General features: G+C 34.1%; 2 protein-coding genes across 5 annotated transcripts; one reads left to right on the top strand and one right to left on the bottom strand.

The window, feature by feature from the left end:
* Positions 1 to 36,319: 36,319 nt before the first annotated feature.
* Positions 36,320 to 39,613, top strand: LOC141672468 (uncharacterized). 3 transcript variants are annotated; one of them, XM_074479091.1, is made up of 6 exons: positions 36,320 to 36,457; positions 36,547 to 36,720; positions 37,539 to 37,700; positions 38,054 to 38,251; positions 38,664 to 38,767; positions 38,845 to 39,613. In XM_074479091.1, exons 1-6 carry the CDS (start codon positions 36,394 to 36,396, stop codon positions 39,373 to 39,375), a joined length of 1,233 nt encoding a protein of 410 aa, XP_074335192.1. In that variant the 5' UTR covers positions 36,320 to 36,393; the 3' UTR covers positions 39,376 to 39,613. The 3 variants fall into 3 exon arrangements, with proteins under 3 accessions (XP_074335192.1, XP_074335185.1, XP_074335196.1); XM_074479084.1 differs by having other exon boundaries at positions 37,536 to 37,700; XM_074479095.1 differs by having other exon boundaries at positions 37,536 to 37,700; positions 38,841 to 39,100.
* A 378-nt stretch (positions 39,614 to 39,991) lies between these two features.
* Positions 39,992 to 45,697, bottom strand: LOC141672455 (putative alpha,alpha-trehalose-phosphate synthase [UDP-forming] 10). Of its 2 annotated transcripts, XM_074479064.1 has the most exons (8): positions 45,482 to 45,697; positions 45,266 to 45,288; positions 45,102 to 45,124; positions 44,921 to 44,950; positions 44,754 to 44,809; positions 40,974 to 42,997; positions 40,615 to 40,885; positions 39,992 to 40,535 (listed from the first exon to the last, which is right to left on the bottom strand). In XM_074479064.1, the coding sequence occupies exons 6-8, from the start codon at positions 42,953 to 42,955 to the stop codon at positions 40,254 to 40,256; spliced, it is 2,535 nt and encodes an 844-aa protein (XP_074335165.1). In that variant the 5' UTR covers positions 42,956 to 42,997; positions 44,754 to 44,809; positions 44,921 to 44,950; positions 45,102 to 45,124; positions 45,266 to 45,288; positions 45,482 to 45,697; the 3' UTR covers positions 39,992 to 40,253. The 2 variants fall into 2 exon arrangements, with proteins under 2 accessions (XP_074335165.1, XP_074335174.1); XM_074479073.1 differs by lacking the exon at positions 45,266 to 45,288.
* Positions 45,698 to 72,089: the final 26,392 nt, after the last annotated feature.

The following is a 72,089-nucleotide window of genomic DNA, read 5'->3' as shown; positions in this document are numbered from 1 at the left end:
AGTACTTTATATATTGTCAATAAATGCTCGGTACAGTGGTCAAGGTCTTAATTTACTAAATATAGGTTAAAAGTTTGACTCACTCATGTGTGTGCGTTTGTTTAACTGAAAAATAGTACTCTACATATTTTGGTATAATAAAATATTAGCGTCAAATATAATAAATTTAATTATCGATAATTATCCAATGATCCGGTTATAAACATTAGATTTAAATATTTGATGTATATAAATCATGTATTATTGTTATAAAATTATGTAAGGTAAGAATATGATATCGATTTTTTTTTGGGTTTCGGGTTTGGAACGGATTTCGGGTTTCGGGTCGGGTATTAGTTCAGTATACTTAAGATCCAAATCCATATCCAAATTTTTCGGGTCTAAAAATAAGATCCAAATCCAATTCCAAAAACTCGGGTTCGGGTAAATCCAAACGGATTGGAACGAGTCAGAAATTCACCAGGTCGGGTAAAATTGTTATCACTAAGTCCTGCACCCATATTAATAAGTGAGGAGTAATCTCTTCACATTTCGTAGAGGCTTTAAGAGACCAGTTGGAGTACAAACTCACATACAAGCTAGATAGAAGATATAATTTTAATAACTTATTACTACATGATCCCATGGAGGCACATCATAGAGTCCTTGTAACACTATATCAAACTTGGATTGACCTCTTTTGAGGTCAGCATTACTAACATATTTTCGGGATCACATCACATGAAAATGATCTATATTACAATACAAGGATTGAAGACATGCAAGACTAGCCCGAAAAGGAAATACTTCGCTATCAACTTATATATATATATATATATATATATATATATTTTACATTTGACTCGAAGACCCATGACTAGGCCTCAAGGGGTCACATGGGATGAATCATCGCAATGTGTGGCCATGTCTCATGTGATCGCACGTACTCTCTAGACGACCATATTGCATGACCAGACTCTAATGGGTCGCATGCGAGATCATGCTCTTCATAAGGCCACATCGCATGACTAGACTCTAAGGGGTTGCGTGCGAGGCCTACGGGTGTTCTCGTCACCAACGAGATATATTTTTCTAATTTCATGACAGCCTATTACAGCCTAATTATGCTTGGGTCATGAACAAATATGGGCTTTTTACGGACGGACCCACGGTCAACTAATCCGGGCCCTGATGGACTGGACCAAACCCAAACTCATAAGGGTAACTTTTCCTCTTAAGACATGCATGTAGCTTGAACCACTATAAATGGGTATGTAGGCCTCTTGTTTACGGATGATCCACGGTTTGAAATAAAATAGAATAAACATTATTCCTTTGGTATTGTACGAATCATCAAACAAAATCAATGTTATGCAAGACATGCATGTACTACAACAAGAATAAGTCAAATTGATAGCCCTAAGTAAGTTGTGTGATAATCTAAGTCTGCATTTTGTATTGTATCACTTAAGTCTGTAAAAGTATAAATAGATTATACTGGAGTACTTTTCTGTAAACAGTCTCAAGCCTAAGAATTAACTCTGGAAGAAGATCATGAAGATCATGCCTCGGAGACAATGTGAAGAAGCTTGGAGTTGAATAAATCTGTTCTGGGAAAAACATTCTAAGCCAAGAAATCTACAAGTCCCGGATTAAGTCTTATATAGAAGTCATTCGAGAACTCCAAAATGACTTATCGAGAAGTCAAGGAAAGCTTATAGAGAAGTCTGGGAGATATCGACAAGCCAAAATGAAGACATGAAGATTGGAGATATCGATAAGTCTAATTATCACTAGAGATCTCTGAGATATCAATAAGTCAAAATATGTTAGGTCACACAACACTATAGAAGGGGGTTGAATATAGTGTTTATACAGTCAAATCGATTTCAACACAAGTATGTAACAAAGATCAAGTATATTCAAATAAACTTTGTTACAATAGGACTGTTGTTCTCTCTCGGTGATGAACAATATCACTAAGAGCTTCTAGGTTACAATGAATAATGTTTCTCGATAATGATAACACTTATAGTGTAAACCCTAAGTATGTGTTTATATAGTACACAATTACAAGATATCTTCTAATTTATATGGAATATAATTCTGTCTCCTAAAATATATCAATCAGATATCTTCTACAAGTGTTCTAGTCCTCTAACTCTTCATGCATATCTTCTTTTAATTTAGTCCAGATCTTCTCCTGTAAATCAGCCGCATTCCTTATCTGAAGTCTTCCCGCAGTTAAGTCCTGATATATATCTTTTGATGCCTTAAGTTCTGATATTAAGTTCTGACTTCAGTAAGTTCTGATTTCCAGTAAGTCCTGATATGTCCTCTTGTTAAGTTCTGAAAACCAAACACAAATCAGATTCGACATGACATCTCAAATATATCTAAAATAGTTTTTACCAATCTCACTGAGTCAACCTGAATCCAAAGTGATTCTTGAAAAAGTTTGATATCATCTTTTCTTCTTTATTCCTCAGGACTTGAGCTATTGTAGCTTTGACTTGCTTCAATTCTTCATCCTGACTTCCAATCTGGTAGATTGCAGTCCTTAATGCTGAGATATGGTTTCTTTCCAAACCATCATCAAGTCTGATCACCCTTGGATGAGGAGAATCTTCATTGTAGCACAGACATTTCTCTTTCAGAATGACTTAAAATTTAGTAGAATCCTTCTTCATTGGAATTTTACTTCCATCATCTTCAACTATGTTTGGAATGAATTCTGTAACCCTTGAACCAGAAATTCTTGCTTTATCTCTTATGGTCTTCATTATGAAATTTGACCATCTCTTGGTAATCTCAGACTTTATCTCTAAAAGATAATGAAAGAATTGAAGTTCTTTCAGAGATTTGTTCAGCACATTTGATTCTGACATTTGATATGTTCTTCCATCTTCAAGAAATAGAATCAGAGTTATGCTTATCATGAGCATTCAGTACCACTTGAACAGAGATAACCTTATCAAGGTGTTCCTGTGTAACTTCTTCAAGAGGCTTGTCAGTCAGTAAGAATGGATCTCTTGTAAGCACTTCAACTCCTATCTTGATCTTAGCTTCATCAGAACCGAGTCCAGCTATGTCTCTTGCTTCTCTGGCTTTCAATCCAACAGTCATGAAATCAGATAATAATTGGCTTTTCTTTGGATCTGATGGTTTAACATTTTTCCATAGGAGTTTCTTCTTATTAGTAAATGTCAATTTACTCAAATCAACTTGAGCATTGTTAGAGGTTGATGACTTGATGACTTGATCAGAATTTGCTGTTTCTTTTGTAGCTTGCTGTCCTTCATTCTGAACAACTTGAGCTGTGTCGGAGGTTGTTTTAGATTCTTCAGTTATCTTCCTTCTCTTCAGAATTTGAACAGTTTCATCTACGGCAGCAGCATCATCAAATACTTGAACCAATTTGCATACAAGTTTCATCAGGATTTGAGGAATTTTCATCTCCTGTGGCTTTGCTGGTTCATCAATTTTTCCTTTCCCTTTATCTTTGGGATCAATCTCAACTTGTGATCTTGTCTTGGGCTTTGAAGCCTCATAATTTGACTTTTCTTTGATCACAATGCCTTTTACCTTAGGCCTTGAAGTTTTCTTTGCATCAGAAGCTTTAACTTTAGATTTGTCTTCTCAGCTGCAAATCTAGCTTCCTCCTCCTTGAGTTTCTCTAAATCTATTCCAGGATTATGTTTGAGAAATAATCTTCTAGCAATCTCTTCATCAAGTGTCTGAATTTTAGGATCTTTGTAGTAGACATTGGTCTGCTTTCCCTTGAGCTTCGGAGTTTGCAAGAACTTCTGAGAGTCTTGACTTACAGCTTGAATCAGAACATCAGAACTTGATATCAGATTTTGATTATCAGAACTTGCTATCAGATTTTGAATTTGAGCAGCTTCAGAATTTGTCTTCTTTTGAGTAGAAGATTTGCTAGCATCAGAAATTAGTTTCCTTGAAGAAACTTTGCTGCTTTCCACTTGACCTTGACCCTTGCCCTTGCTAGGGTTTCCCTGATCATCCTCATTGTCATCCTTTTTCTTCGGTACTTGAGTATTAGAGCATTTGGACTTAACAACCTTCTCCCCCTTTTTGGCATCATCTGATAGTAGGAGAGAGATAAGAAGTTCTACTGAAGATTGAATTTCATTAAGTTGAGCTTGTTGAGAGGCTTGATTCTGCAGGACCTCAGTAATTTGGGCATGTTGCTTTTCTTGAACCTTCTCAATTGCTTCAACTTTCTCATGTATAGGTCTGATAAGTCTTGACTTGTCTAACTTGAGAGTCATATCTAGCTTTTCAGCTGACTCCATAAGTTTATCAACCTTGGCATGAGTTGAGGAGTGCAGACCTTGAAGATGTTTGGTACTTAGAGCAGTGACTTTGAGTTGATGCTTGAAATCAGAATTTGTCATCAGCTCATCAGCTTTGGCAATGTGCTCTGTCAGAACTTTGGAGCTTGGAATGAAATCAGATTCATTCCACTTCTTGGTCCACTCCACTCCTCTGTGAGTTTCTTCCCAAGGAATAGGAGCAGCTTGTTCAACAAATTTTTCAATCAATGCCTCCTTTCCTAGAATGGGAGCTGGAGTATTAACTGGAGTTGACTCTCCAGAACTTGCAGAAAACTCATCATCTCCTGACAGTACTAAAGTATGTGTCACTGCAGGTGATTCTGCAGTAACTTCATCTAAATTCTGATCATCATAATTTATCTCCAGAATTGGAGTTGTCGGGATCTCAGCCTGTAAGATATGAGAAGTAGCAATAGTTGGCTGAGCTGCAGTTGGAGCTTCCAGATAGAGCACAGTTGGAATGATCAGCCCGTGGATGTCAATTTTAGGACTTAATCCTGAATCCTCAACTGTAACATTGTCATGAATAGGAGAGACAGGAGGGGTGATTACTGTATCCTGAACATTGTCTTTAGCCTGAGTTGGAGGTGGCAAAGATTCAATTACTATTGGCTTTGAGATCAGAGATTCCTGATCCCCTTCCTCAGCTTTATTAGTATCCTCAGATGGAGATTGTGCTAAGTGTCTTCCTGCTCTCTGTTTCTTTGATCTCCTTGCTGGTGTAGGAGTTGCTTGAGCATCAGAACTTGAAGTTCTTTTTCTCTTCAAAATATCAGACTTTTCAGCTTCAGTTTCATTATGAGAAGTTGCCTTTTCAACTTCCACAGTCACAGGTTCTGATGCATGAACCTGGACTTGCTCCTCTTCATCATCAGATTCATCCCTAAGAATTATCCTTCTTCTCCTTGGTGGAGATTTAGGAACTGATTTTGCTCTTTTAGGCCTGGAGGATGAAGTTCTGATGGTAGGTACTGATGATTGAGGTTGAGATGATTGAGCTGGCTGGAAATATGTTCTGATTGTTGGTTGAGTTGGTTGAGGTTGAGAAGTGGTAGGTGGTTGATTGGTTTAGGTGCTGATGGAGGTTGGGATGGTTGTATATCAGGATATTTAGCAGCATAGGTGTTTGGATCAGAGTTTACTAAGACATGTTTGACTGATTGAGGAATTTGGAGGGGTCTTAGTACAGTCTTCTTATTATCAGTAGATAATAAGTCAGTGAAGGCCCTTTTAGCAAGTTTAAAGGGTTCAATCAACTCACTAGCCAGTTGAGCCTTATCAGAACTATAGAAACTGTAAATAAGTTGGCAAAATCTAGCAAAATATACAGTATTTATGTCCTCTTGCATCCTATCCCCAATAAATCCTAACACAACACTAGCATAATCAAAATGAGTTTGATAAATGAGAGCATGCCCGATTTGCTGACTCAGGATTAGGATTGCATCAAAATTGGAGCACTTGTTGGCAAAGGCCTTGGTGATGCAGTCGAAGAAAAAACTCCACTCCCTCCTGATGTGGGGTCTCTTCAATTTCCCCAGCTTTGCCAAAGACCTTTCATAGCCCAGATTTGCCATCATTTGCTGAAGGGTCGGCTCCTCAACTGTTGAACTGTAGACACAGTTTTCTGGAATATGTAGTGTTTGTCGAACAGTTGACAAAGTCACCACATGCTCATCATCCCCTGTTGTAAAGATATAACTTGGGGACCCAGTTGCACCACCATCATCATACACACCACTCCTCCATAACTCCAGCACTTGAGTTCCTGAGATTGTTTCTGGTTGGGTCAAAGCATACCCAATCTCACTGTGATATAGAAAATCTTGGTTGAAATGAAGTTTTGATGGAGCTTCATCCTTAGAAAGAATAACCATGTAGTTGTTGGGAACAAACTTGGCTCCATTAAAAATGATGTCCTTTGGTGCCATTTATGTGTAAAATAAGTGAGAAAATGTGTGTTTGCAAAGTGTTTGATAAAATGCCTGTGAAAAATAGAGCTTCAGAGAATATTAGAAAGAAAGAGAAAATAATAGAGATAAGAAAATAATTAGAAAGTAGGTAAAAGATTGTAAAATCTTTTAAATGCCATATAAATACTCTCTCCACTCATCATTTATTTTTGGAAGTGAAACAGACACTTTACACCTGTCAGCCAGTAAATAGTTAAAGCACTAGTTAGTGGGCACGAGAAATAAGCAGTAATTATTGTGCACATGCAGTTGTCAAGGCAAACACGTTTCCCACTAACCAAATGATTATGACTATTTTTATCTCACTTAATTATTTTCTGATAAATATGACCGTTACAGTAAAACCACAAATAAGTCGAGTAATTAGATAATGCCACGTAAGCATCAGAATTTACATCAGAACTTGACTATTATAATAACTTAGCAGTCATCAGAATATGACTTCTGTACTCAAAAAGTGACTGTTTGTTTCTGTGATTCTTCATACAAATATTGATTGGTTTCTTCAGAGTTTAATCATCAGAACTTTCATCAGAACTTGTTCTCAGAATTTATGCAAATAATACTTAACTGTTTGTCAAAAACAACTTAATCACCACAGTAATTTTCATCATTCATATGGAGTGAGAGTGTATGCTTTTGCAAATGATCAGATAATGATTAAAGTCTGATAAACTTCAGTATATCTTAGAATTAAGGCATAACTAAGAAAAGTGCTTAAAATCTGTCTTTTATTTTGAAGTCTACTATAGAATAAATTTATGCAAGTGTCCACCTCAACTGTTTGTGCTCATTTTATGCATCTTTTATCATTCTTTTTACAATGGCTTCTCAGTGTAAGTGTGTCACAACTGCTATCAGAATTTGTGCTATTATCATAGTATTTCTCCAGTAATCAGAGAATGTGAAAAGTCACCAAGAAAAAATTATTTGCTTTTCTAATGCATATAACTTAATACCAGCAATGCACTTGGGTCTTCCCTTTCACATATTTACTCTAGATCTCAAAGGAGTATCTGATTTTGATTTCTTTTCTTTTCTTTTTTTCAGATAAGTGAGGCTTATCAAGCATGTAGTTCATCCTTAAGATTTACTGACATCAGAATTTGACATATAAGAAGCAAGAATGTAGTTTGTGACTTAGTAGTAAGATACACAAAGTAAATTGGACTAAGCTCAAAATTAGAATTTGCTTGTGTTAATGAATTTCCACATAAACAACTAATACAAACATGGGATTTCTAGTATGTTAAAGACTACTGGGTCAGCATCTAGCACAATAATCCTCATTGGATTGAATAGTCACTGAACATTCAAAACACTATCAGAGTATATAGAATCACATCAGATAATAATCAACATTTAATATATTACAGTTTAAGCACGGATTACAAAAAGATAAGATAATTTGTAAACACTGATCATAAATCTGATGCATGAGAACAAAAACTAAGCAGATTTTGAGAAAGAACCTGAAACCATTCCAAGTTCATTTACCAGTCTTGTAAAAGTAGCTTCACATAGTGGTTTTATGAAGATTTCTGCTAGTTGTTGATCTGTTGGAACAAAATGCAATTCCAATGTACCTTCCATCACATGTACCCTTATGAAATGGTACCTTATGCTGATGTGCTTTGTCATTGAGTGTTGAACTGGATTACCTGTCATAGCAATAGCACTTTGATTATCACAGTAAATGGGTATTTTAGAAAATTCTAACCCATAATCCAGTAACTGATTCTTCATCCAAATAATTTGTGCACAACAGCTTCCTGCAGCAATATATTCTGCTTCTGCAGTTAATGTGGAAATTGACTTTTGTTTCTTGCTAAACCAAGAAACCAATTTACCTCCAAGAAATTGGCAGCTTCCACTAGTGCTTTTCCTGTCTATTTTGCATCCTGTAAAATCTGCATCTGAGTAACCTATTAGCTTAAAATCTGATTCTCTAGGATACCACAATCCTAGATCAGCTGTACCCTTGAGGTACTTGAAAATTCTTTTCACAACTATTAGATGAGTTTCTCTTGGATCAGCCTGAAATCTTGCACAAAGACAGGTAACATACATGATATCAGGTCTACTAGCAGTTAAATAGAGTAATGAGCCAATCATACCTCTGTAGTTAGTTATATCTACTGATGCTCCAGTATCTTTATCTAACTTGGTTGCAGTGGCCATGAGAGTGGATGCAGTTGAACAGTCTTGCATTCCAAATTTCTTGAGTAAATTTCTAGTGTACTTGGATTGATTTATGAAAGTATCTTCTTCATTTTGCTTGACTTGAAGTCCCAGAAAATAGCTAAGTCATCCCATCATACTCATTTGATATCTTGACTGCATTAGCTTTGTAAACCTTTCACAGAGTTTGGCATTTGTAGAACCAGAGATGATATCATCAACATATATATGTACCAAAAGTAAGTCATTTCCATGGTTGAGGTAGAACAGTGTTTTATCAATTGTGCCTCTGTTAAATCTACTTTATAGAAGGAATTGAGCTAAAGTCTCATACCATGCTCTTGGAGCTTGCTTAAAGCCATAAAGTGCTTTATCAAGTCTGTAGACATGATTAGGAAATTTTGGATCTACAAATCCTGGAGGTTGTTCAACATAGACCTCTTCTTCCAATTCTCCATTGAGAAAAGCACTTTTCACATCCATTTGAAAGACTTTAAACTTCTTGTGAGCAGCATAAGCCAAAAAGATTCTTATGGCTTCCAATCTAGCAACTGGTGCAAATGTTCCATCATAATCAATACCCTCCTGTTGAGAGTAACCTTTAGCAACCATCCTTGCTTTATTTCTTATAATTATGCCACCACTGTCAGTTTTATTTCTAAACACCCATTTTGTGCCAACAATTGATCTGTTCTTTGGTCTTGACACTAGGGTCCAGACTTTATTTCTTTCAAATTCATTTAACTCTTCATGCATTGCTTGCACCCAATCAGCATCATGAAGAGCTTCATCCACTTTTTTTGGTTCAGTCTGAGATAGAAAGGAATGATAGAGACATTCATTTGATGTTGTTGTTCTAGTTCTGACACCTGCTTCAGGATCTCCAATTATTAAGTCAGGGGTATGTGCTTTATTCCACTTCCTTGTAGATGGAAGTTGTTCTCTAGAACTGGATCCTCCCCCATGATCCATGTTGTCTCTATCAGCATTTTCTGATGCTCCCCTGTAGTTATGCTCTCTGAGACTTCAGAATTTAAGTTGGATCCTTTAGGATTTAAAGAATCAGAGTTTCCAGAATTATCAGAATTTGGCTCATCAGAACTTGATGAATCAGAACTTGAAGAGCTAGTGACAGGTTCTGATGCTTCTTGAGAGTCTTGAGTTGTGGTAGGATCTTCAGCTTGCTCCCCCTGAACAGGTGCATTTTCCCTTGGAGTAGTTACCACAGTTTCAATGACATCAGAATTTAACCTGTCAGAACTTACAGGATCAAGATTTAAGCCATCAAAATTTACAGAATCGGAATTTAAATCTTCATTTTCAAATCTCAGCTGATCATGATTGTTAGTCCCTTAACAATATGACAAGAATTACAGAAGGGGGTTGAATGGAATTCTTGAAACTTTTTCTTGAAATAAAATGTTCTAACTCAAATATAAATATAAGTGTATTGATTAGCACAATGCGGAATGAAAACTTAAGTGAATCAAAACACAAGTAATTAAAAACAAGAGTCTTTAAAAACTTTCTGGTGGATTTGAATGATTCCACCAGAGATATATATTATATATCGAGAGAACCCTGTGTGCAAAAATGCTCACAGCTGCTTACAACAATTGAACTTCTAAGACTACAGAGAAATGCTAAGAATCCTGCTTACAAATGTTTCTCTGCTTTCTTGCTTAGATCAATCATATCTTAGTTGCTGCTACTTGTTTTATATATCACCAAGATTACAAAGTAATAAGACAAGATAATAAAACAAAAACTATGTAGTCTATTACAATGCTACTTCATTACTCTATTCCAGCATCTTTGAATATCTTCATAATAGCATGGAAATGATAATGCTTCTTTATTCTCGAAAACCCAGTTGAATAGGCTACCACATTCCATTTGCATCCACTCGACGCATGTGACTGTGTTGTCACTGTCAACAGATATTTGAATTCTTTATCCGTCGGGTTCATGATCATCCGTCGAGTTATTGATCATCCGTCGGGTTGTCTATTTGATCATCCCTCGACTTCATTGTAGGTTATCCGTCGGGTAGCAAACTGGCACTTGACTTCATTTCATTTATGCAGAATTACAAGACATCATTTATGTACAATTAATGAACCTATTCTGCATATCTAGTTAAAATCAATATGACTTGATTACTACTTACAGAATCTATACAATGGTGAATGCAGAAATGTGCTACAGACTTATTGTTACATAATCTACTCACTCGATGGATAATAACTCATCATCCATCGGGACTATAATGAGTCATCCGTCGGGATTATAAATCTTATCCGTCGAGTGCTACATTATTTCACTAAGTAAAATCTACTAAGGTATTTTGTTCATGAAATCATCAAGTACACAACAATCTCCCCCAATTTATGTCTACTGGAATTGTAGCCATAAATTAAGAGATACTTGATGATAACAAAACACCCTAAAAATATGACTTTAAGAGAAAGTAGATATTACTGAAAAGTGCTTCAATTAACAAAAATGTAAAAAGTTTTGCTCACAGTCATTTTTCAAGATGCTCCTCTAGCCTGAGCAGATTTGTCTAGTTTCTTGAAGGTCTGGATCTCTTTCCAAGCTTTCTGTTGTTTTCCTCAATCTGATTTTGGAGCTGCCTGTGGAATTCCAGTTCATCAGATTCTGAGAGATTTAGCTTTCCTTGCATTTCCAAAAGAGTCTCATTGCAAGAGATGTTCAATTGGTCTTCTAATCTGAAGAATCTTCTCACACCTTTGTCATCTATGAACTCCATCAGCCAGTAGGGCCTTAGATGCACTATTCTCCCTGTGTAAGGGATGATTAGAGTCTTTGGGAGTGCATCTTTAGCTCTAACACTCCTTAGTTCTTCAATCTTCTTCAATACCAATCTTCTTGCAGTAATGTTGAACCCAAAGTTCTTCTTGAAGGATGAATAAACTTTAATCAGTACAACATGGCTTTCTTGAAGGATCATGTGAAGAGGCCACTGAATCTCCTTTCCTCCTTTGTAATTGAACACTAACCTTTCAGGTAGGTTTTTGTATGCATCAATTCCTCTCACTTCATCTAGTTCATCCAGATAGAGGTTTAGATCAGAAAATTCTTTGATGTCACACAAGTACAGATAGTCTCCCTTACTGACTTTAGATTGAACTTTGACTTGAGATTTGGATTTGAGAGGTGACAACTTCACTTTCTTGACTGCTCTTGACTTTGTTCTTTTTAGCTTGCTAAGGATTGGTAGATTGAAGTCAGGAATTAGTATGTTCTCCCATTCTATTAGCTCATCCTTGGGCACAATAGGTTCACCATGAATATTCCTGTAGGGATCCACCACCCTGATATCTTCAAATACCACAGAGGGCTTTGATGCTTGAGTTGTAGATGGTGTGGATTCCTTAGGAAATTGATCTTTCAATTCCTTGTCAACAATATCCAGTTTCCTTTTAGTTCTTTTAGCCAATTCCTTCTTTCTTGGAGATTTCTTCTGTTGTTCAACTTGCTTCTTTGATTCAATAGCTTCAGATGGTTGAGAAGGAATTTGTTGTGATGAATTTACAGCATGTAGCTTGGCCAAGATAGCAATCTGCTCTTTCTTTTGTTTAGTCTTTTTAGCATCCAGAGCAACTTTCTTCTTTTCCTGCTTCAATCTAGCCTTTTCTTCTCTCTTTGCTTGAGCAAATTGAGGATGTCCCGCCACCACACAAATTTCTTTCCCATTTTTGAAAATCTTGGCAATTCTCCTTTTGGAAGCTGAATCAGCCGGATCTTTGTATAAAGCAATTGACCTTGACAGAAGCTTCTTCTCATCAGGCTTAGGTGTCTCATACACAGTGTCCAAAGGGTTCTTCGATGATAATTTTGAGTAGTTTACCCTTGGTTTCAGAATTGTTTCAGCCTTTGGAGATTTGATGCAGGAAGGCTGTCCTCTTTCCAGATAATTCATGCTCATCTCATTCACACAAATTTGCTTGACTTGAGAGTGATGGATGGATGACTTAACTGGCTCCTTGACAGGTTCAAACTTCTTCTGTATTTCCTCATCAATCTTCTCCCAGTTGACTAAACTCAACTTTTCCTTATCAGTTGCTCTTAAGTTGGCTGCTGCTGCATTGATCAGATCTATACTAACTGTAACTGATGGCTTTGAGATAGTAATTGAAGGTACAATTACTTTACTGATTTGAATTTGAAGCCTCTCCCCTCACTTGATCATTTCTCCCCCTTTTTGTTATCATCAAGTTGAGTAGAGGAGGGGTTCTGAGCAGCCACCGGTTTTTGAAGTAGATCAGTCTGTTGGGCTTGATAGAGATGAATGGCAGTTAAAGATGCTTCCATGGCTGACATTCTTGTGTCCAAGGCATCTATCTTGGTTGACAGATCATAATTTTTCCTCAGTTGCCTCTTGATGTCAAGCATTATAGCTTCTGGAAGTTTAAAATCTATCCTGTCTGAAATAGCCTTTTTCATCTCCTCAATATCATTCTTCATAGTGTTCACATCCCTAACATGCTGGAAGCCTTGGATTTGTTGAAGTTGCAGGGAGGCTAGATGTGCCTGAAGGAGCTTCTTGGTGCTAGCATTGGTAGTGGTTTGAAGAGCAGTATTTGTCTGATTGATTAACTGGATCAGGGTTGTCTTGAAGTAATGCTCATCACAGTGCTTTGAGAATGCCCATGATGGCATACCTGACCTTGAACTTGAGCCTACTTCTCCCCCCATGTCCATTGTTTCATCTTCACTATCCCCACCCCCATCTCCAAAGAAATCAGCTGAACCACCAGTCTCATAGTCCACATCACTAGCTTTAGAAGGCAAAGCTGTGATGACATCCTTAGCTCTCATCATAGACTGTGTGGTATGCACCAAAGTTAGCATCCTTTCTGTATTGTCATTGCCCTGTTCAGCTAGAAGTTGATAAGCTGGAACAGGGTGAGTAAATGCCTCAGCATCAAGGGAAGTGGAATCTATAACATCTTTAGGATGCTGAGATAGTCCTTCCCTGTCTGCATCCTGGACATTCATTGATTCACTAGCAATGACATCCATCCTTATTGCTCCATTACCTGCATTTCTCTCATTTTCTCTCTTTTGTTGCATCAGGGTCTCACCCTGGCTCCCCACCCTCACACCCTCACCTTCACCTACTAAGGTGGGACTTCTCTCACTCTCTTTTGCCAATCCTGAAGAAATGGATTGCAGAGTTTCACTCATTTCCTCTCCTTTTTCCTGGGAGCAACCCATACTCTCACTCAAAACACTCTTCTCTCTCAATCCTAAGAGTGACTGTACAACCACTAAATCTTCTGCACTTGAAATAAATGAAGTTTGAAGCTGTGCAGAGATACTCGACGGATGAGTGATATCCATCGAGTGAGTGGTGTTACTATTCGACGGATAACTGTTGTCAAGCTTATCCGTCGGGATACAATCACTGCTCGACGGATGAGCAATATTCGTCGAGAGAGTAGAAATGAATGAGCTTGGAATTGAAACTATTGTTGACTCTGTGCTGATTGAAGATATTTTAGGCACAGATGACACAACAGTTCCTGAAAGAATTGGCAAGTGAGCCAACAAATCATCTAAAAGATGATGCTCACTTGCACTAGATTTTAGCTTCCCTAACAGAGTAAAAGAAGGGGAATCAGGAATTGATGTGTTTATCATATCCACATCCAGAGAATTTGTTGGTGAGTTTGGTGTTTGAGGTGCTTCTATAACTAGAGATTTTGGTCGTGACTCCACATTTATTGGAGCCACATCAAACTGAATTTGTGAAGGTGCAGTGACTGTGTCTTTAGCACCAGTTTGCATAGTGTGTGTACCCTGTGCATCCCCAAAGGTTTTAGATTTCTTTTTTCTGGCATAAGTTTGGGGTGAGCTTGTGTCCCTAACCCTCTTGGCATGTGCTCTTGGTTGAGAGCTTTGTTCAATAACTACATCCTTTTGGGATGATAAACTAGAAATGAGCTTTTATCCTTTTTAAGCACTGCAGTTTGTGGGAAACTGTAATGTGGCTAGGCTGGGACTCACTCAACTCTCCAACCTTATTCTTGGGGTTTCTTTTATGTTCACCCCTTCCCTCACCTAACTTACCCTCCTTCACACTCCCCTATTTGGCTTTAGTGGATTTTTCAACTGGCGTCTTTGGGAGATACCAGAGGGGGCTTTCTTAGATTTGGATTTTGAAATAATTGTAGGTTTGACAGCTTTGGTAGGCAACTGTTTGGTCATTGACACAGTTGCCATAACCACACTTGAACTCAAAGAAATTATGGAGGTTGAAATAGTTGTAAGGATAGGTGAACTTACCTCATTTACCTGAGGTGCTTGCATTACAGGAAAATAGAACATCGGCACATCCTTGTGATGATTGGCCCTGTTCAAATCTGCAATGAGCTTTCTCTCTTGAACCCAACAATCTAGTTTGTTGTTAGGGTTCTCAAGCACAATCTCTTCACAGAGGTGGTTAGCTAATAGCATAAGAAATCTAGCATAATACACATTCTTACCTATTTTATTTCCTAATTTAAAACATAATTCAAACAAGACATGGTCACTGAAATTGTAAAATTTATCTGTAACTAGCATATAGAGCATGTTAAGCATGTAAATATTCACTGAATCAAAATTACTGATCTTTCCTGAGAAAACCTTTATAACTACATCACACAAGAAACTCCACTCTTTCCTAAGACTCATTCTCCTAATATCACTCAATTTAGAAGTAGGAAGTACATAGTGCATGAAATTAAGCATATTGATTATATCAGTGTCAGTGTGTGGTGAAGTCACATTATTATCAGGAATTTTGAAACATGCTTTTCTCACATCACTATTGATACAGAATTCTTTACCTTTAATGGTTAGAGGGATGGTCTTATCTGTAGAGTTGTAGGTAGAAGTGGTCCACATCTCTTCAACAATTTTACAGAAGATTGTGGGTGATTTAAGCATGCATAATTGAGCTTGCAACTCTTCACAAAGTCCATCATCTTGTGATAGTCTCCAGATTGCTGAATACCCTTGTTCACTAGTGCGGTGAAATTGTTCTTCTCATAAATGAACCCAGTTTGAGACATAATCTTTACAACAGGTGCCATTGTTAGAGAATAGGAGCTTGAAGAGAAAGAGAGTAAGTGCTTTGAGAGAGAATGAAATTAGAGCAGTTGAATTGAGAATGATAAAAGAAAAACAATTGTAGTGAAATAAGCTTTTATACTATCTCAAAAATAACTGATAAAAATAATAAAGTAACCAATAGAAATTGCCTAAAATAGCCGTTTAAAAATAAACTGTAAAAATTTCACCCATCATCCGTCGTGTTATGCTTATAAACTGTAAGTATACTCGATGGATAATGTACAGGGAATTAACGGCTGAGATTAAGACAATTCGACGGATGAGGATAAACTGTTATCCGCCGAGACATAAAATATTCCAGAAAAATAATTGATTTTTATTAGCAAATAATATACCGGCGGATGATCAAACTCGATGGATAAGGATCATCCGTCGGGATGTAAATTTTGACTTAGCCAAAATCTCATCTATGACTGAAAAATCAATTAAATTTCTGGCTGCATTTCAACTTGCAAATTAACTCATATAGATTTAAGAGTAATTAAGCATACCTAACTCACTTACCAGCCTTGAAAAGGTGGATTCATCCAGTGGCTTGGTAAAGATATCTGCAAGCTGCTTCTCACTTGAAACAAAATATAGTTCCACAGTACCATTCATTATGTTAGATATATTTGATAATTTCATGGCTAATATGATTTATGTTTAGTTTTTAGATATTACTTAAACAGGATAAATCAGTACTTACAGGAAGTCAGGACTTAAGGATATCAGTACTTATATTATCAGAAGATAATCATCAGAAGATGGATATCAGAACTTAAGTACTGAATGACGTTCAGATAAGGACAACAGCTGATTAAAGGAAAGAAGATCGAGACAAACATAAGAAGAGATATGCATGAAGAAGGAATTCTATGAAGAATAGAATACTTGGAAGAAAAGATATCTGATTGATATATTTTAGGAAGCAGAATTATATTCCATATCAATTAGCGATTATCTTGTAACTGTGTAGTATATAAACACAGACATAGGGTTTACACTAAAAGTGTTATCATATTCGAGAAGATTATTAATTGTAACCCTAGCAGCTCTCGTAATATTTGTTCATCACTGAGAGGTAACAGTTCCATACTGTAACAGAGTTTATTGTTTTAATAAAATTTGTTTTCTGTTACTTGAGTTATTAAAGTTCGATTTGATTGTATTTTACATTATATTCACCCCCTCTACAGTGTGTGTATGACCTAACAAGTGGTATCAGAGCCTATCTGTTAACGCACAAACAATTTAAGATCCAAATACAATCATGTCTGACACAGAAACTCCAACTAAGCCTACCAAAACTGAAGAACCTCCAAAGACACAAATTTAAAGTCGGTATGAGACTATCAGAGTTCCCATACTGAGACCATCTGAATATGCCATATGGAAGGTGAGGATGACCATGTTTCTGGAAGCCGCAGATCCAGAATATCTTGATAGAATCAATGAAGGACCTCACAAACCAACCAAGCTCGCTGTTGCAGTTGCAGGTGAAGCAGCAAAGACTGTACCAAAGGAGAAGAGTGATTATACTGCTGAAGATATCACATCAATTGCTAAGGATGCTAAGGTACGACACTTACGGCATAGTGCCATTGATAATGTAATGTCAAACAGGGTAATTAACTGCAAGACTGTAAAGGAGATATGGGATGCTCTGGAAATAAGGTGTCAGGGAACTGATACAATTAAAAAGAACAGGAAGACAATACTCACTCAAGAGTATGAACACTTTGACTCAAAGGCTAATGAGTCATTGACTGATTTATATGATAGATTTGTCAAACTCTTGAATGATTTGTCACTGGTTAATAAGGAGTATGATCTTGAAGACTCAAACCTTAAATTCCTGTTGGCTCTTCCTGAATGCTGGGATTTGAAGGCAACAACAATAAGAGACAACAACAATCTTGATGAAACAACTCTTGATGAAATTTATGGAATGCTCAAGACTCATGAACTTGAGATGGAACAAAAAAGCAAGAGGAAAGGAGGAAAGTCAAGGACAGTTGCTCTTAAGGCTGAAGAAGAATCCCCCAAGGCAGCTACCTCAAGGAAAGACAAGGGTAAAGCTCTTTTCACAAAGTCTGATACTGAGTCATCAAGTTCTGAAAGTGATGATGACTCAGATTCTGAAAGCTTGCCTGAGACTGATGCTGATGAGGAGATGATGAAGCTGTGTGCTCTTATGGTGAAAGGGATCACAAAGATTGCATACAGGAAGTTCACGAAGGGAAAGAAGTTTTCCAGGAAAGGTACAAGTTCTGATAAGAAGAATTTCAGAAGATCTGAGGGCAGAGGAGGAAAGTCTGATAGAGGAGATTATACCAATGTCAAATGCTATAACTGTGGTGAGAAAGAACACGTATCTCCTGATTGCAAGAAAGTGAAGGGTGACAAAGGCAAGGCTCTTGTCACAAAGAAAAAAGCTGGATAAACACCTCAGACTCTGAAAGTGAGGAAAATTATGCTTTGATGGCAAATACTGATAAAGCAAGTGCTGAAAGCAGTTCTGAAGCTGCTGAATCAAAGGTACCTCAGACTACTTATGCTTTTCATACTGATGATATTAATGAGTTGAGAAGATATCTTAAAACCATGTTTATTAGTTATAGAGATCAAACTTTAACATGTGAAAGATTAACTTCTGAAAATCTTGCTTTTAAGAAAAGAAATGATTTATTAGAAAAAGAGTTAGTTATGTTCCATCAAACTCAGAATGATAGAGATGATGCTTTTATGTTAGGGATGAAGTGCTAAAAATGAATGAATCTCTAAAAACCGAGTTAGAAAAGGAAAGAGAGATTATCAGGACTTGGACAAACTCTGGCAGAACAACTCAAAATTTGCTAAGTAGTGAAAATTGGAAAGAGGGCTTAGGTTATGAAGAGGATAAGAATGATAAAGGAACTGTAGAAATTAAGCCTGTTGTTAAGCAAAAGCCAAAGTTAAACCTGTTAAGTTTGTAACTGTAAATCTGATAATGAGAAATCAGAAGTTAAAGAGGGATTAACTTCTGACAAACTTAAACAGGAAAAGACAGCTGAAGTAAATATAGGTTTAATTACTAAGAAGCAGCTTAAGCATAAGCTGAAAGATGTTAAGAACGCAAACAAGGTAAAATCACCTAGGAAAAATAGGAATGGAAAGGAAGGTGTGAATAAAAGCAATGATAATAAGCCTGTTCCTAAAGCTCCTAGGAAAACGTGTCATAACTGTGGAAGTTCTAACCATCTGGCCTCTTTTTGCAGGAAGAATAAGAACATAAACTCCTTACCTTCAAAGTCAGGAGTTAAGAGTCAGTCTGTTAGATATAAGCCACAAAATCCTTGTTTTCATTGTGGTAGTTTATGACATTCCATTTATACTTGTAAGGAATATCATAGTTTGTACTATGATTATTATCAAATAAAACCTTCTTTAAAGAAAGTTTCCATTGTTCCTTCTAGTGTAAATTCTGATTCAAAGTCTGATAGTGTAAATTCTGATAAGAAAACTGTTAACATAAACTCTGATGCTAAATCCGCTGCAAATGTTAACAAACTTGATAAGGCCAAAGGATCCAACCAAGTCTGGGTCCTTAAAACTAATCATTAATGGTCTTTATGATTGCAGGGCAACAGGAAAAACATCCTGGTTCTGGATAGTGGATGTTCAGGACATTGACTGGAAATAAAGCCCTGCTATCAGACTTTGTGGAGAAAGCTGGCCCAAATGTTTCTTATGGAGATGGCAACGTTGGAAAAACTTTGGGATATGGCAATATCAAACTTGGGAATGTCATCATTAAAGAAGTAGCTCTGGTCTCAGGACTTAAACACAATCTGTTGAGTATAAGTCAAATATGTGACAGAGGTTATCATGTTGATTTCTTTGAAGAACACTGTGAAGTTGTGAGTAAATCTAAAGGCAAAGTTGTTCTGAAAGGATACAGGTGTGGTAACATTTATGAAGCTAAGCTTTCAACAAGTACTGATGGTTCTGTAATCTGTCTGATGAGTAGAGCATCAATTGAAGAAAGCTGGAATTGGCACAAGAAACTCTCTCATTTAAATTTCAACAATATAAATGAATTAGTCAAGAAAGATCTTGTGAGAGGACTACCAAAGTCAATATTTGCTCCTGATGGCCTTTGTGATTCTTGTCAGAAGGCTAAACAAAGAAAATCCTCATTCAAGAGCAAGACTGAATCATCAATTCTTGAGCCTTATCACCTACTACATGTTGATCTATTTGGTCCTGTAAATGTCATGTCTATTGCAAAGAAGAAATATACTATGGTCATAGTGGATGAGTTCACCAGATACACATGGGTGTATTTCTTGCACACAAAAAGTGAAACTGCATCTATCTTGATTGATCATGTCAAACAACTGGATAAATTGGTCAAAGATTCTGTGAAGACAATAAGGAGTGATAATGGCACTGAGTTCAAGAATTTGATAATGGAAGAGTTCTGCAAAAAACATGGAATTAAGCAGGAATACTCTGCTCCTGGAACTCCACAACAAAATGGAGTTGTTGAAAGGAAGAATAGAACTCTCATTGAAGCTGCACGTACAATGCTTGAAGAAGCAAAGATTCCAACCTATTTCTGGGCTGAAGCTGTGCAGACTGCTTGTTTTACTCAGAATGCAACACTCATTAACAAGCAAGGAAAGACACCATATGAGATGGTAAAGAAAAAGAAGCCAAATCTGAAGTATTTTCATGTATTTGGATGCAAGTGTTTTGTTCTTAAGACTCATCCTGAACAACTATCTAAATTTGATCTAAAAGCTGATGAAGGAATCTTTGTTGGATATCCACTTTCCACAAAAGCCTTCAGAGTCTATAACTTGAGAACAAGAGTGGTCATGGAATCTATCAATGTCTCTTTTGATGATAAGAAATTTACTGGACTTGAAGATTTTATTGATCATGATCAGCTGAGATTTGAAAATGAAGACTCAAATTCTGATACTGAAAATCCTGACAATATAAGTCCTGATACTGCAAACTCTGATGGATTAAACTCTGATGTTATTGAAACTGTGGTGACTACGCCAAAGGAAGATGCACCTATGCAGGGGGAGCATACTCAAGATATTACCACATCTCAAGAAGCATCAGAACATACATCTGGCTCTTCAAGTTCTGATTCGTCATGTTCTGATAAGCCAAGTTCTGATAGTACTGAAAATCTAAATTCTGAAGAATCCAACTCAGAGAGCATAGTTTCAGGGGGAGCATCAGAAAATGAAATTGAAGACAGCATGGATCATGGGGGAGCATCCAGTTCTAGGGAAAACCTTCCATCTGCCAGGAAGTAGATTAAATCACATACACCTGATTTGATAATTGGAAATCCTGATGCCGGTGTCAGAACTAGAATAGGAACTTTAAATGAATGTCTTTACAATTCTTTTCTTTCTCAGACTGAGCCAAAGAAAGTGGAAGAAGCTCTTCAAGATGCAGATTGGGTGCAAGCAATGCAGAAAGAGTTAAATAAATTTGAAAGAAACAAAGTCTGGACCCTAGTACCAAGACCAAAGAACAGATCTGTTATTGGTACAAAATGGGTATTCAGAAACAAAACTGATAGTGATGGCATAATTACAAGGAATAAGGCAAGACTGGTTCCAAAAGGATATTCTCAACAGAAGGGAATTGATTATGATGAAACATTTGCACCAGTTGCTAGGTTAGAAGCCATAAGGATATTTTTGGCTTATGTTGCTCACAAAAAGTTTACTGTCTTTCAAATGGATGTGAAAAGTGCTTTTCTCAATGGAAAATTGGAGAAAGAAGTATATGTTGAACAACCTTCAGGCATTGTAGATTCCAAATATCCAGGTTATGTCTACAGGCTTGATAAAGCACTTTATGGACTTAAGCAAGCTCCTAGAGCATGGTATGAGACTTTAGCTCAGTTTCTTCTGGAAAGTGGATTTAACAGAGGAACTATAGACAAAATACTATTCTACCTCAACCATGGAAATGACTTACTTCTGGTCCAGATTTATGTTTATGATATCATTTTTGGTTCTACAAATGACAGACTTTGCAAGAAGTTTGCCAAACTGATGTAGTCAAGGTATCAGATGAGTATGATGGGGGAACTTAGCTATTTTCTGGGCCTTCAAGTCAAGCAGAATGAAGAAGGCACTTTTATTTGTCAAACTAAGTACACCAGAAACTTGCTGAAGAAATTTGGAATGCAAGATTGTTCAAGTGCATCCACTCCCATGGCCACTGCAACAAAACTGGACAAGGATACTGGTAAATCAGTATATATTACTGATTACAGAAGTATGATTGGCTCTCTACTCTATCTAACTGCTAGTAGACCTGATATCATGTATGCTACCTGTCTTTGTGCAAGATTTCAAGCAGATCCAAGAGAACCTCACTTAACAGCTGTGAAAAGAATATTCAAGTATCTTAAGGGAACAGCTGATCTGGGATTGTGGTATACAGAGAATCAGATTTTAAACTAACAGGTTACTCAGATGCAGATTTTGCAGGTTGCAAAATTGACAGGAAAAGCACAAGTGGAAGCTGCCAATTTCTTGGAGGCAGATTGGTTTCTTGGTTTAGTAAGAAACAAAATTCAATTTCCACATCGACTGCAGAAGCAGAGTACATTGCTGCAGGAAGCTGTTGTGCACAGATTCCTTGGATGAAGAATCAGTTACTGGATTATGGGTTAACATATTTCAAAATCCCTATTTACTGTGATAATCAAAGTGCTATTGCTATGACAGGTAATCCAGTTCAACACTCAATGACAAAGCACATCAGCATTAGGTACCACTTCATAAGGGAACATGTGGATGAAGGTATAGTGGAATTGCACTTTGTTCCAACAGATCAACAACTTGCAGATATCTTCACAAAACCGCTGTGTGAAGCTACTTTTACAAGATTGGTAAATGAACTTGGAATGGTTTCAGGTTTTTTCTCTGAATCTGCTTAGTTTTATTCTGATGCATCAGACTTTATGATCAGTATTTACAGAAATTACTCTCTTTGTGTATTCTGTGCTTAATTGAAAATTTGCTTAAGTACTGACTGTTGTCTGATGTAACTTTCTAAACTCTGAAAATGATATGTCTGTTTATGTAACTATTCAATCCTATGAGGATACCTGTGCTAGATGTTGACCTAGTAATCTTCAATATATTAATGATCCCATGTTAGAAGTAACTATTTATGTGGAAATCCATTGACACAAGCAATTTCTGATATTGAGCCTAGTTGAGTTTACTTTGTCTATCTTATTACTAAGTAACAAACTAGAATATTGCTTCTCATCTGTTAAATTCTGATGCTAGTAAATCTGTTGAATGTACTAAGTGCTGACAAACCTCACTTATCAAAAGAAAAAGAAAAAGAATCAAGGATTAAAATCAGGTACTCCTTTGAGATCTAGAGTAAAAATGTGGAAGGGACGACCCAAGTGCATTGCTGGTATTAAGTAAATATGCATCAGAAAAGCAAAATATTTTCTTGGTGACTTTTCACACTCTATAATTACTGGAGAAATACTCTGATAATAGCATAAATTCTGATAAGCAGTCGTGACTCACTTACACTGAGAAGCCACTGTAAAATGGAATTTATAAAGATGCACAAAATAGTTGAGGTGGACTCTAGCATGAACTCATTCAATAGTAGGTTTCAGAATAATGACAGGTTTTTAGTAAAGTTTTAGTTATGCCTTATTTCCAAGATGTACTGAAGTGAATCAGACTTTACTCTTTGTCTGATATTTAGCTTAATGCACACACTAAACACTCCATATGAATGATGAAAATTAATGCGGTGATCTATGTTATTTTAGATGAACAGTTATTGTGTCACATTGCACAAATTCTGAGGACAAGTTCTGATTGCACGTTCTGATGATTAAGTTCTGAAGAATCTATATCAGAATTTGTGTGAAGACTTACTAAGATAGGCATTCATTTTTCGAGTTAAGAATTTATGTTCTGATAACTGTTAAGTTCTGATATAAGTCTAAGTTCTGATATTAAATCTGATCCTTTACTTGACTTATTTGTGGATAAAATTTAAAAACAGTCTCAGTTTAAACCAGAATATGTTGAAGTGGAAGATTAACAGTCACTATATTTAGGGATAGTGGTACTCGTACATGCACAGTCATTTTTACTTGCTTCTTGTGCGCATTAAACCATGTTTTACTTTTCCAATGACCGTTTTTCTTTTTTCCAAGTCTAGGGAGACGAGGTAGAATTAATTCTACATGTCAGCATTAAATTTCCTTGCGTCTCCTGGCATTCTTTTGCCTATATAAACACCCACTTCACATCAGCCTATACATCAATTCTTTTATCACAAACTCACCTTCATTTTCTTTATATCAAAAACACCATGGTCAATTACAATATATTTTTGAACTATGAAACATTCAACATGGAGCTGAGCTGTGATGCCTGGCAGCAGGAATGGCACGTCACTGCCATTCCTGATGAGATATGGGACTCAGTTCCCCAGGAGGTACTCACCCACCTCCTGTTCTTCTACATGAACTACCATCGCCATCTGGAGCGATTGGAGGAGGAAAGGCAGAAAGCTCTCCGCCAGCAAGAGCGAATCATACGACTCGCTGTTCTGTTTGTCGAGAGTAGGAAGAAGAAATGATTTATTTTCTTCTTCCTATTTTTCTTCATCGTCAGCCTTGCCCTGCTTCTTGAGCTAGGACTAAGGTTGTTGATGTTAGGTTTAGAAGCTTAGGACAATCTTGTAAAGCTCTGATGTAATTTAAATTTCATGAATGTATTCTCTCGATATATTAATGGAATTTCCTTTTTCTTTGCAAGTTTTTGTCTCTGAGATGTTTGTAACTTAAATGCACTGATAAATCCTAATATATCCATGTTCTGATGACCATTTCTATTTTGATTTAAATTAAGTTCTGATCTTACAATTTTAGTACTTATTTACTTGATTTATTTTGGTCATTCTCATTCTTGAATTTTTCTCAGAATATTGGAGTTGCAGTGAAAAATAATTGAATAAGTGGGAACAGTTTAAATATTGAATTAAAACTGATTTACCTTGATTAATGGAATTACTGGGTAAGTGGAACGGTTTTTCCTTGAAAAACTGTAAGTGGGTAAGTAATAATTACTGTTTTCCCGTGCCCATTAAATATTCATTATTGTTGCATGTTTGACAGGTGTCCAACGGTTATATTTTTTTTACCAAGTATAAGTAAGAGAGAGAGAAGATTATACAATCTTTTATTTACTTTTTCAACTTTATCTCTCTCTTTGCTTTTACTCTCTTTCATCTCCTGACGTTGGTTTTTCATACAGACATTTTATCAAACACCTAACAGGCACTCTTAAATCTCGATTTTTCTCATGGCACCTAAGGATTTGATCATTGATGGAGCTAAATTTGTTCCAAACAACTATGCTGCAATTCTCGATCATGCTGAAGCTCCATCTGAGTTGTATTTTGTGCAAGATCTTCTTGAACACAGTGAAATCGGGTATGCATTGACCTAGCCTTCAGTCTTTTCCGGCCAACAAGTTCTGATGTTTTGGCGGACTGGGCACTTTGATAATGGTGGTACACATGGTACTCCCAGTATTGTTTTCGAAGTGGATGATTCTACACATGTGGTAACTCCTGGTACAATTCGAAAGGCTCTACATTTACCAGAAGGATGTACTTTTTCAACCCCGGAGAAATCAGCTTGAAACGGGCTCATATCAGAAATGAATGGAGTTTCTTCTTCGACTGCAACACTAAAGCTTTTGGAAATAAGTGTTCCAACTTTGATGCAATCCCTATAATGAGTCAACACATCGGGTATGCATTCATTAACCAAACTCATTTCAATTTTGCAAATGTTGTGATAGGTTTTATTGGGGATAGGATGACAGAAGATAGGAATGTTGTTTACTTTGCTAGATTTTGTCAGCTTATATATAATTTTTGTTGTGCTGATGAACCCCAACCTACCACTGACTTAACTGCACCTTTCAAAATTGCAAAACGAGCCTTTAATGATTTGGTAAATGCTGATCTTAAGAAAACAGTGGTTAGACCTTTACAGATTCCTCAGTCTGTAAAATAGATCTTGGTAGATGCTGATCCTGACACCTATAGATCTGTTTATCCTGATATCCAACCTACCACCACATCTCAAACACCACAGCAACCAACAAACCATACCACTCATACTACTCAACCATCCCTCAAAACATATCTCAAATCATATCTCTCCACTTCACAGACAACTCAACCCTCATCCTCAGCACCTACTGTGAAGCCTTCATCTTCCAAGCCTAAGAGGACAAAGACTGTTCCTCAAACACCTCGGAAGAGAAGGAGGATTATTTTGAGAGATGAATCTGACAGTGAGGAACAGGTTTCTACATCAGAACCTGTTATCAAAAAAGCTGAGAAAGTTCATTCTCAGAAGGATTCTGCAATTGGGGGATCTAAGCTTCTCAAAAGGCTTAGAAAAATGACTTCTACTGAAACTCCCAAGGAATACCAACCTTCAAAGAGATACAAGAAACAGAGAGCTAAAAGGCCAGTTTCAGATGATGAGGAAGCAACAACTAAGGAAGGAGATCAGGAATCTCTGATCTCACAAGAACCAGAATCTGCTAAAGCCACTACTTCTCCATCAACTCCAACTCAGGAAGTTTCTACTGAAACGGCCAACACACCATCTGTGTCTCCTGTTCAAAAGTCTGTATCTCCTGTTGTTCCAGGCACAAGTGCTGAAATTGATATTTAGACCTTGGTTGTGCCTGAAATACTTTACTTAGAAGCTCCAACAACAACTAATCCATCAACAACACCTGTTACTGATGCTGCTCAAACTCCAGAATTATCTAATACACCTTCTCTGCATCTAGATGCTGATGATCAGAATATAGGTGAGCATCAGGATATGACTGTTGATCAGAACTTGGATCCAGATCAGCACTTAGAAGATGATGCTGAAGCCTCAGTTGCTTCGCATACTGTTGTTTTGTCAGAAGATGCTGATTCTGTAAGTTCTGATGCTGCAAATACTGGAGATACTGGTGATGCTGCTCTACAAGCAGATACTGATAAAGCAGGTCCTTCAGGACATGCCCCTCAACAAACAGTTCTTAAATCTGAACTTGTTAAGAAGTTTGTTACCAGAGAAGCACCAGTGCCTTGGAGTGAAACTCCTGCTGGTTAGGAGTGGACTAAGGAATGGAACGCAATTACTTGTGTTCCATCTGCAAAGAATCTGGCTGAGCACTTGACAAAAGCTGATGAGATGTTAAATACTGATGATTTCAAAACACAGCTTAGAGTCACTGCATTGAGTACTAAACATCTACAGGGTCTCCATTCAACTACTCATGCAGAGCTACACAAGATTCATGAAGAATTCATCAAACATGAACAAATTCAGAAAATTGACAAGAAAAAATTCTTCCAACCTACCTTTGACCGAGTTGCTTATATTGAGAAGACTCAGGAGAAACAACAAGCCCAGATTGATGATATTCTGAAAAATCAAGCTTCTCAGCAATCTCAACTTAGTGAAATCCAAGCCTCAGTGGAATTGCTTGTCTCTCTTCTATTACCTGCTGATGCCAAAAAGGGGGAGAAAGTAATTAAGTCCAAATGCAAACTGATAAGACACTGAAAGGGAAGGATGATGAAAAGAATGACCAAGGAAACTCTGGAATGGGTAGAGGTCATAGTCAAGGTAGAGGTTTCTCATCAAGAAAAGCTGAAATCACAAGTCACAGGACAAGTTCTGATATTGGAAAAAGGATTAGTTCTGCTACTGGTAAAAGGATAAGTTCTGATGAACTTTTAGATCTTGATGAAGAAATGTCAAGACAGTTATTTCTTCAGGAAAATCCAGGAATGGACTTGGAGAGTTTAGTGGAAGAAGAAGCCAGACTTAAATCAGAAAAAGTCAAGTCTAAATCTGAAGCTTCTGGTAAAAAGATACTTCCAAAACTCAAAGGCATTGTGATAAAAGAAAGGACAAATACTGAAGCAACATTGGCTAAATCACAATCGCAGTTAGATCCAAGATCCAAGGGTAAAGAAAAGGTTGGTGAACCTATCAAGGTTTATGTGCCTCCTGAGAATGAAGAAATTACTGATGAAGATGCTGATCTTGCTCTGACTTCAAGAAAAGTTCTTAAGACAACCTCTGACATGGCTCAAGTTGTTCTGAGTCAAGAGACAGTAAGTTCTGATATTTCGAAGAAGCAAGTAACCTCTGACATAGCTCAAGTTAACTTGATATCAGAAGATAAATCAAAGACACTCCTACCAGGATTCACTAAAGCAAAACATACTCAACCTTTGAAGACTGTTGCAAGTGGTTTTAAAGCAAGAGTAGTTACTGGAAAGGAAGCAAGAGATAAAACTGGATTGGGAAGTGTTGATGAAAGAAAAATACATAACACTACCAATGATCCAACTTCCTTGAGTGAACCAGGTATCGGAGCAACTCCTGAGAGATTGAATCAACTAGAATCTGTACAAATGGTTTACCATACCTACTTGAAAGAACACATCTTGTTGTACTTCATGACAGATGGTAGGGTTTATCATATAAGGCAAAATGCCATTCCATTGAAGTATTTTGAAGAATTGGAGCATGTACTATTCTTACTTCAAGTGAATGACAGATTGACAGGAAGTGCTGCAAACTATTTGAAGGATCAGATTCAGAGACAGAAAAGGCTTTATTCTGTTAAGTCTGACAGCACATATGTTCCAAAGTACAGAGATCACAAGGGTGATATAGTTGAAATGAAGCCCAACACTGCTAAGATTATAACTACCTTTCTGGGTTACAGGGCTGTGGAATACAATCTTGAGTCTGATAAAGCTTATTTGATCAGACTGGATCAGGATATAAGAAAAGCTAAGATTAATGATCTCAGGGCTGTAATCTTTCAAATTGGTGAAGATACTGCAGAGCTTAAAGATGCTAAAAGGAGGATGATTGATGAACTCAGATATGCTGAGAGATGTTTGTTGAAGAACTATCTCAGAACAACTCCTGACATCAGAGATATCAGAAGATGAAGCCAAGTCAAGATCTACAACTGCTTAAATTCTGATATTTGTACAGACTGAAGTTGTTATCAGAAGTTAAAGATTGGTAAAGCTTTAAGGACTGTAAGTTGTAGTTATCTAGTCTGATTCTCATGCATTTGTACTTAATGTTTATGACATCATCAAATATCTGTTAAACTTGTATATTATGCTAATTTAGAAGTTGGGGGAGATTGTTAGATATATTTGATAATGTCATGGCTAATATGATTTATGTTTAGTTTTCAGATCTTACTTAAACAGGATAAATCAGTACTTACTGGAAGGCAGGACTTAAGGATATCAGTACTTATATTATCAGAAGATAATCATCAGAAGATGGATATCAGAATTTAAGTACTGAAGGACGTTCTGATAAGGACATCAGCTGATTAAAGGAAAGAAGATCGAGACAAACATAAGAAGAGATATGCATGAAGAAGGAATTCTATGAAGAATAGAATACCTGGAAGAAAAGATATCTGATTGATATATTTTAGGAAGCATAATTATATTCTATATCAATTAGCGATTATCTTGTAACTGTGTAGTATATAAACACAGACATAGGGTTTACACTAAAAGTGTTATCATATTCGAGAAGATTATTAATTGTAACCCTAGCAGCTCTCGTGATATTTGTTCATCACTGAGAGATAACAGTTCCATACTATAACAGAGTTTATTGTTTCAATAAAGTTTGTTTTCTGTTACTTGAGTTATTAAAGTTTGATTTTATTGTACTTTACACTGTATTCACCCCCTCTACAGTGTGTGTGTGACCTAACACATTACATGTTCCCTTATGAAATGGTACTTGATATCTATGTGCTTTGTCCTTGAATGTTGTACTGGATTTTCAGTGATGGCAATTGCACTTGTGTTATCACAGAAAATAGGAATCCTTTCAACTTGCAAACCATAGTCTAGCAATTGACTTTTCATCCATAATATCTGTGCACAGCAACTACCAGCAACAATATATTCAGCTTCAGCTGTAGAAGTAGAAACTGAATTGTGCAAACATAGTTATTGGTCTTGATTATGAGGTTTTGAACGGTAACAAGAAAGATGTAGTTGGTAAAGGAAAAACAACAGAAAATGAAGATGTCCCAGTTATGCTGAGAAAGGTTGGTTCACCAATGTTCAAAGCATGTGAAGTAGAATTTAGTGAAGAAGAGTTGATAATAAAGCAAGAAATTGCTGATGAAGATAATGAGAAAAAAATGTTGAAACAACTCCAACTTCCAAAGCTGAAAAGAAGCCCATGGTCAACCAAGATTCCAAGATACCTGTCAAGGAAATGAAAATTAAAAGTGCAAGAAAGAAGAAGAAGAATAGAAATGGAAAGATTGGGATAAACAAAAGCAACAATTTTACATATGTTGTAGATGCTCCAAGAAAATAATGTCAAAAATGTGGTTGTGTGAATCATCTAACTCACCTTTGCAAAAAGGTTGTTAGTAAGCCAGGAGTAGGAACATGCAAATACAATGAAGCAAAAACTGAAGATCCCTACTCATTATGTGACAAGTTTGATTGCATACCTTGCAACATAAAAGTAATGACAAGTTGCCACAAGCTCAGAGTTGATCTTAAGGAAATCAATATTGAATCTTCTATTCCTTCTGAATCATCAAACTTTATGTCTATCAAATCTGTTAACAAGAAGAAAGTACACAACACTGCTTGGGTTGCTAAACACAATTAAACTCATTGTGTGCAGGGCAAAAAGAAGAAAGTCATATGGATCATAGACAGTGGATGCTCAAGACATATGACAGGTGATATGACCCTGCTATCACAGTTTGAGGAGAAGGCTGACCCATTAGTGACTTTTGGAAACAACAACAAAGGTTTCACAATGGGATATGGCAAATTGATTTATGAAAATATTGTCATTGAAGATGTAGCACTGGTAGCTGGTCTTGAAGTGAATCTTCTCAATGTCAGTCAATTTGCAGACAATGGTTTCAAGGTTTTATTTAACAAAGAAGAATCCACTTTTATCAGTAAGAAAACTGGTGAAGTTGCTCTGAAAGGAGCAAGGAAAGGAAGCTTATTTGTTGCAGACTTGGGCTCAGCAAATGAGGATGAAATTTGTTGCTTCTATACCAAGACATCTGCAGAGCAAAGCAAGTTATGGCATAAGAAGCTGTCTCATTTGAATTTCAAAGCAATCAATACTCTAGTTAAAAAGGAGTTGGTGAGAGACATGCCTAATATGGAATTTGCTCAAGATAAAATGAGAATATCAAGTCACAAAAATAAAATTGTGAATTCTATAATTCAAGAATAACTTGCTTCTGTGGTTCCTTATTCTTTTGCTCATTACTTGAAACAATCGGAGTCTAGATTTGTAGTTCATCATCAGATGACCGGCTGACTGTTAGGAATATGTTGTAGGCTTGATGATAACTCTACAAAACACTCTAAGTAGATAAGCTAAATGATTTTAAAACCATCAAAGTGATGGAGTAGCTTATGTTTAAATAAGTCTGTAGCACATTCATGTACACTACAATATCTTAGAAGTTTAGAAGTTGTTAGAAATTCCAAGTCATGTTGACTACTAGCTAGATATGCAGAATAAGCTTGCAAATAATAAATAGATGATGCATTGTAATTCTGCATAAGTGAACGAGTATCAAGTGCTAAGAAAACACTATCAACGGATAATCTGCAAAGCCCTCAACGGATGACTCAAGCCATCCTCAACGGATAATTCATAACAGACTCAACGAATAATGTTAAAGTCTAAAAGAACAATCATATCTGAATAGCAGTTGAAAGCGACTTGATAGTCACATGGGTTGATTGTAAATAAATGAAATGTGGCATCCTGTAATCAGGATTATGAAGATAAATAAGCATTTCCATTTTCATGCAAAACAGGGAAGTTCAAAGATGCTATATCTATCTGGATTGCATGGGACAGAGAAATGAAACAACACGTGATTAAACCTAGATAATAGACGTATGTTTTGTCTTATCACGTATGTAACTTGGTGATATATAAACTAAGAGTAACAAGAGTTATAAAGAATCAATTGATAGAAAAAGCAAGAAAGAACAAGAGAGCATCTGTAAGATAAATCTTTTAGCACTCTCAAGTTCAAGTTTATAAAACTCTTGTAAGTAGCTGTGTGCATATTTGCATCACAGAGATCTTCTACATATATATATATATATATATATATATATATATATATATCTGGTGGAAACAACAATCCACCAGAAATTTTTTAAACATCCTTGTTTATTTACTTTGTGTTTGAATACTTGAATCTTTCTTATCCGTACTTAGCATATTCATACACAGTTATATTTATATTTGTAAGAAGTTCTTTAAATCGAAAAGAAACCAAGAATTATATTTAACTCCCCCTCCTTTTGTAATTCTAGTTGTTAGATTGTTCAGGAATAACACTGTCATTAATAACTAGTGCACTTGATCCATCAACAATGTGCCCTTCAACAACTCTTAAAGATTTTATTTGGATTATTTCCAGTCTATAGGTTTTTAGAATACCATACAAAACCTCCAGTGTCATTCTGCTCAAGTCTCTCCTTTCTCTTATAGCTGAAATCTTCTGTTCTACATGTCCAGGAAGGGTGAGCAAAAACTTCAAGTTAACCTCCCTAGCTTCATAGTATTTGTCATGAAGCTGCAAGTCATTAATCAGCTTGTTGAATCTTTTAAAGACATCAATTATACATTCCTTAGGTTTAGCCATGAAACCCTGATACCGAGACACTCGTATTCTCCTTTGGTTGGATCTAACTTCCTCTGTACCTTCACACAAAATTTCTATTTTCTCCCAGATCTGCTTAGTTGTGTCACAGTTGACAATGTTATTGTACATGACATTATCAAGTGACTCTATCGAAATTAATTACAGACCACTGTCAAGAGAAACTTTTTCCTTCTCAATGTCTGTGTATTTTGAAAGATCTTTAAGACCATAATGAGTTGGGATAACCATATCTCCACCAGTAGATTCTTCAATCCTTTACATATGAGTGAAAGGTATATTCTTCAGAATCTGGATGTAAAAGAGATTGGCCATCCTTAGAAACAACATCATCTTTTTTTTTGCATAATGTGTAGTTAGTCTTATCAAAGGCCGGTATCTTTATACTGCTAATCTTCTGTGTATTCATTATTTCAAGATCTTTAATCTGTTTGCTTTCGGATTTTGCTCTGATACCACTTGTTAGGTAATGAATACAACACAGGGGGTGAATGTGTTTTGGATATTTTTAAGGCTTTTTGAATATTTGTTTCTTGGTTAACAAAGCAGATTAGAAATACAGTAATATGATGTTAGCTGAAATAAAATAGTGCACACTATATTTCAAAACTCACTTAATTTTGTATTAAAATCAAGCTAGTGTCTTGCTACAAATCCTGGGTTCTTTGTAAGCAAAGAACTCAGCTTCTTCCTTGAGAGAGTACAAGAAAAACTAGACCTGTTTGATAAAATTTAAAAGCAAAGGACCAGTGTTTACTTTATAGATTAGTAAACACAGGTTTACACATCATGCAATAAGATGTACTAAACCCTACTTTAAATTATCTCTAAAGCTTTCCATTTATGTCTTAATGTATCTTTGCAAATTGTGTAGGTATGTAACTTTCCTTTGTCAGTTAATCTTAGCCTTTGATCTTGCACTCTTCAAGCTGCTTTTGTAGACTTGTCAATGTAATTGATTAGATGATTTGTTGATTGATAATCTTGGATCTTTAACTATTCTGCATTCTGTACCTGAGGTTCATATCGAGATCTCCAGTTTGATCTATAGAGAACTGACATCTCGATAAGTATAATGACTTATCAAGATCTCTCAGTTCTCTATAAGTGTCTTTGACTTGTCGAGGTCTCTGAGTTCTCTATAAGTGAACTTGACTTGTCGAGGTCTCCATATTTCTGCATGTAGAAATGATTCGTCGATATCTTCGAGATTTCTATAAGCATTTTGACATGTCGATATCTCTGAGATCTCTAATGAGAAAATTGACTTGTCGATATCTCCAATCTTTCATATCTTCATTTTGACTTGTCGATATCTCTGAGTTCTCTAATGCATAAATGACTTGTCGATATGTTAGATATCTCTATATAAATTTTGACTTGTAGATATCTCTGAGATATCTAATGATAATTTGACTTGTCGATATCTCCAATCTTCATGTCTTTATTTGGCTTGTCGATATCTCTAAGACTTCTCTATAAGTTATTTTAGACTTCTCGATAAGTCATTCTAGAGTTCTCGAATGACTTCTCTATATGACTTGATCTGTTACTGATAAGTGGATTTTATATCTACTTAAAACGCTTTATTACAGGCTTAACTTGGTGTTTTGGACTCAAGTAATTGGTATTTTTGATGCGTTTTTGTGTTTCAGCATTACAAACACTAGTTGGATGAATAGATGAGTTTTTCAAATAAATATTCTGAAAAGAGATTAGAATTGGAAGTCTAGGCCATGTTCTTGTTGAAGAGCATCTCGATAGTTTCGCGTGGACTATTGAATCATCAAATTCTGACGAGCGGAACTCAAGTTACAGCCAAAATAAGAAAATGCAGTCAAAGTACAGAGGCACGGCGCGCCCGCACGGAGATGTGGGGCGGCCGCGCCAGGTGGGCAGAAGTTGTGCGTGCCCGCGCGGGTTGCCTGGGCCAGAATCCTGTTTTGAGTACAATTTTGAGAGTTTGAAAGCCCAGGTCTTCCAGAAACCTATAAAAACCAATAAAAAGACGTTTTTAACAAGAAGGAGCCAATGTAGAGCATTGAGAAGACCTAGAGAGCACAAGACGACTACGAAGAAGAAGACTTTTGTATCTTCAATATAGTTGATACTTTGGGTGCTTGTTTTCGATTTGTCTTTGAACCCTAGTACTCTTTTATTGTTTATTATGATATTTTCATTGGAACCCATGGTGGCGATGAGTTCGATTATGAACTAATCGTTGTCATGGGGTTCCGATAGATTTATTTATGGATTTCAATCGTTAATTGTTTTAAATCTATAGTGTGTGGTGATTTATGATATCCTAGTTTGGTTGTGCTTATTCGTCTTTGATGCATAACTAACATCTAAGATTGTTTATTAATCTATATTGAAGCGACAATGAATACAGAGGTTTAGAACTTGACATTCTAGCATAGGTTTATGTATGAATTGACATGCATAATTCGTGGGTAACTTTAACCATCTTATTCACCCTATGTAATCACGATAGATAACTTGCTCTTAAACCATTATGTTTTCAATCTTTATTGACATATAGAGACTAAGTATAATTGGTGTCTATTCAACTTCTATCTTAACTGTGGATGTTTGATCAGTAGGGTATATGTATAACGAAAGTTAGCGTATACTAATTTCGTGTTATCTGATTAGTTATCATCACTATCGCATGATAGGGTTAAAGACATAAACTTTGAATGAAATATTTAATGAAGTTAGAATCCCATATTTATTCTCATATAAGTAATTCAATCTTTATTATATTAGTTAATGTTATTTAGTATAATCTCTTAGTTAAATCAAAACTCAATTTGTTATTTGTTTTAGCATTGAACGATCACCATACATTGTTGCATAAGTGCATAATCTGAACTTAACCTAAACCAGTCCATGTAGGAACGAACTTGACTTATATCTTATACTACTTATGATCGCGTACGCCTGCGTGTATTTTCGCGTTAGAATTAGAGTGAACAGTGACTTGTAGATATCTTGACTTAGAACATTTTTCCTAAAAACATATTTATTTAACTCCAAACTTCTTCACGATATCTCTGAGACATGATTTTCTTGATCTTCTTTCAAAATTTATTCTTAGGCTGAGACTGTTTATAGAAAAATACCCCATTCTAATTTTTGACATTTTTACAGACTCAAGTAATATAATATAAAATACAAATTTAGATTATCATACAATTAATTCTTAGAGCTGTCAATATGACTTAGTTTTGTTATATCTTGCACAACATTTCTCCTTAAATAAACTTATCATTTTAATATTCTCCTCCATTACTTTTTTTAAATCATTTATTCACTTTCTCCTAAAATAAATTTACTACGTTATGTTTTCCTAAAAATATTATCATCATTCATAATATTCTCCTAAATTTTCTATAACATCTTTCGTAAGATTTTTTAAAATCAAGTTACCATCATAATATTTTCCGAAAAATTCTACTTTCTATTTAAATAAACTTAACATCCATATACCTACTAAATTTCTTTAAATAAAATTATAACTTAATAAATTATCATCTTATTATTCCCCTAATCTTTCACATATATTAATAAACTTTCCTTTTAATTTTCTCATAATCTCTTAAATGCTCGTCTAAAGTTAAATTATTTACTAGAGTAAACATGTTTTGAGGAGAGAGCGACTTTTTGAATTTTTTTAATTTATTTATTCAAACTAATCACTCGATTAAATATATTTTAACGAGAGCGATTTTAAACTTTTATACATATTATATTATTTTAAAATTTCAGAATAATCAATATCTAAATAAAAAATGTAAAAGAAATAAAATAAATATTATTTAAACATTGATCCGAAAATTCAGAATTTTGAGAACAGTTTTCCATTTAACTATAAACATCTTTCTATAGTGTACCTATATTTTACGTCTATTCCACTTCCGTTTGAAAAGCAATTCAATGGCGACTCTATTTTCTCTACTCACACTCTCTCTCTGTTTTCTAACCCTAGCTTCTTTTTCAGGTAACACTTTAATTACTCTTACTATCCCTTACATATATTAATAGTCTTAATTTAATTTAAATATTTTAATTAATTAATTGTTTTATCAGTTAGTGGTGCGCTTGTATATGAAGACGGATACACAGTGACTACAATCCTCGACGGCAACAAAAGAGGCATAAATCCTTACTCTGTTTTGCCTTCTTATACGACGTCGTCTGATCTTATTGTTCTGGATTCTTCTGCAAGTTCTTTTTACTCTCTCTCGTTTCGCGATTCTCTAGGTACTGTAACTGATCATGTTTTTATAATTTTGTAATTTATCTATTTAATTTTAGAGTTACTTTTGTTAAAAAAATTAAAAAAATATGTCGGTTTGCCTATTATTTGAACATAATATTGTTTTGCTAATGTGTGTAGTACTGTAGACGGTAGAATGACATTGTACTGTAAAAGTAAAATGTAGATCGTAAATGAGTTGAAACTCTATGTGAAAGTTGATTTCAGTTTACGTAATTGCTTTTGTCGTTTGGATCTCCAACTAGAGATATAACATTTTTTTAAACTTGTTTAATTAATAGCTTGTTTGATACTCTAAATAAAAAGATTCTCTGGTCCCGGAGTTTTTCTGATAAGCGGTGTGATAAAATTGTATTTTTCTTATGAAGTTATGATACTTCGGGTTTATTTGAGAAGATTTGTCGTTTTAGGCTATATAGGGCCTGGTTTAGGTACATGGAAGACGGAAAAAACTTTTTTTACTTTTGAGTACAGAAGTGCGAGCAGTTCGGAGGTTATAAATGAGATGAAAGGAAACGGGAAAGGGGGATTTTATATGAAAGTTTAGAATGTGTTTGGTTGTTTTTTTTTTCTTGTTTTTTATTATAGACTTTTGGATAGTTGTTGAGTCATTCCCTTGTGTATTCCTTCTTAGTTTTAGATGAAAAACACTTGAACTTCGAAAGCCTTTTCCTTCCCCGCGCATAGGCATGTTCCATGTATAACCCTAACATTGCTTTTGCACTGTGATGAGTACTTTATAAGGGAACACACATTGGTAACTGTATATTATAAATAACTATGTTACTGTTTTTCACAGAAGGCGTGCTTAAGAAGTATTCTGGCAAAGGCTCAGATGGATTTTCGGACGGTGAACTGGGTTCAGCATTGTTTAACAAGCCTAAAAGTTTTGCGGTGGACTTAAAAGGGAATCTTTATGTTGCTGATAAGAACAATCATGCCATTAGGAAAATCAGCCAGTCAGGTATCGGATACATACACTGGATTTTTACTCGCATGCACGTGTGTTGGGGAATCGATCTTCATGTATACATGCATTATTACATAAGTTGTTATTTATCTAGAGGAAACCATGTGTAACTAAAGATACTGCAGTGTAGATAGAATAATCAGAATTTAATTGCAAAAAACATGATAGAAGTTGCTGATCGTTGTATATATAATAATCTTACCTCTCTAGTTTTGATAAAGACGTTGTTGGTCATTTGCGGGGCTTTCAAATTGGTGCTATGCATTTTCTTTTATTTTTTTTATCATCTTATTTCACTTTATGCTTTTTCCTATATCATAGAATCTGTAACAATGTCAATTTTTTAGGTGTTACTACAATTGCTGGAGGCTATTCACAAAAGCCAGGCCGTGCAGATGGGCCTGCAAGAAATGCATCATTCTCAGATGATTTTGAGTTAAATTTTATTCCTAGAAGGTGTGCTTTAATAATCTCTGATCATGGAAACAAGTTGATCCGCCAGATTAACTTGAAGGCGGAAGATTGTTTACAAGATTTGCCACCTGGTAAGTTTTTTTTTTAATAAAAAACATAGGCTCTGTTGCAATATCTATATACATCTTGTTGTACGCGTATTATGTGATTTCTTCTAAATGAAAATCTGGTTATAAGTTGCAAATTTTCTTCGAGTATATATTAACTTAACTTTTAGAGACCAATTGATGGATCTGACATATACCAAGTTTTTGAAACTAATATAATCTGTGAAATTTTAAAATAACAATTCTCTTACTAGTATTTATGATAAAGAGTAATTTTTAAATTTGTGTCAACCAAAATTAATAGGGTTTACATTTATTACAACATTTAAAATGATGTTCCTTGTCTTAACAATCGAAACTTTACACGTGGGTTAGATTGGTAGTAATAAGTTGTTTTTCTTTGCTGAGAGTGCGCTGATTACATTAGTTTTTTCAGTTCTAGGAATAACCTCAGCTTGGCTTCTCACTCTGGCTCTGGGAGTTGCTTGCTTATTCGGATTGCTTGCTGGGTTTTTCATTCGACCTTATGTTGCAGCCTATGTAAGATTTTTAATTTATATACTTTGTCCTTGATAAAGCTGATTATTTACACCATGTTAACAGAATTCTATAGACAGGGAGGTTCCAACAAATTTCTTTACAGCGAGACATGGAAGCATTTCCTAATCAATCTGGGGAGGAGAGTAGCGATACTCTGCTTCGACACCAAAAGCGCAATTGCTAGTTCAACAATGTCCGCCTTTTTGATGAGGATGGTTAGATTGAGCATGTCATATGTAACATTAATGATTAACCTTAAGAAAGTAAATTCCAAGAAGCACTCTCCAAATCATGTTTCTTTAATAGATAGTGACTCAAGTTGCACTACAATAACTAAATCCCAGATGTATGCTGATCAGTTGCAAGACTTGGTTAGTTTTGGCGGAGGCATAGAATCATCCGATACTTCTACCACGTTAGATCAAACATATGGGACTGAACAGCTAGGTGGTAGTTTATGTTACAATCTTGGAAAGATTGAAAAAATGATACAATCTAATTTAATCTGTTTTTCAGAGCCGACAGAATCAGTAGCACTGCCTCAACTAGTAGGGCACAGCACCTGTGCCGTCAGGAGAAATCAGGGTAAAGGAGAGAAGTTTCTCTAATGTGATGTTTTAGTGTTATATTTGGATCTTGTGTTAAGAACTGAGCAAGTACATGGGGACTTGTTTGGTGTCTCTCTTGCCTTCGGCTATTGTAAACGTAAATATGCTTGCTTTATTGACTGGACTTGTTGGTGTCTATTTTTTCTTTAGCTTTGTGAACGTAAACATGATTGCTTGCATGACCTTGCTTGTATTTGTATATACCTTATTTTTATACTGCTGCTCTTTTCCTTCGTCAGATATTATTTATGTACTTGCTTTTCTCATTCTAACAGAATTTATGGTTAAGCCGTGATGCAGAAATTAATGCCCATTCCTAATGTTGTTTCGAAATATCAATTTTTTTCACGGAACAAGCATCTATTTTCAGACTTCTAATCAGTGTCAATCTTATACAAACGAACTTATGAACTGTAATATACCCGCATTAGTATATAGTACACAGGAACTTATGAACGCAAAAGTACCCGCGTTATCATATACTCTGTCCCATTAAATTTTCTACATCACTTTTTTGACACGTTTTTCAATACTCTTTTAAAATATAACTCCATTATATTTTGTCTGTCAGAAAGCAAGTTTTTTTACTTTATTACTAGTAAAGAACAGACTTTAGCGAAGTAAATTAACATTAACCTTTGGAAAGTTTTACCTATACAATTTATGGCGCGTTCCAAACACAGCAGTCTATCTTGTGTACATCAATAAACATATTCGCATAAAACATTTTCCCAGAAACTGTTCAGGACCATGAGTATTTTACCCAGTATAAGCATTAATACAGGATTGGTTGCTGACTCGATGATGAAAACCTGCTATTTTACTATAGCATATCCTCTTATAGCAATGTGCACGATGTCCATGTTTATCTCATAGCATCAATGAAAACCCGGCGATAGCTCAGCAAGCCACTGGAGCAGCTCCTGAACTTCAGAAGTATCGTCAAGGAAGTATCCGGCTTTGCTAGGCTTTTGCCCGATAGTGCAGAAAAAGATTTCTGGAACAGCAGGGACTATCGCAGATGAAACAATTTTCAAAATACTTTCATACATGTCTTCATCTGACCGATCATCTCCAATGCACAGGATAAAGTCAGGGGTCTCACCGCTAGCAACCATCTTCGAGATTACTTTCTCGGTCACCAATCCCTTGCTTACACCCTACATATTGCAGGTTGGTAAGTTATATAATGCATAGAGGGGGAGCCGGGAGGGGGGGGGGGGGGAGAGCGATGCATACCTGTGGCTTAACCTCAACAATATCCTTTCCCCTTCTGACAACAGCAGGTTCTTTGACAATGACATGTTTCAGATGATCCAACAACTCATTTGCCTGCCAGGTTCCGAAATGAGGATCGGCATCTTGATGGTGCCACACCAAGGCACTTTCTTTAGTTTCTAAACTGGATCCATCTGTAGCTTCTGTATACATTTTCATTATGTGTTCCACAACTCTCTTCCACTCAAGATCTACAGCCAAACTGGATTCCCAATCGGAGGTTTTTGTCCACCTGCAAAGGACAAAAGCAATTTCTTTATAAGTGGCACTAAGAAAAGATGCATAAGGAGTTTGCATAAGGAGTTCGCGAAAAGAAATACCTTATGAAGTACCCATGTTCAGCAGCTAGTCCTAGGCCTTCACATGGAGCAAGCCACTCATTTAAGGAACTTCTCCCTCTTCCACTAACGATAAACACAGTATTCTTGGGATCATTACAAAGAGTGTTAAGAGCGCTGATAACTTCATAGCTGGGATTTTTTTCCGTAGAAGAATGAGGAACAAGTGTACCATCAAAGTCCAGAAATATTGCCCTTCTATTTGTCCTGTTATATGCAGGGATTATGCTTTGAGCAAACAATTTTCTAAAACCTTCGGAGAGGGCAACAACTTTGAAACTGAAACCCAAACCCATACCCCAGCACCATTGACCATCATGATTACAAGCTCTCTTCATACTCTGTACAAAATTGCGAGCCCAATAAGTTACATCATGAGAACGAACATATTGATAGTTCTTCTCATGCCTCATCTGTCTCCAGGAATCATTCATCAAGATTGCAGAATGCATAGCATCTTCTACCGAATCAATATTCCATGGATTGATCCTGATTGCTCCACTCAAAGATGGAGAACAACCGATAAACTCAGAAACTAACAACACGCTTGTTCGAGGAGATTCCGACTTCATTCCCATAGCTTCATCAATAATTGCAGAGCCCTGCCTGCAAACAGTATACTCATAGGGCACTAGATTCATGCCATCTCTCACTGCATTTACTATGCAGCATTCTGAGGCAGCATAGTAAGCACTCTTTTCACAAAGTCCTACTAGCCGATCAATCAGTATTACTGGCTCATGACCCGGAGAACCATAATTCTGATTGATTCTGTTAGCAGTTTCATAAGTGTCCCTCTTCACTTCCTGAATATCCCTTCCTGAGCTTCTTGCAGGATTAATAATTTGAATGAGAACCAGGACATTTCGCAGGCGTTCATATTTCTCCAGTAGTTGTTCGAAGGCTAGTAACTTTAGACTTATACCCTTGAATAAGTCCATGTCATCTACACCAAGAATCAGCTTCTTCCCACTGTATTTCTCTTTAATTTCCTTTACTTTCATTGATGTAGAAGGGAGATTCAACACATTTTGAATTTTTCCTACATGAATTCCTACTGCCAGGATCTTAATACACACCGTGCGACCACAATAATCAAGCACGATATGTCCTCGTTTAAACTCGTGGCCCAGGCCAAACATTCTACTACAACACGAGAGGAAGTGGCGAGCATAGTCAAATGTATGAAATCCGATGATATCGCAGTTCAACAAACTTCTCAGAATGTTTTCACTTACGGGCAGTGTCCGATATATATCTGATGCAGGGAATGGACTGTGGAGAAAGAATCCAAGGTTCGCCTTGTAATTAGTTTTTCTCAAGAACACAGGCACGGCCATGAGGTGATAGTCATGAATCCAAATAAAATCTTCCTCAAGATTTGCTACTTCGAGAACTTTGTCTGCAAATATTTTGTTAGCAGAGATATAAGCCTGCCACAGCAACTGATCATGGCGTACACTATGGCTTTCACACACAGGGAGCATATAATGGAATATAGGCCATAGATGATGCTTACAGAAGCCATGATAGTACTTCTCTATGAGGTCATCAGTAAGGAAAGTGGGGACACAGTTAAAATCATCTAGCAGTTTCTTAGCAATCTCCTCATGTTCTTTAGCATCTATATTGGCATTTAAGGAACCAACATAAAAGACCACAGTTTCAGGTGAAAGTCCATCCTTCAATTGCCACAAAAGTGAATCTTCGTCGTAACTAAAGCTCCAGCTCTCTGTTTCTCCATCCTTCTGGGCATGAAGGGGCAACATATTTGACACAATGATTATCTTGTCAGCCCTAGATGTGGTACTATCTGAATCCACATTGTTCATACCACAATCATCCACATTGGATATAGCTCCCGAATCAATCTTCACCTGCGTAATCGACCTAGGACTTCGAATTTGAGTGTTTAGGTCCCCAAAAGCCAAGCTTGCAGAGTTCGTACGTGAATTTATATTCATGATTGATTATATTTCCAAAGAAGAATCTGGTCCAACTATATCCTGTAAAAAAAAGAAAAAACAAAAGCCCGCCAAATTTAGACAAAACTAAAGCTGATGGCTTCAAGAAATTCTTTTATAGCATTGCAACAAAAAGAACTGAAAGGATTCTTATATTATATGGCATGCTAATTGACTTTAATATTTTGTATACTTATCTTACCAATACACATATATTTATCTATATAAATCCAGTATTTCACATTCAGTTGACATTTGATTGGAAAACATAGTTTATCATGAAAAGATGAATATGAATGCAGAAGATAGACGAGTTTAACATAGATTATTCGCATGCATGCAGCAACAAGCTTAAAACACTTACATATGTAGGGCACAAGAGGAAGTTGAAGTTAAGTGAGCCATAAAAGTGTTTAATACAGAACAAGCGGTTAAAATTCGAATAAAACAAATTCTTAGTTAGTTATGAAGTTTTCAAGATTCTTTATAAAGTTATCTGCTAAAGAATTTTTTTTGTACTGAATTTATGGATGAGGGGCAAAAAACTTGGAAAACTTATAAACTGTCGTGATAGTCTTATTGGTCCAAGAGCTGGAATCAAATTTACCATGCCACGTACGTAGAGCATTCCACTACAAGCACAAAGCATGAAAACTTCATATCCGACATAATGTATCTAAAACGTGAACTGTCATGATTGGCCGGGAGTTATAAAGTTTTTCATGAGCCAACTTCAAAAGAATCAGCGACAGATACGTGGATCACCTCATTAATCATATGCGCTAGAAAGGAACAATTCAAGGTTTGCTACTTGTGACATAACTAAAATTCCAAAACAAGCTATCTGCAAAAGATTCTTTCCTACCGTTTTGGTCGGATGACGCAAACTGCTATCCAGAACATGCAAATTGTGACCATGCACGTAAAACATTTCATTGATCTCAAGTGCCAAGAAGGAGAAGACATACAACACTACATGAGTTACCCTCGTGAGTAATGAAGCACTTCATCAACATGCACAGAGAGAAGAGGAGTGGGCGAAGTGCAAAAATTTTGTCACAGAAGATCATTGACGCACAAAACCAGATGGAAAGGGGAATTTTTATTTTACTAATACCATATGAGGGAACCACATTCTGTTCCATTTCTGTTAAGATAAAATCACCAGTAAAATGTATGCATCTAAAAAGTATAGGTATGTTGTAAGAACCATAGGTGGACCATCAATTACATCCAAGTAGATAGGCTACAAGTCCATCAAAAAATGGTCATGAAATGCCTAAAACATTAAAGTGATACTTCACCTACTGAAACTTCAATAAACACGGTGACACTAGCAACAGAAACTATCTTGAGAGAGCTAAACCAGATCCCTAGATGGCTAGACTATATAATTTATCTAACTCTTAGCGCAAAGGCATAGATTCGAGTCTCAATAGTACAAACACGTTTATATATCGGACTTCTCTCTTTCAACCAAACAACTTGTATCAGGTGATATTTTCTGGCAAATTGATTGCATCTTTTTGGTTAAAACTTGACAACTAGTACTTAAATATCCTTTGATTACTTAGACACAAGTTCCCTTGCATTTCTTCCTCTTTTATATTGGTTTCCATATACAGAAGAATTCATCAAAATGAGCAAGTATAAATGTATAATGCATAATTATGCTTCAACACCGTAAACAATTAAATTATCATGAAAACATGGAAAATAGATGGAATGCTACTCTAAAATTTCATGTCACTGAACCACAAAGTATTAATTACATTAAGTTGATATATCTTGAACTCACCTTGAGCCAAAATCAGATGATCTCTGAAGTCCTGAGAAATAAATCGCTTCAACTGTCTAAACAACGAAATTGTCATGAAAATAACGAACACAACTACAAATGCCGCTCTGAAATTTAAGTCATTTAAACCACTAACTATAAATTACATAAGATTAAACATTTCATACCTTCAGTTAGGACTAACGTCTAACAATATCCTGCACAATATCCTGCACAAAAAAAACACTTCAACCGCGTATATAAATGTTTAAAACCTAAAACAGGGAAGCAACTACGAATGCTACTCTAAAAAATCATATCATTGAAGCACAAAATATAAATCACATAAAATCAACAATTTCAACTCACCTTAACAGAAAATCAGCAACCTCCTGCAAAATAAATAAACGAAAAAATTGCGTAAACAACTAAATTATCGCAAAAAACACGAACACAACTACAAATGCTGCTCTAAAATCCACGTCACCAAACTGCAAACAAAAAATTACACAAAATACACAATTTGAACTCACCTTATGCTATGATCAGCAACCTCCTGCAAAACAAAACACACGAAAACACGATTAACTGAAACACGCATTACAATTACAAATGCACGATAATGACATGATCATTCTGTACACAGCAACTTAAACGAACTTCACACAACAAATTGAACTATACACACATAATATATACTATAGCACATCAAATTGATCAGTTGAAGTAGCCGGAGTGAGTTTAATTACCGGAAAATGTTGATCGCCGGCGAGCTTGCTTGCTTATTATATATGTGAGTACGTATTATGTATGTATAGGTGTGTGTATAGTTGATAGTTAAGAGAGGGAAGCAGGAAATATTTGTTGGATAGAGACTGGAAGGGAAGGGGGGGTATATATACACTTACCAAAGCTGCTTGCTGACACTAGTTACCCTCGGTTTTCGATTTTATTACGAAAATGCCATTGGGCAGAGAACAATCGAGAATTCAGTTTGATTTACTCACATACGGGACCAAAATTAATATAGAAATGTAGAGATTGCGATATGAAGTCAAGAGAAATAAAAGTTGTGGATAGAGTTTGGGGCTGTGAGCTTCTCAACTAAAAGATGATGCAGCTTAAGAGATAAAGCGAGAAAGTTCTCATTTAATGTGTTATTTTGTCATCTTTGTAGCTTAAATCTAAGTATATCGGTTTTTCTTTTGAACTTTATAGAGATATATGGTGATGTTTGCATCAGCTACAATAGTTGATCCATATCTAAAAGGTTTATTTAAGAATTGCACATTTGAAAGTATTTCAAGTTTGTAATTAATAATACGATCGAATCTTTCGAGTGATTAAATTTTTTTCGTTAATCCAATATGTTGATTTCGATTTTAACTTATTCCAAAAAATTTCTTACCACATATACTTAATTGCAAAAGTATAAATCATATGAGTAAAGAAAAGAGGTTGCAATTAACTAGCAGTTCCGAGGTTTAAGTTGAATAAATCTAAAAAAGCATAATGATCCTGCAATGTTAATCATGTGACATATTTGGATAGTTTAAAATGTATCTCGTGATACAAAATGTGAATAAACTTCAAATGTACAAAGCAAATCATTAGCTAGCTATCACATTATTTCTCAATGTGGATCAAGTTAGAAACAAGTAAACAATGGATTTTGAAATTTATGTGGATGTCACATTATTATTCTTTACCAAATTAAAATAACTAAATTCATATGACCCTGATTTTGTAAAAAAAAATAAGCAGTAAAATTAAATCTAAAGATACAGATGAGATAGATAGAGCTAGAGATAGAGTTGACGAATTCTGGGTGGGAGTTGAGAAGGTGAGGGTGATCAAAGAACACAAAGATGTAATGTATAATATCTGCATGCACCAGAAATGACATTGCAAGCTATTTTCCCGACTATTACGCATTAAATGCAATGCAGTCTTTATCTTGTTTAGCCGATGCTAGATTGGAAAAGTATAGAATAGAGTTAGAGATAGAATGCATGCGTCTATTTGTTGACTACCATGGACTTGTTTAGTTGTTTAGGGTTACGTGAGCTTGCCTGTTAATCTATTTTCAAAAAAGTTTAACTTCATTGTTCTTTTTTGAAAGTTTAACTTCATTTTTATTGTATCTGACGTATAATATCTTAATTATTCCTAGTGAATTTGATTTTTAGGATTTCTAATTTATCAAATTGCTTTAATGAAAAATTTAGTTCAATATATAATATCTTTTTGTCGGATTTTCATTTTCGAGTATGCAAACATAAATATTAACGTCACTTTTATCGTAAATGTTCGAATTGTCGTGTATGTAATTAATAACTTTGTTCTCGTCATATATTTCAATAAATTTATTTTACGTATTATGGATAATTTGTTAGAATGTATGCATTATGAAATTGTTCGATATATAAAAACACAAATAATAATGATAGCGGTGTCGTTACCATCATGTTATCGTGTACATAATTAATATTAATATTATCTATGTGTTACCTTATTGTCGTGTACGTAATTAATAATATTATTATTAGAAAAAGTTGTATTGTCAAATTTTCATTCCGAGTATGCAATGATAATTACTAACGTCACTTTTATCGTAAATGCTTGATTGTCGTGTACGTAATTAATAAATTTGTTCTCGTCTTAATTTATTTTATGTGTTATGGATCATTTGTTCAAACGTCTGCATTATCGAATTGTTCGATATATAAAAACATAAATAATAATGATAGTGGTGTCGTTACCGTCATGCTGTCGTGTACATAATTACTATCAATATTATCTACGTATTACCTTATTGTCGTGTCGTGTATGTAATTAATAATGCTCTTATTATAAAAAAGTTATATTGTCGTACGTAAATAATTTTTTTTCGAATTAAATAGTATCGTGTTGTCGGTTATAAATAAATGTGATAACTAAATAAGATAGTTATTATCATATTGTTGTACTTTATGTATATTTAAAAAAATTATTTCAGACGTAGAACAACGCAGAATTGATTCCAAACAAAATATACTTTGTCAATTAAATTGTAATAATGAATAATATCAAACTAATATTATACACGTAGAGGAGATGATATTAAGTTGCAATGATAATTAATTATTTAGAAGAAAATGTAGTAGAAAAATGCGATCCTTAATATATTTTGTAATAATAATTTTAATTAACAAAAGTAGGCTTCTTTAGTAACAATACTAAGAAAAAAATTGGATAGTAACCTGTAGATAAATATGTTAAACACGATTATGCACAATCGCCCAACCAACTCGAGAAGAATTATAAATGAGAGAAAAATTCAAAGATGAACAAGTGAGCTATAAGGGGCATATTTGTATATAAAGTAAACATGAAGTGCAATATTCGTGAAGAATGCAGATAAAATTTGGATATAATATTACGGGGTAACCAAAAGTTTTTGTAATCTCTCGCATTTTGGGCATAAACACATTCTCTCTCTGTGTCTCCACGTGTCCATAACAATTCCTCTTTTAAAGTCTATCCAACATTCTATTCTTATTGCGACCCGATTCAACTTTAATGGACTTTGAGAAATTAGTATGGGGGAGATAATGGGCTATGAAATAAGTGGTCTAAAAATGATGGACCTTATATATATGAGACGTCATATTTGCCCACTTATCTCTTTTATATATAACTAGTTATCTTGCCCGTGCTACGTAAACGGAGTTTAGTTATATACGATCTTTTTTTAAATTTCAAAGATATATATTCATGAAATTGCGATAATGTGTACCAACATTTTTATACTAATATCATTATGTGTAAACACTAACAACGAATCATTCGATAAAGTCTCTTCTCTTTTTCTGTCTTTGATAAAGAAATGGTATAATATTGTAGTCAAATAGTATGAAAAGTTCTATTTTTTGTATATAGTTTAAGCACGTTTATAGTTTAAACATTAATCACATAACCGAAAGGATAATAATCAAATTACAGGATAAACTACCTGCCATTAAAAAATTTTGGTCCATTAATTAAAAATTTATAAAAACATAAAGAACATCCAAAAGTTTTTAACATGGTTTTTGATAAACATTCTTTAAAACTTATTCTCAGAATGAGGAGATAATCATCATATTCTTTAAAGATGCATCACAACATTCGAGTTACATGACTGTTGAAATCAGAAAAACTAAATAAAATTGATAACTACCATTCGATTATTCTAAATTGTGGTAACTGTTTAAGTGATTAGAAAAGAACTGCCCCAAAACTACTGGACATACTCACACGTATATATACATTTGAGTTTTTTTTTACATTTAGATGTATACTACAGATTATAAAATGACTTCACGAAGTGAAAAAAGGAAGAGATGGTCAGGCATAAAGAATGTAGCGGAGCAAGAGTTGCAAAATTTGGCTATAACATGCACAGACTTCAATAATGACATGGAAGAAACAAAAAATTTCTACTCAGAGATCTATGCTACAATGGAAAACAAGCAATCTGAATTATTTGCTTTCTGTTGTCCTTAAGGAAAAATTCAAGTAATATTTGAATGTGTATCTGATTTTATGATTTATATTGCTTTATATTACAAACTGAATGGAATTAGTTTCAATGTATCACAACAAAATAGAAAATACTCTGAAGAATGGATCAAGAAAAAAATGTGGAGAGTCATCACAAAGTAGTATTGAAATTTCACATTCTTATACAGGGAATTCACCCAGATTCCTAGGTGATACGTCCACATCTCTACGTGGTCATGAGAAAAACTTCAAACTAGACACGAAAGAAATGATAAGTGCATTTCAAAAGTTTGGAGATGGGTGGAAAGAACATCTTAATAATTTGATCGTTCGTGCTGATATATTGATTGAAGAAAATGGAAAGCTTCACATATTATTAAATGATTATACTCGAAATATATAAATTATGTTCCGGTCGATATGTTGTGATGATGTATTGTAATTGTTCAAGTTGGAGGACAGTAATACACGCTTTTATATAAAAAATCTAAATAGGAATGATTGTTTATGTTGGATTACGATCATGTTATGTTTACTGTAGATGATTAAAAAGATATATATATATATATATATATATATATATATACATTGAACAACAATTTATGCAGTTTATTCTATTTACAAACATGTTTTCCTTACATGATCTACATATATCACATTCACATAAATTGAAAGATTTTTATATTTGCACAACCTGACCATCGTTTGCTGGTTCGAGATTATTAATTTCAAAGTCTTGAAATCTTGCTTGCTCTGGCCCAATACCTAAATCCATGTTTAGGAAATTCTGTATATCTGCAACAGGCCTATCAAATATTTGAAGGTCATTCGAATCATGTCTGCCAAGTGTTGCCAAACGATGTGCAACTGCATTCCTATGATGGTAAACCAAATTAAGTTCATAACGGATATTCTTATAATTAAGCCTTGAAAAAATAAGTCTAAAAGTTTATCTAGTATGTGGTGTAATTCCTTCTTCTTTGTAATATTTGCATTTGTGATATGCTTGTATATTGTCGGTTTCAATGATAGTCCGTTCGTAAGAATCCTGGAATGCACGGCGCATGCCTAATAGAATAGCCCATAATGCACTATTCAAATTTGTAAGTCCTGGAATTGTTCCATAAGTCATTCTGAGAAGATGACCTTCCGCGTCTCTTACAACAACACCAATACCGTTTCTATTATCGCCTTCAGGAATATTCTGAATAAACTCACTATGCACATTGATCTTCACCCAACCATTAGGAGGAAATTTCCATACACGCTCAACATATTACATTCTCCTTAAATGTATAACACAACAGTTATCTGTTTATGGGTATAACTTGATTATATGAGATATTATAAAATGATTCATGCTAATATATAAAGAAAAGAATTCAAGAGATGTGTCTGCTCCAAATAGTTGTAGAGTTTTAAATAACTAAAAATATAAATATAAGAGTTGAGAAGATGTGTCTATTACAAATAGTTGTGGAATTTTAAATAACTAAAACTATTGGAACAGTTTAGACTGCAATATTGTTTAAAAATGTGTCCAAAAGAGAATTAATATGTGGAAAAAATTACATAAATATTTTTTAATTTTTCACACATGATTTAAGCAATTGATACGTATAGTATTACATTAGACACACAATTTTAAAATGTATGGTTCATAGTCTATGTTATCGAAGATAAATTATATATTGTAGAAGATTATATGATGTAAAATTAAACTACATATGATGACAACTAAAGTAAGATTTAAATACATATACAACTATATTGAAACTTTTATATTAAAAGTTTAATAAAATAATATATATTCTTAATAATAATAATAGTTTATGGATTATGTTAGGTCACACACACTGTAGAAGGGGGTTGAATACAGTGTATACTACAATCAAATCGAATTAAGAACACAAGTATGAAACACAAAATAATCTTATTAATAAAACAGTATTACAATGGAACCGTTCTCTCTCAGTGATGAACAAATATTACGAGAGCTGCTAGGGTTACAATGAATAATATTCTCGATTAAGATAACACTTATAGTGTAAACCCTATGTTGTGTTTATATAGACACACAGTTACAAGATAAACTTCTAATTGATATCGAACATAAGTCCGCATCCTAATATATATCAACTAGTTATCTTTTCCTCCAAGTATTCTATTCTTCATCGAATTCTTCTCCATGCGTATCTCTTCTTGTGTTTGCCTTAATCTTCTTTCCTTCAATCAGCCGCCTTCCTTATCTGAACGTCTTCTTAAGTCCTGATATTATCTCCTGATAAATATCTTCTGATATCTTAAGTTCTGATAACTTAAGTTCTGATATCTTAAGTTCTGACTTCAGTATAAGTACTGATTTCCAGTTAAGTCCTGATTTATCCTGTTAGTTAAGATCTGAAACTAAACACAAATCATTATTAGACATGACATCACAAATATATCTAACAATCTCCCCCAACTTGTAAATTAGCATAATATACAAGTCTAATAGATATTTGATGCATATGAGAATTTGACTAACTACAACTCACAGTCCTTGTAGCTTTTACCATCCTTAAAGTCTGATATCAGCTTTAGCCTGTATATCCTTCAAAATTTATCAGCTGTAGTTCTTGACTTGGCTTCAGTGTGTAATCTCTTTAATGTCAGGAGTTGTTCTGAGATAGTTCTTCAACAGACTTCTCTCAGCATATTCAAGTTCATTCTGCATCCTTCTTTTTGCATCTTTAAGTTCAACTGTATCTTCACCTGTTTAAAAGATAGCAGCCCTGAGATCATTTATTTTTGCTTTCCTTATATCCTGATCCAGTCTGATGACATAAGCTTTATCAGACTCTAGATTGAATTCAAGACCTTTAATACCAAGAAATGTAGTGATGATTTTGGCGGTATTAGGCTTCATCTCAACTATATCACCATTGTGAGCTCTGTACTTATGATAGTATGGTCTGTCAGACTTTACAGAGTAAAGTTTCTTCTGCCTTTGAATATCAGATTTTAAGTAACTGGAAGCACCATCTGTTGACCTTTTTTTCACTTGAAGTAGAAATAGCACATGTTGCAATTCTTCAAAGTACTTCAAACGAATAGCATTCTTTCTAATCTGGAATACCCTCCCATCTGTCATGAAGTATAGCATGATATCTTCTTTTAATACAGAGTGGTAAACCATTTGTACAGACTCCAGTTGATTCAATCTTTCAGGAGTTGTTCCCACTCCTGGTTCACTCAAAGAAGTTGGATCAGAGGTAGTATTATTTACTCTATTTTCTTTAGAACTACCCAATCCTGATTTGTCTCTAGCTTCCTTTCCTCGAATAACTCTTGCTTCAAATCCACTTGATGTAGTCTTCAAAGGTTGAGTAGATTGTTGAGCTTTAGTAAACCCAGGTAGTAGAATTTTTGAAGGTTTAACATGAGCAATGTCAGAGGTTTCCTTTCCTTTATCTTGTAATATCAAGCCAACTTGAGCTCTGTCAGAGGTTGCTTGCTTCATTGTCATATCAGAATTTACTATGTCCTGATCTTGAACAACATGAGCTCTGTCAGAGGTTGTTTGAATATTCTTCTTCTTCAAAATCAGACTAGTATCTTCATCAAAATTTAGTTCCAGATCCATAATTAGTATATAAACCTTTACAGGTTCATCAACTTTTGCTTTGCCCTTGAATCTTGGATCTACCTCTACTTGTGATTTGGCTTTGGATTCAGGTTTGGTTGCCTTAGAGTTTGTCTTCTCTTTCATCACAATGCCCATAGGCTTTGGAGGTTTCTTTGCAGTAATAGAAGCTTTAGACTTGAATTTATCATTTTCTGCTTTAAGTCTAGCTTCTTCTTCCTTCAGACTTTCAAAGTCCATTCCTGGATTGTCTTTGAGAAATAGTCTTTTTGAAATTTCTTCATCCAGCTTCTGTAACTTGGGGTCTTGATAGTATATTGATGTTTCCTTCCCCTTAAGCTTCAGTGTCTTCATAAACTTCTGTGATTCTTGACTTTCACCCTGTATCAGAACATCAGGCTTAGTCAGAACTTGCTTATCAGAACTTTTTCTTCTATCAGCATCATAACTTGATCTCTATGTAGAAGTTCCTGCTTTCCTGGATGAAAAGCCTTTGCCTTGTCCATGACCTCTACCCCTTTCAGAGTTTCCCTGGTCATCATTTCCATCATCCTTTTTCTTCTGTGCTAAATCAAATTTGCATTTGGACTTAATCACTTTCTCCCCCTTTTTGGCATCATCGGGTAATAGGAGAGAGAGAAATAATTCCACTGAAGATTGGATTTCATTTAATTTAACTTGTTGAGAAGCTTGATTCTTTAGTACTTCATCAATCTGACCTTGCTGTTTTTCATGAGCTTTCTCAATAGCCTCAACTCTGTTAAAGGTAGGTTCAGATGCATGAACCCGTGCTTCAATTGTTTCCTCAAACCATCAAAATTTATTATTGACCATTATTAAATCAAAACATTCATCATAGGATAAAGTTAAAACCGATGAAGTAAAGATTAACAAATTGCAATTAAAACATGCACAGTCACATAATTTGAGAAACAAGGACCAAATCTTGCAATTTAAAGTAAATCTCATTAATATATCAGATGAGTACATTTTATGAAATCTATCAATTACATGCAAAGATTAAAAGATAGTCATATTCTAAGAATTCTTAAAATCAATAGCCTTAGTCCTAGTCTAAGAAGACCTAACGACTAGCTCCTTCTGCTGCTGACGAAAAGCACTGCAAGACGGATGATCCGTTCTTGCTAACGGAGAGCTTCTCTCCTTTTCTCTTCCAGATGATCACAATGGAGATGATAGTCCATATAAAAGAATAAGAGGTCTGTGTGAACCTCTTGTAGAACTGAGTTCCAGATCTCTTCAGGAATGACAATTACATGCCACTCCTGTCGCCAATCATCACAACTCAAATCGATATTGAAAGTATCATAGTTCAGGAGCAAGTTGAAACTAACCATGTTTTTGATGAGTTTGTAAAAAGAGTGAGTTTGTGAGAAAATGGAAGATGTATTGGATGGAATGAATAGTTGGTTTAAATAGCCAATAGAATACCAAGAGACGCGAGGAGTATTCAATAATTACAAGAAAAACTAATGATACCTCATCTCCCTAGACCAATGTGTAATAATAACAGTCAGTAAATGATCTAAAGCCAGAGTTAATGGGCACGAGAAATAAGTAATGCTTACTATGCACATGCAGTTTTTTAAAAAAACTGTTTTCACTAAACAAATGATTATGACTGTCTTTATCTCACGTAATCCAATATTATGATAAAATATTACCATTCAAGTATTGACTTAAAAATAAATCAAGAAAATAAATATTGCCACATAAGCATCAGAACTTGATTATTATTAGAATTTAAAAGTCATTAGAATATGGCTTCTTTATCTTCAAAAAGTGAATGTTTATTTCTGTAATTCTTCACACAAATACTGATATGGTTTCAACAGAACTTAATCATCAGAACTTCCTTCAGAACTTGTCCTCAGAATTTATGCAACTGACACTTAAACTGTTCATCTAAAATAACGTTGATCACCACAGTAATTTTCATCATTCATAAGGAGTGTAAGTGTGTGCATTAAGCTAAATATCAGACAAAGAGTAAAGTCTGATTCACTTCAGTACATCTTAGAAATAAGGCATAACTAAGAAATTTGCTTAAAATATGTCATTAGTCTGAAGTCTACTCTAGAATGAGTTCATGCATGAGTCCACCTTAACTGTTTTGTGCTCATTTTATGCATCTTTGAAATTCCTTTTTACAGTGGCTTCTCAGTGTAAGTGAGTCACGATTGCTTATCAGAATTTATGCTATTATTAGAGTATTTCTCCAGTAATCAGAGAATGTGAAAAGTCATCAAGAAAATTTTATTTTGCTTTTCTAATGCATATTACTTAATATTAGCAATGCACTTGGGTCTTCCCTTCCACATACATTTTTCTCTAGATCTCAAAGGAGTACCTGATATTTATTTCTTTTTTTTTCTTTTTCTTTTGATAAGTGAGGCTTATCAGCACTTAGTACATCCATAAGATTTACCAACATCAGAACTTAACAGATAAGAAGCACTATTCTAGTTTTTGACTTAGTAATAAGATACACAAAATAAACTTAACTAAGCTCAATATCAGAATTTGCTTGTGTTAAAAGATTTCCACATAAACAATTACTTCAAACATGGGATCATTAGTATATTATAGATTACTAGGTCAGCATCTAGCACAATTATCCTCATTGGATTGAATAGTCACAGAAACATTCATATCACCATCAGAGTTTAGAAATCCACATCAGACAACAATTAGCACTTAGTAAATTTCAATTTAAGCACATACTACTTAAAGATAGTAATATCTGTAAATACTGATCATAAAGTCTGGTGTATGAGAACATAAACTAAGCAGATTTAGAGAAAGAACCTGAAACTATTTTCAAGTTCATTTACCAATCTTGTAAAAGTAGCTTCACATAGTGGTTTTGTGAAGATATCAGCTAGTTGTTGATCTGTTGGAACAAAATGCAATTCCACTGTACCTTCCATCACATGCTCCCTTATGAAGTGGTACCTAATGCTGATGTAATTTGTCATTGAGTGTTGAACTGGATTACCTGTCATAGCAATAGCACTTTGATTATCACAGTAAATAGGGATTTTAGAAAATTCTAACCCATAATCTAGTAGCTGATTCTTCATCCAAAGAATCTTTGCACAACAGCTTCCCGCAGCAATGTACTCTGCCTCTGCAGTTGATCAGGAAATTGACTTTTGTTTCTTGCTAAACCAAGAAACTAATCTGCCTCCAAGAAATTGGCAGCGTCCACTTGTGCTTTTCCTGTCAATTTTGCACCCTGTAAAATCTGCATCTGAGTAACCTGTTAGCTTAAAGTTTGATTCCCTAGGATACCACAATCTCAGATCAGATGTACCCTTAAGGTACTTGAAAATTATTTTCCTCTACTTTGCTTCGGATGCGCCTAATAGGTTCGGCAACATAGAAGAATACGACATGGAGACTCTTCATTTGACAGCTGTTAAGTGAGGTTCTCTTGGATCTGCTTGAAATCTTGCACAAAGACAGGTAGCATACATGATATCAGGTCTACTTGCAGTTAGATAGAGTAATGAGCCAATCATACCTCTGTAATCAGTAATATCTACTGATGTACCAGTATCCTTATCCAATTTTGTTGTAGTGGCCATAGGAGTGGATGCACTTGAACAGTCTTGCATTCCAAATTTCTTCAACAAATTTCTGGTGTACTTAGATTGAAAAATAAAAGTTCCTTCTTCATTCTGCTTGACTTGAAGGCCCAGAAAATAACTAGGTTCTCCCATCATACTCATTTGATATCTTGACTGCATTAGCTTGGCAAACCTTTTACAAAGTCTGTCATTTGTAGAGCCAAAAATGATATCATCATCATATATCTGCACCAAAAGTAATTCCTTTCCATGGTTGAGATAGAATAAAGTTTTATCAATAGTCCCTCTGTTAAATCCACTTTCCAGAAGAAACTGAGCTAATGTCTCATATCATGTTCTTGGAGCTTGCTTAAGGCCATAAAGTGCTTTATCAAGTCTGTAGACATGATTAGTAAATTTTGAATCTACAAAACCTGGAGGTTGTTCAACATATACTTTTTCTTTCAATTCTCCATTAAGAAAAACACTTTTTACATCCATTTGAAAGACTGTAAACTTTTTGTGAGCAGCATAAGCCAAAAATATCCTTATGGCTTCCAATCTAGTAACTGGTGCAAATGTTTCATCATAATCAATTTCCTCCTGTTGAGAATATCCTTTTGCAACTAGCCTTGCTTTATTCCTTGTAATTATGCCATCACTATTAGTTTTGTTTCTGAACACCCATTTTGTACCAACAACTGATCTGTCCTTTGGTCTTGGCACTAGGGTCCAAACTTTATTTCTTTCAAATTCATTTAACTCTTCCTGCATTGCTTGCACCCAATCAGCATCTCAAAGAGCTTCTTCCACTTTCTCTGGTTCATCCTGAGAAAGAAAAGAGTGATAGAGACGTTCATTTGATGTTGTTGTTCTAGTTCTTATACCTGCTTCAGGATCTCCAATAATCAAGTCAGGTGTATGTGCTTTAGTCAACTTTCTTGCAGATGGAAGATTATCTCTAGAACTGGATGCTCCTCCATGATCCATGCTGTCTCCATCAACATTTTCTGATGCTCCCCCTGAAATTATGATCTCTGAGTTGGATCATTCAAAATTTGAGTTTCCAGAATTATCAGAACTTGGCCCATCAGAACTTGATGAATCAGAACTTGAAGAGCCTATTCTAGGTTCTGATGCTTCTTGAGATGTGATTGGATCTTCATTATGCTCCCCCTGCACAGGTGCATTTTCCTTTGACGTAGTCACCACAGTTTCAATAACATCAGAGTTTAACCCATCAGAGTTTGCAGTATCAGGATTTAGACTATCAGAATTTATAGAATCAGAATTTAAAGCTTCATTCTCAAATCTCAGCTGATCATGATCATTGAAATCTTCAAGTCCGATAATCTTCTTATCATCAAAAGAGACATTGATAGATTCCATGACAACCCTTGTTCTTAAATTGTAGACTCTGAAGGCTTATGTGGAAAGTGGATATCCAACAAAAATTCCTTCATTAGCTTTTAGATCAAATTTGGATAGCTGTTCAAGATGAGTCTTAAGAACAAAATACTTGCATCCAAATACATGAAAGTACTTCAGATTTGGCTTCTTTTTCTTCACCATCTCATATGGTTTCTTTCCATGCTTGTTGATAAGTGTTGCATTCTGAGTAAAACAAGCAGTCTGTACAGCTTCAACCCAAAAGTAGGTTGGTAACTTTGCTTTATCAAGCATAGTTCGTGCAGCTTCAATAAGAGTTCTATTCTTTCTTTCAACAACTCCATTTTGCTGTGGAGTTCCAGGAGCAGAAAATTCCTGCTTTATTCCATGGTCTTTGCAAAACTCTTTCATGATCAAATTCTTGAACTCAGTGCCATTATCACTTCTTAAAATTTTCACAGAGTCTTTGACCAATTTATTCAGTTGTTTGACATGATCAATCAAGATAGATGCAGTTTCACTTTTTGTGTGCAAGAAATACACCCATGTGTATCTGGTAAACTCATCTACTATGACCATAGCATATTTCTTCTTTGCAATAGACATGACATTCACTGGACCAAATAGATCAACATGTAGTAGGTGATAAGGCTCAAGAATTGAAGATTCAGTCTTGTTCTTGAATGAAGATTTTTTTTGTTTTGCCTTTTGACATGAATCACAAAGGCCATCAGGAGCAAATACTGATTTTGGAAGTCCTCTCACAAGATCTTTCTTGACTAGTTCATTTATACTGTTGAAATTTAAATGAAAGAGTTTTTTGTACCAATCCCAGCTTTCTTCAACTGATGCTCTACTTAACAGACAAATTGCAGAACCATCAAAACTTGTTGAAAGCTTGGCTTCATAAATGTTACCATGCCTGTATCCCTTTTAAAACAACTTTGCCTGTAGATTTGCTTACAACTTCACAGTGTTCTTCAAACAAATCCAGATGATAACCTCAGTCACAAATTTGACTAACACTTAGCAGATTATGTTTAAGTCCTGAGACTAGAGCTACTTCTTCAATGATGACAATTCCAAGATTGATATTGCCATATCCCAAAGTTTTTCCCATGTTACCATCTCCATAAGAAACTCCTGGGCCATCTTTCTCCACAAAGTCTGATAGCAGGGCTTTATTTCCAGTCATATGTCGTGAACATCCACTGTCCAGAACTAGGATGTTTTTCCTGTTACCCTGTAATCACAAAGACCACTAATGATTAGTTTTAAGGACCCAGACTTGCTTGGATCCTTTGGCCTTATTAAGTTTGTTAACATTTGCAGCAGATTTAACATCAGAGTTTATGTTAACATTTTTCTTATCAGAATTTACAGTATCAGACTTTGCATCAGAACTTACACTAGAAGGAATAATGCTAACTTTCTTTAAAGAAGGTTTTATTTGATAATAATCATAATACAAACTATGATATTCCTTACAGGTATAAATGGAATGCCATATACTACCACAATGAAAACAAGGATTTTGTGACCTTAACCTAACAGACTGACTCTTAACTCCTGACTTAGAAGGTAAGGAGTTTATATTCTTATTCTTCCTACAAAAAGAAGTCAGATGGTTAGAATTTCCACAGTTATAGCATTTCTTTCTAGATGCATTAGGAACAGGCATATAATTATTGCTTTTATTCACACCTTCCTTTCCATTCCTATTTTTCCTAGGTGGTTTTACCTTGTTTACATTCTTAATCTCTTTCAGCTTATACTTAAGCTGCTTCTTTGTCATTAAGCCTATGTTAACTTCAATTGGCTTATCCTGTTTCAATTTGTCAGAAGTCGACTCTGCCTTAACTTCTGTCTCAGTTTCTTTCATCTTTTCAGAATCAGACTTTACAGATTTAGCTACAAACTTAACAGGATTTAACTTTGGCTTAGTAGTCTGTTTAACAAAAATTGGCTTAATTTGTTCAGTTCCCGTTTCACTTTTATCATCTCCATAACATAAGCCCTCTTTCCAGTTTCCACTACTTAGTAAATTCTGAGTTATTCTGCCAGAGTTAGTCGAACTTCTGATAATCTCTCTTTCCTTTTCTAACTCAGTTTTTAGAGATCGATTCAATTTTAACACTTTATCTCTAATATAAAAAGCATCATCTCTTTATTTCTGAGTTTGATGGTACATAACTAACTCTTTTTCTAAATAGTCATTCCTTTTTTTAAAAGCCAGATTTTCAGAAGTTAACCTATCACAAGTTAAAGTCTGATCTCTATAACTAATGAATATGGTTTTAAGATAAGATCACAACTCAGTAATATCATCAGTATGAAAAGCATAAGTTCTTTGAGGTACCTTTAACTCAACAACTTCAGAACTGCTATCAGCATTTTCCATCAAGGCATGGTTCTCCTCATGTTCAGAATCTGAAATATCTGTCCAGCTTTTCTTCTTTGTGACAAGTGCCTTGCCTTTGTCACTTTTTGCTTTCTTGCAATCAGGAGATATGTGGCCTTTCTCACCACAATTGTAGCATTTAACATTTGAGTAATCTCCTCTGTCAGACTTTCCTGCTTTGCCTTCAGATTTTCTGAATCCCATCTTATCAGAACTTCCACTTTTCCTGGAAAACTTCTTTCCCCTTCTGAATTTCCTGTAAGATATCTTTGTGATACCCTTCACCATAAGAGCACATAATTTCATCATCTCTTCATCAGCATCCATCTCAGATAGACTTTCAGTTTCTGAATCCTCATCACTATCAGAACTTGATGACTCAGTATCAGACTTTATGATGAGAGCCTTTCCTTTGCCTTTCTTTGAGACAACCACTTTGGGGGATTCCTCCTCAGCCTTAAGAGCAACTGTTCTTGACTTTCTCTCATGCCTCTTGCTTCTTTGATCCATCTCAAGTTCATGAGTTTTGAGCATACCATAAATTTCATCAAAAGTAATTTCATCAAGAGCATAGTTGTCTCTTATAGTAGTTGCCTTCAAATCCTAGCTTTCAGGAAGAGCTAAAAGGAATTTAGGATTAGTATCTTCAAGATCATATTTCTTATCCACTAGAGACAGATCATTCAAGAGTTTGACAAATCTGTCATATAAGCCAGTTAATGACTCATCAGGTTTTGAGTCAAAGTGCTCATACTCTTGAGTGAGTATAGTCCTCATGTTCTTCTTAATTGAATCAGTTCCCTGACATCTTATTTCCAAGACATCCCATATCTCCTTTGCAGTCTTGCAGTTAATTACCTTGTTTTACATGACATTATCAATGACACTATGCAGCAAATGCCTTACCTTTGCATCCTTGGTAATAGATGAGATATCTTCAGCTGTATATTCACTTTTCTCCTTTGGTACAGTCCGTGCTGGCTGATCTGCAACTACAACAGAGAGCTTGGTTGGCTTATGTGGTCCTTCATTAATTCTGTGGTATTCTGGATCTGTAGCTTCCAGAAACATAGTCATCCTCACTTTCCATATTGGATACTCAGAAGGTTTCAGAATTGGAACCCTAATAATCTCATATCGATTATGGATTTAAGTCTTTGGAGTTTCTTCAGTTTTGGTGGGCTTGGTTGGAGTTTTCTCTTCTTCAGACATGATTGTTTTGGATCTTTACTGTATATGTGTTAACAGATTGGCTCTGATACCATTTGGTAGGTCACACACACTGTAGAAGGGGGTTGAATACAGTGTATACTACAATCAAATCGAATTAAGAACACAAGTATGAAACACAAAATAATCTTATTAATAAAACAGTATTACAATGGAACCGTTCTCTCTCAGTGATGAACAAATATCACGAGAGCTGCTAGGGTTACAATGAATAATATTCTCGATTAAGATAACACTTATAGTGTAAACCCTATGTTGTGTTTATATAGACACACAGTTACAAGATAAACTTCTAATTGATATCGAACATAAGTCTGCATCCTAAAATATATCAACTAGTTATCTTTTCCTCCAAGTATTCTATTCTTCATCGAATTCTTCTCCATGCATATCTCTTCTTGTATTTGCCTTAATCTTTTTTCCTTCAATCAGCCGCCTTCCTTATCTGAACGTCTTTATAAGTCCTGATATTATCTCCTGATAAATATCTTCTGATATCTTAAGTTCTGATAACTTAAGTTCTGATATCTTAAGTTCTGACTTCAACATAAGTACTGATTTCCAGTTAAGTCATGATTTGTCCTGTTAGTTAAGATCTGAAAACTAAACACAAATCATTATTAGACATGATATCACAAATATATCTAATAGATTAGTTGTCTTTATTAGAACTGATATAATATCTATTATAATAGTTTATGAATTAGTTATTGTGATTTAATTTTTTTATTAGAAATTAAATAAGTTTGTTTAGTACCAATTTATTAATTATTTAGAACAAACTTCATTTATCTAAATTTCAAACCGGCAATGGTATATGTGCTTGGAAATTGTGATCACAATATATGTAAATTAATACAACTATATATAAATCTCAAAGTAATGAATTCCACCCAAATAATGGTAAGCTTTAAACCAAAATTATATTATAATTGATCTGTGCCTCACAGTTCATATCTGGCATTATGAAACATATTACACCCACCCTCTAGTGCTATTAGATTAACTAGTGCACCAATAGTTTCAGTTGTAACCACGCCTTGCAATCCTAATGACCTTTCTTATCAACAGCCTACTGCTTCAATTTTTCAATTTAAGCAAGTTCATTAGAAGTAGTTAGTAAACCTCTTCATGAGTCAAACACGTTCACCTGCAAGACACCAAGTTTTAGATACATGGAAAACAAACAAACAGGCAAGCAACTGACAAAATTTATTAAAATAAATTACAACAAAATGAAACTCTAAAATTTGTATCATCTGACCATGTGTTGGACATAATGTATAGCATAGTTCTAAGTTCATGAAAAAGAAATGCACATATACATTTTTTTTCACCTTTTACAAACTAAGTTAAGTGAGATTCTTAAGTGAAAGCACCTTCTTAAATGAGTTTTCAGGATCACCTATATCAAGCACCTTCTTAAGTGATCTTTCAGGATCATCTATATCAAGCATTGTCGTAGATCGTGTTCGTGGAGGCATAACCTCTGTGCTGTTGGAGTAGCTAGTGCAACTGAAAATTTAAGTTGTAATCATACCTAATCTTGCAGTCCATAAGAACCTGCCTCAATAGCACCCTGCTTCAAATTTTCAGTTTAATACAGTTCATCAAAGCAGTTAGTTAGCCTTCTCCATATTAGGCAAGTTCATGAAATTCACCAGAAAGATATAAGGTTTTAGATGCATGACAAACAAACATGTAAGCAACTAAATGAATTTAAGTTCAAAAAAATAAAACCAAATGAAACTCTAAAATCGGATTATCAGAACATGCCATTGGATAGCGTGTCTAGCATAATTCTAAGTTCATGAAAGATATATACACATCTGCATTTCTCTTCGCCTTTTACAACCTAACTTAAGGTTTGGATCTGATACAACCATTATGTCAAATTTAACTAATCTAAAGGACACCAGAATGATGTCAGCGAGCATTGCACATTATACTTGATCAACAGTCACATATATTAGTTATAAAAACTGTCCTGATAAATAATATGTACGTAATATAGTAAGAGTCGAAATAATAGTACTGGTGAATCACAACTTGCATTTGAGGATGATGCAAGTAATATAATTTTAAAAATGCAGACATTGATAGATTTGTCACACATTGACACATTTGTGAAATATGTATTAACTTTAAACTTCAACTATAAGCTAAGAATGCACAACGTAGACGTCAAGAATCTTGTAATCAAAATAAGGTTATAGAAACATGTCATATAGATTGATAGACATAAATTCAAGATACATAAGTTCAATTGAAGATAACACAAATCCATTGTGTAAATTTAATAATTCATAGCATAAAGTAAAATATTGAAAATCATCAGTTGAAGAGTGCATTTGTGACATTTTGAGTTCCAAAGATGCGCCATCTTCAAACCCCCTGGCCATAATTCACCTTCTTCCTGATAGTTTCCTTGTACTGCTCTAGTGCAAAGTAAATTCCACAAGTCTACCTCAAGCGGAGGTCCATTAGCAGGTCTAATGGTTTATTACTCCGTGCATTTGGACAAATTTTATTTGCTGGTAGCAGGAGATCATTTCCAGCAATGTTACCGTACATGTCTGAGAGCAGAGTAATAATCTGTTTCACTCTTCCTCTCATATCAGTATTGGTGAATATCATATACATTTCAGTAGCGGTACTATCTAATTCAGCTGGTCTATATAATGCCTTAAAGAAAATGAAAGCAAATTTGGATGGGAAATATGTAGAAGATAGATTTGATAAAACCTCAAGATGCATTTGAACATTATGCCTCTGCAACAGTCTGAGAGATGAGTTAAAAAAGCTTGTCTGATGAATATTATGTCTAACACAATAAAAAATGAAGCCATAGAACTGGTCACGTGTAACTTCCATTTGATGCTGATGAAAGTCATATAGCTTATCCCAGTCAAGAGCTTCAAGGACATACTTCATAAGTTTCTTTGATTATTTACGCTCCCATACTAACAAAAGTTTCACAAACAAACTGAAGCTTTATGTCTGGAAAATAAGGTGAGAAAAAAAGAAGAGTGATCAACTCTAGTGTAGTAATAAAAATAGTTTGATCAGCCATTTGAGAAACCTTTGGTGAAATATGTAGTTAACTTGTTACTCTTTTTAGATTTAAAGAAAAGGAATGCGTAAAGACTTAGTGGACACGTGTAGTTATTTTGGACAAAAGGTTATGAACGTTTCATCTTCCTTTCATGTGTAATATAGTTTTTTTATCCGGAGAAAAAAACTATAAATATAATAATTTATATGTACTTATTCCCAAAACCATATTTTACTTATAAAAGATCATGTAAATCATATAAGAAAATAAATAAAAGATAATCATATAAGAAAATAAAGTAAAGATAAAAGAAAGTAATTATATAAAAAGTCATTAATGATGGATATATATATATATATTAAATTTTGTTTACCCCAAAAAATGCTACTCTTCACGATATGATTTATTTTTATCTTTGGAATCCTTATTTTTTGTTCTAAATAGATTTTTATTTTAATTTAACTTTAATAAAGTGACTTTTTTAATAAACTAAAAAATAGATTAACAACAATTCAGCAGTGCTACAAAAACTTAAATAACCAACATTGATTTTACTTATAGTTCTATGTACTCTATATTATTTTTAAAGTGGTGGAATAAATGAAATTAGCATATGCATATTATTTACTTTTCTTTTAAAAAATATGTAATTGGTATGTAACTTTTAAGTAAAATCAATGTTTTCTCCAAAAAATATTAAAATTTAATTTTATTGGTACTTTTAAAAATTTGAAATTTGGTATAATTCAACTTTATTATTTTTATCACATTTGGTATGATTCACTTAATTCCAATAAAGCCAATATTATTAGTAATTTTATTTACATGACATAGTAAATTTTATTTACCCAAAAAATGCTCATCTTCAAGATATGATTAATTTTTATCTTTTTTGGGTATGACATCCTTATTTTTTGTTCTATATAGATTTTTATTTTGTTTAACTTTACCAAAGTGATTTTTTTAATAAAATGATTAATAACCATTCAATAGTGCAATATATACTTAAATATACTTATATATTTAAGAATATATTTATATTGATATGTTATATTAATCAGAATAGCATAACGGTTAAAAATAACTAAAACAATATTTTTAAAAAAAATGTGAAATTCACTATATAAAATAGTTACAGTTTATTGATTAATTTCTTATAAAATTTTAGAAATTATTGATGATTTTAAAATTTTGAGTTAATAAATATTAATTATAGTTTTAGTTTAGTCCCATGAGTCATTATATCCATCTGAAATTTTACTCTAAATTATAAATTGTGTTAAAAAATATTATTACCCACATTTAATCCAGTTTAGCGTCACAAAAATTTTATTTATCATATATATTAATTGAAAAAAAATTTACAATTCTTGTAATACAAAATTAACATTTAGGAACTATTATATTAAATGACATCATTATATAACATTTTTAGTTTAAACATATGTAATTTATATAATAAGCATGTTGTTGTGTACAATTATTTTTGAAATTTTTTCTGGAAGCGGTTTAATTATCTATTTATGATGTTATATGGATATTCACCTCATATTACTAAATATTCACCTTAATTGAGTTACATGTTTTAACTTTTTCATTTGGCTTCCCGTTTGCAACCTGGATCATGCCATTATGTACCAACTCAATTAAAATTTCTTCACCTGCACTACTGTACATTATCTCCTAGCACGAATTTTAGTCTTGGAGAAATGTATAAATTGTATAAGGAACTTTTTTTGACTTGCTCACATAAGATCAGAGCTGGAGGTCAAGGAAGGGCAATGTGATGCACATGGATCATTGATCTGACTGAGTGTGCTGCTCCTGTTTTGCTGCTTTGATGGACATGAAAACTCCAAAAAAATTATATCATTGATCAATTATATCTTAGTTTATATCTAAAGCATATTAAACATCAACTTTTAATAATGAACAAATGCACTAAAATGCTAATAACTAAAAACTATACTTTGAAAGGAAATCAAATATGGTAAGAGAGAACTTTGTACATGTTCTAATATAATCTTTTGGATTAAGAAAGATATTAATAACACAATTCACAACTATGTTAGCTAAAAATATAGATCTAGTTCAATACAATTCTGCAAAGAACAATGATATGCAATGAAATGAATAAAAAACCAAAATAAATCATAGTTACCGGTTTCAACTACTTGCAGGTAGTTCTAGTATTGCAACAACTAGGTTTGCAAGTGCAGTAGTAGTCTATATAATATCGCACTTGGCTTCCATTAGTAGTACATAAAAAAATTACATTCAGAAAAACCAAGCTTGTTAGTCTTATAGGTTAAGTACGAATGCACTACTATACGTTAGACAAAATTACTTGATAGAAGCCAAGAACATAGGTTGAACAGCGACAGCTTGGTCAAGGACCAAAAGGCAAGCATCGATAAATAGAAATACACATATATTTAGAAGAACTGTAATGTACCATTAAAATAGTGGGATTATATTTTTCGAATTTAGTCATTGTAGAGTGTGAGGTCTGAACTGGTGTTATAGGATTTCAAGTCAGGTCCCGAGAGCGTAGCTTTTAATCTACAGGGAAACAACATATATAGCTACATCCATATATACATAGCAAAAATATTAGTGAAAAATATCGTACCATTGTGCACTAAATACGTGTTAATCAAATAAATTTATTAACAAATACACCAAGTACATTGATCATTAGCTGATCAGAACTTGTCAATAACCACAAATAGATTGATTTATTAAGATAGACAAAAAACCCGTGACGCTATGCAGAAAGAGCGGGATCTCAAATATAAAATGCAGAAGAAATGCTGTAAAATAGTGAAGAAAATGGAAGCAGAAAAGTACAAAATCTGGTGGAAAAATTGCTGTACAAAACTGAATTATTTGGTGCAACAATCTGCAAATAAATTCTATTGTAGTACGCTGCAAAAAAACCAAATTTACTGCTTGAATATGCACGAAACAGTTACAGAATTCTGCAAGCGGGATCTCAAATACAAACTGCATAAAAATTGCAGTAGAATACTAAATAATTTTGGTACAGAATAGTGCAGAAAATTGATGCAGAAAAGTATAAAATTTGGTGGAAAAATCGCTGCATAAAATTGAATTATTTGGTACAACAATCTGCAGATATATTCTATTGTAATATGCTGCAAAAACATACCAAATTTGCTGCTTGAATATGCAGGAAACTGTTACAGAAATCTGCTAAAAAAATTGCAGAAAAATGGTACAGGTTTGGTACAGATAAATGCAAAATTTACTGCTAAAATCTGCTCAAAAATTGCAGCAGAATTTTGCAGGAAACTGCTACTAAACTGCAAAAATTATACAGTCATATTGGAAGCAAAAAAATTGTAATAATCCAGAACAATGAATTAGAGCAATCCACCTTTTGCAACAAATTCTTAAAAAATCTCCACCTTTTTTGCAAGTTTGCTGGTAGTTTCTTGGAAGACTTATTGTTCCTTTTCTCATTCTACATTCTAGCATTACACTTCTGGAAAATTTTGGACGGTGGTCCAAGGTCCATGTATCCACTCCACAAATCTGTGATTTTTTATGACAATAAGATGATAACTTGTGATCAGCTTAATTATTTATAGAAATAAGTAACCAACATTAAAAATATTTATATCTGGATTTGGTTCATCACTTTCTTCATCAGATAAATATTCGACTCGATGAATGTTTACTGTAACATTTATAAAATCAAATTAATATTGAATTATTAGAAAAACTAAACATTAATACAAATGAGCAACTTATATTATAACATACAATGAGGATCTGATGAATCTTCATTGTCATCTGAATAGAACATGAAACTATAGATATTAATAAAATGGACATTGCAAAAACCTTTACAAAGTTAAGTCAAGTACATAAAACAGCATCAGAAACAAATTGCTCGTAGTCTGGCATATGCTCAAGTGGTTCTTCATCCGCGTCATTGAGTGCTTGTAACAATTTCTTGATATTCATGCATCATTTATCAAAAAACAGGCTAGACACACATACACATAATTCATCATGATTTTGTAAACACTGCTGTAAACTTTATCAGCACACCATCATCTCCTGCCAAAACAAAAACTAACATAAGTAAAAAATAAATATATAAACATATAAAATCTATACATATAACATACTAATAAGAGATTAGACACACATACACTTAATTCACCATGATCAAAAATCATGTGCTATGTATTTAGGCATAGGTTAAAAAATCATGCATTATTAATCAAAAAACAGGTTAGACACACATATACTATAAGCTTTATCAACATATCATCATCTCCTGCCAAAACCAATATAAATATAAGTAAACAATAAGTATATGAACATATAAAATCAATATAAATAAAAATACTAAAATTACGAAAAACAGAGATTGAAAAGATGGACATAATTACTAACCTGTAGAGCACGTATAACCTGCAAAAAGAGAGGGAAGAATGAGATTCAGAGATTAGAAATTTATGTAAATAAGAAAATTGATTCATTCATCTCATCAAAATTAGACATGTGTTTATATCTGTATATATCTATATACTTCAAATAAAAGCAAAAAATAAGGAAGATATTAATTAGTGATTATTTTGATAAGGAATTTGAAATTCAAAACATAACCAATAAGAAAACTAAAGATTATTATTGACATAGAGATTTAACCAGATGTGAGAAAATCATGCAAATATTTTTAAACATTGTCAGTTTCCTTAGATAACATGTTTAAAATTCAAAATATACCTAATTTAGTGTTAGTATGGTTAATAAATGGGTAATAGATGGATAATCCATGGGTCTATAGTTTTATATGCAAAATGGGTCATGGGTAACCCATTTAAAGTTGGACTATCCATAACTGAAAGTATATTTACCAAAATGGACATAGAGTAGTATAATTTTTATTGGATGAGAGGATATTTAGTGTAATTTAGTTTTTTGTTTGCTAGCAAAGTTTTGGAATATATTGATAGGAGAACATGGTGATAAAATTCATGAGATTAAAAAGTCTCATTGAAAAGACTAAACTATCCCTATTTTTAATATTTATATAAAAAATGTGGTTTGTGGGAATCGAACTCAACATATTTCATTCACCTATACCACCTCATACCACTACACCATATTTTTACATGTGCTTTTCATCATACACATAATATGTAAGTGTAATAAATGAATATTGTATTTAGCTTTAAAGATATTTACTAGAATTTCGCAAAAAAAAAAGATAGTTACTTGAATATTTATACAGTTAATTTTAAAGAATTGAATTCCAGATATAAAGTTAGGCAAAGTACATAAATGGATTATTATTTTATTTATTAATCATTTTTTAGTTTGAAAATATATCTCATATATTTTTAACATATTTTTATTATAAAAAAGTAATTAAAATGTACATATATAATTTTAAAGAAAATATTAAAAATAAAATCGCTTATATATAAATAATCTATATTGGTATTGCATATTTAGAAAAGTTCGAATTATAATGGATCAATGCATTTTAGTTTATTTCGAATTTAAAATCAAAACTTGGACCATTGTTGAAAAAATACTTGAAATTTGACTACATGACCCGGCCGAAAAACCACGTCACATTCTACATTTAGTAAATTTAAATTACAAGCTCTGCTAGAATATCTTACCAATAATGTGAAATTTTTTAATATCTTATGTTAATATAAATTAATGCATTCGAGGTCTTTATATGATCAAATCAATTGATTATTTGTATTAAAATTACTAACTTCCCTGGTAGCGCATTATTGTTTTTGTGACTTGTCTCGATTTTAAAAATATTCAAAATTTGATATGAGATCTCACGAGATTTGTTAAAACTGCGATGATATATTAAATCGATTTATTTTTCATTTTTCACTTTACAAAAACTAACTTTTTTAAAAAAGAATTCTTTTAGATAAACAATATTCATTGATCAAGATAATATTGTACAAATATTTTTGAATTATTTTAATATTTTGAATTATTCAAATAAAATTTATATTTATACTATATCGTAGTATTTGATTCAATAAATTTTATACTATTTAAAGAAAAAAAATATATTTTTTAATAATTTGAAAGAATTAACCAGTTCAACTGATATTTATAAAATTTTATCGAATTGAAAAATATTTAATTTTAGGAGAATAGTATATAATGTTATCAAATTAATATATGAAGAAATATTAGACCGTAATGAAAGAAACTTAAAACAATTTAAATAACGATATAATTACAATTTTTCCTTCGAATTCTTGAAAAAAATCATGAATATTAATAATAAGTCTTTACAATATATAATTTATTTTTATGTTGCAATCATTATTGATACTCGGTTGCGTAAAAAATAGATATGGATCGTTTGTTAGTGATAATGTGAATATCATATATAAGTTATTGCAATTTATTTATTACATAATTTTAATTTTTGAATAATTACAAATGCATGTTATTTAAGTAATCAATTGTCTCACTGGATGTTAATAATAATTATACATGTACATAAATAAGATATTTAGCATATAAATAATTAAAACATCGTAATTTACTAAGAAATATAACATACGATAATTTACACGCTGACACGAAAACACATATAACTTAATCTTACTTTGTTAACATTAGTGTAAATAAAAAACTAACATTTTTCCATACATACATACGTTGAATTCCAGAGCTTAACATTTTTAATTAAAATCAACTTTTATATTAACAGTATTGTAAATTTTACATTATTGTATATTATGATTGCAAGTCATTTGGACTTTAGTTATTCATTTTTTATCTTTTTAAATTGAGTAAGTTAATTGTAAGTTAGTAGTGTACTCAGTAATAATACCGATCAGTACATATAATTTATTTAAATAAAATTCAAAATTTTTGGTCAACTCTGTATTCAACATATATGTTAATTTTTAGTTTTTTCTTTGTAGGCATACTAACGATATTCTACAGATTAAGTTTAATCGTTTCGTTTTAAAGTACACTGACTATCCCGTTTATATTCATTCGTTAAATACAAATTATACAATATAAATAATAATTTATATATATTTTGCTTAATGAACTATATTAGAAACGTTGTGTAATTTGTTAATGTTTTGTATGAAAATAATAGACATTGATAAACAATCAATTTGTATTTGATATTGTACAAAATTTACAAATAAGAAAATAACTAATAACATTATAATTGCATGATTATACATAAAAAAAACTATATAAAATGACCCGTGTCTCGCACAGGTTATTATGCTAGTTTTAGATAATCAGAGAAAATAGCTGCATGGCCTTTTTTTTTTATCGTAGGTAACCCGCAGCCGCTACCCTTCGGGTGCGCACTGGGTAAACCCTACGGGTTCACGTAATAGCCTGCAAACCACGTGAACCAAGGTAAACCGCATTTAAGCGACAGACTCTGGCTCAGGAGGCATAATTATAAATTCTCCTCCCGTGGGATTCGAACCTGTGACCAAGAGGTTAGTTTTCCTCTCTTTAACCAACTGAGTCAACC

Source organism: Apium graveolens, chromosome 1 (genome assembly GCF_009905375.1).
Source record: "Apium graveolens cultivar Ventura chromosome 1, ASM990537v1, whole genome shotgun sequence".
NCBI classification, from domain to species: domain Eukaryota; kingdom Viridiplantae; phylum Streptophyta; class Magnoliopsida; order Apiales; family Apiaceae; genus Apium; species Apium graveolens.
The sequence above is the reverse complement of the archived record's forward strand: the minus strand, read 5'-3'. Positions and strand labels throughout refer to the sequence as shown.

Bases quoted from the DNA above. Each gene is read 5' to 3' on its own strand.
- LOC141672468 (XM_074479084.1), top strand. From the start codon at position 36,394: ATGGCGACTCTATTTTCTCTACTCACACTCTCTCTCTGTTTTCTAACC. The intron at 36,458-36,546 runs GTAACACTTTAA...TTGTTTTATCAG, and splicing joins AACCCTAGCTTCTTTTTCAG to TTAGTGGTGCGCTTGTATAT. The intron at 36,721-37,535 runs GTACTGTAACTG...TGTTTTTCACAG, and splicing joins CTCGTTTCGCGATTCTCTAG to AAGGCGTGCTTAAGAAGTAT.
- LOC141672455 (XM_074479064.1), bottom strand. From the start codon at position 42,955: ATGAATATAAATTCACGTACGAACTCTGCAAGCTTGGCTTTTGGGGAC. The intron at 40,886-40,973 runs GTATTTCTTTTC...TGTCCTTTGCAG, and splicing joins GAACATGGGTACTTCATAAG to GTGGACAAAAACCTCCGATT. The intron at 40,536-40,614 runs GTATGCATCGCT...TGCAATATGTAG, and splicing joins TTGTTGAGGTTAAGCCACAG to GGTGTAAGCAAGGGATTGGT.